At 40.2% G+C, this 72,089-nt stretch overlaps 1 protein-coding gene, 1 long non-coding RNA gene and 1 other non-coding gene across 7 annotated transcripts; 2 read left to right on the forward strand and 1 right to left on the reverse strand.

Moving 5' to 3' along the window:
• The first annotated feature begins 26,756 nt into the window (after positions 1–26,756).
• PTHLH (parathyroid hormone like hormone) lies at positions 26,757–38,956 on the forward strand. Of its 4 annotated transcripts, none has more exons than XM_004318517.3 (4): positions 26,757–26,990; positions 27,507–27,629; positions 33,606–34,028; positions 38,479–38,956. In XM_004318517.3, exons 2-4 carry the CDS (start codon positions 27,529–27,531, stop codon positions 38,486–38,488), a joined length of 534 nt encoding a protein of 177 aa, XP_004318565.2. In that variant the 5' UTR covers positions 26,757–26,990; positions 27,507–27,528; the 3' UTR covers positions 38,489–38,956. The 4 variants fall into 4 exon arrangements, with proteins under 4 accessions (XP_004318565.2, XP_019791531.1, XP_019791534.1 ...); XM_019935972.3 differs by having other exon boundaries at positions 26,758–27,006; XM_019935975.3 differs by lacking the exon at positions 26,757–26,990 and adding an exon at positions 27,074–27,341.
• LOC109550142 (uncharacterized) lies at positions 36,733–49,199 on the reverse strand. Of its 2 annotated transcripts, XR_012324476.1 has the most exons (5): positions 44,445–49,199; positions 43,924–44,048; positions 41,292–41,360; positions 38,239–38,528; positions 36,733–37,633 (listed from the first exon to the last, which is right to left on the reverse strand). It is a non-coding gene; the product is annotated as an uncharacterized lncRNA (long non-coding RNA). The 2 variants fall into 2 exon arrangements; XR_012324475.1 differs by lacking the exon at positions 44,445–49,199 and having other exon boundaries at positions 43,924–44,434.
• On the forward strand, positions 40,049–40,121 carry TRNAW-CCA (transfer RNA tryptophan (anticodon CCA)). Its single transcript has one exon. It is a non-coding gene; the product is annotated as a tRNA-Trp (tRNA).
• Positions 49,200–72,089: the final 22,890 nt, after the last annotated feature.

Here is a 72,089-nt window from a genome sequence, read left to right on the forward strand (position 1 = left end):
TAGGTGGCCAAAAAGATTTTAGAGGTTTTTTTAGAGTAAATAGTGATATCTTTTTTATTTTAAAAACTAATACTTAGTTTAAATTCTGGGAAAAGTTCAGAGTCCCACCTTGGACCATTAACAAAAACAGACCCTGAATACAAGGCAATAAAGAACCTTCCTTTATTTTCTACTGAAGCCATATTTGAGACAACCAGTAACTATGTTCAAACAACATAGAATTAATCTGCATGAAATAAAACTCTTAATGTCAACAACAATTCTAGTTCTTGATGGTACACATTTGGAAATCATTCCAGACTTTTGTTGCAGAATCTCCCACCCCTTTTGCAGGCATAGGATTTGCATATCTTCAGAATTAAAACCACTTCAAGCTTTGTAATCGGTAGATCATTGTTTTGCTAGGACATACCATGATGGTTTCATCAACCCGATCAAATCTTTGCCTTCAGGCGGACATCTGCAGTCGTTGGCCTCCAGGTGCTTGAGAGTCCCTGTACCTCAAGACACTCCCCATAAAGAAAAAAAAAGAGAACCTCCAGGAAGTCTGCAGGTGCAAGTGTGTTTTAGGGGAAATTAATGATGGATTGCCCTTTTATGTTTTATATTCAAATATGTTTACACTGGTGTACTTCTGACCTTAAGTACACAGAACATGAACTCAGAGCCTTTTCTTGGTACTTGTGATGGAGTTCCCCTCTCTCTTGGCCAAAACATGTATCTTTAAGAGTACTGACTGAAATATTGAGGAAATGAGTTTTCTGGGGGGGAAAAAATCTAAAGAATCTCAGTAAAGGACCATTGATACCACAGAGAATAAATTTACGGATACCATTGCCCTCATCACGTTGGACATTCATCTGTGAGTGAGTCAACATTTACAGGGCTGTTTTGGTCCAGAAGCCGAAGACAATGTTAAGTAGATGGCTTATGCCCAAGACCCCAGATTCCCAAAGCCACTGATTACCACATGCTCCTTTGCAAGTTTTTGTTCTTTATCCTTTTGGTTAGTTTCTTCCTTCTGTGCTGGTTCAAGGATCTAAATTAGTAGTAGACACTCTTATCCTTTAATCATGGTACTCCTGATATTCTTGCTCCCAATAATTATTAGAAATAGGATTCATCCTCCAGACATGGGGAAAGATGAAGTACCTACATTAAATCAAAGAAAAAGCCACTTGGTTATCACAGGATTGAAGTAGCATAAGGTACACATGGATTATGTTCCGCTTAAGTAATTTCCTGTCTCAGTGTTTCTATGTTGCAGCCAAATAACTCCAGAGCCAATTTCACTCCAGAAGATTCCACAAATAATTATCCAACAGAAAAGACTCAGAAGGCCTGTCACTTGAGATAGCAAACACAGTCACGACCAACTGAACAGTGGTACTAATCTGGATTCATCATTTCCCGGAAAGACAATGGCCTATCCTTCCACTTAGACTGAAGAATGACCAGAAGGCGAGACTGATAGAGGAGAAATGGACCTGGTGGCAGCTAGCTGGTGAGGAGGGCACTAAGAATGGAAACATAAATCACTACTTGCAAAACTGTGCAACTCACAAAACAGATGACATGACATGAAGATTAACTAACTAAGCTCAAACCCTCTTAACCCCAGCTCCCTCAGACCCAATTGTTCTAATAGTAATTCCACATGGACTCATGTGTTCAAAGACCACTGAGTGTTCTAGTAACTCACGTAGTCTACAGATTCTTGAACTATCCTTGCTAAGCCCTTCCTATGACTAACTCTTGCCCCCAGACCCTTTAAGTACCCTTACTTGGTTTCCCCTTTTGAGGTTCCTCACTATTCCCCCGATGTGTGTTTCCCTTCCTGCAGCAACTAAGGAAGACTAACTTTGTTTGACTAAGTTATGTTCCTTTAGTCAGCGCACTTTAACCTAAGTACCCGTGGAAGGGAGTTCAGTATAGTATTATGGTTAAGAACATGGACTCTAGAAGCAAATTGCCTGGGTTTGAATCCCACTCTACCAATCACCAGCTGAGTGACCTTGGACAAATTATGTAACTTCTCTATAAACCAGTTTCCTCATCTGTTAACTGGGGATAGTAATCGGATCTACTTCATAAGTTTTTCATGAAGATTAAATAGTTAATGTATATAAAGTGCTTATAGATAATGCCTGGAACATATAAGTTGTCGTTGTTACCGCCAAGGGTAAATCAAGCATTTGGTAATTATCAGGGAAATGCAAATCAAAACCACAATGAAATATCACCTCATACCTGTTAGAATGGCTGATATCAAAAAACTAGAAATATCAAGTGTTGCCAAGGATGTGGAGAAAAGGGAACCCTTGTGCACTCTTGGTAGGAATGTAGACTGGTGCAGCCACTGCGGAAAAGAGTATGGAGTTTCCTCAAAAAATTAAAATTAGAGCTACCATATGATCCAGCAATTCCACTTCTGGGTATTTACCTGAAGGAAAAAAAAGCACTAACGTAAAAAGATATATATACCCCCATGTTCATTGAAGCATTATTTACTATAGCCAAGACGTGGAAGCAACCTAAGTGTCCATAAATAGATGTATGGATAAAGATAGATGAATGGATAGAGAAAATGTGATATATCTACATAGATATAGATATAAATAGACACATATAGATATAGGTAATGGAATGTTATTCAGCCTTAAAAAAAGAAGGAAATCTTGCCAATTGCAACAATATGGATAAAACTAGAGGACGTTATGCTAAGTGAAATAAGTCAGAGAAAGACAAATACTGTATGATTTGCTTATATGCAGAATCTAAAAAAAAACAAACAAACAGAAAGTCCAAACCTACAGATACAGAGAAGAGGTTGGTGATTCACAGAGGCAGTGGATGGGGGGTGAGTGAAATGGGTGAAGGGAGTCAAAAGGTACAAACTTCCAGTTATAAAATAAATAAGTCCTGGTGATGTAACATATAGTCTGGGGACTATAGTTAATAATACTGTACTGTATATTTGAAAGTTGCTAAGAGAGTAGATCAAAAAAGTTCTCATCACAAGAAAAGATTTTTAACTATGTGAAGCAATAAGGATGTTAAATAGACTAATTGTGGTAGTCATTTCTCAACGTATACAAGTATTAAATCATTATGTGTAATCATATAGATTGAATGGAGCAGGAGAGGGTGAAAGTCTCCCTTTGGACATCGTCTTGGGCTAAATCCTGTTTCCACAACAGGCATATGTGGCAGATGCTGTTCCTTGGCTACTTAAAGACCGTTCCCAATCCCCTTCTCACTGGCTGCCTCCCTGCCCTGTATGGTCTGGAAAGCTCTCTACTCACATCCTCAGACTTCCTTGCAGCTAGGGTAGAATGCCAAGTTCTGGCTGAGGAAAAAGAAGATGTCTTCTGAGGGAGCTCCTGGGAAAGATTTTTCTTTCTTTCTTGCCTTGAACATGAACGTGACACCTGAAGCTGTGTGGGCTTTTATGCAAACAAAGTTACAAGCATGAGGAAGAAAGCAAGTGTATGAGGGTGGTTGGAAGATAAAGGTGGAAATAATCTGAATCCTTGAGCAGAGCTGCTGAACCAATGCCAGTAAACACCGAACTTCGGATTTCTCGTTACGAAAGAGGAAAAATCACCCATTGTTTAATCTACTGTTAATCAGATTTTTTTGTCTTTGCTTGCCCCAAAAGCATTTCTATCAGATACAGCATGTTATTCAGAGGTTTTATGTATATGCTTGTGGAGAATTAACATCAATGCTTGTTTTGTGTCCCATCAGTTCTAATAATGAGTCCCTCACACTCCAGTGCTGTACAAAACTGAATACTTAGCAGTATCACCTGGAGATCTTTTAAGAAATAAAAATTACTAGAACTGTTACCCAGAAATATTACTTCAGTAGATAAGAGGTGTGGTCTGATGTGGTACTCATAGTAAATCTTCCCTAGCTTAAAAGACAAGAGAAATATATCCTATTTTTGTGACATATTCCCTTTCTAAAAGAAGTTAGGAATTCTAATATCCATAGCTATTATCCAAGAATATTCAGGCAATCAAGAAAGGAACACACACTATAGGACTTTGTTTCTCAACGTATGATCTTTGGAGCCCATCCCAGAACTACTGAAATGGATATTCTGAGGCTGGGACCCAGGAATTGGTATTGTAAACAAACACACAGCAGATGATGTTACAGAATACCATTCATTCCTTCAACGATATTTATTTTTTAATTTTTTAAATAAATTTATTTATTTATATTTATTTATTTTTGGCTGCATTGGGTCTTCGTTGCTGCACGTGAGCTTTCTCTAGTTGCAACGAGCAGGGGCTACTCTTTGTTGTGGTGCATGTGCTTCTCACTGTGGTGGCTTCTCTTGTTGCAGAGCATGGGCTCTAGGCCCACAGGCTTCAGTAGTTGTGGCACGCGGGCTCAGTAGTTGTGGCTCGTGAGCTCTAAAGTGCAGGCTCAGTAGTTGTGGCTCATGGGCTTCGTTGCTTCGTGGCATGTGGGATCTTCCCGTGTCCCCTGCATTGGCAGGCAGATTCTTAATCCCTGTGCCACCAGGGAAGTCCCAACAACATCTATTGATCAATCACCATATATCAGGCATTGTCTCAGGCACTGGGCTAGCTGTGAACAAGGTAGACCAGGCCTTAACCCCTGTGTGGCCGCCATGGTGGTGGCGGTGGAGTGGGGAGATAGACAATTTAAAAGGAAAGGAATAAATCAATAGGAATTTCAGATAGTAAGTTCTATAAAGAAAACAAAACATGATGATGTAAGAGAGAATATATATTTGGAATGGGATGGAGGAAGACAGTGAAATTCCCACAAAAGAGATGACATTGAAACTTAATCCTGAAAGTACAGAGAGAGCCAACCTTACAGTGAACTGGGAGAACAGTCTGCATGGAAGCCACAAGGCAAAGACCTTGAGCAGAAATGAGCTGTTATATGTGAGGAACATAAAGAAAGCACGTTTAGAGGGAGAGGTAAGAAAAGAGGTCAAAGTAGAAACGCAGGGTTTGTTGGCCAGTATAAGTCTGGAAGAAATATTATACTATTTTTATGGGAAGCTGGAAAAAGGATTCTTTGGAACAGAGATTTCACTATGCCATAAATTAGTGTGGAATTAGGTTTGATCATACGTAAATCATGCAGGAGATTGTGTCAATAAAGAATGGGGCAGTTAAACAATTAAATGTATTTTTTTCTAAGCCTGTGCTACTCAAATTGGGGTCCATGGACCAGCAGCATCTACATCACCTGGGAACTTATTAGAAATGCAGAATTTAAAGACTTACTTCAGACTTCCTAAATCAGAATCACATTTTAATAAAATCCCTAGGTGGCTCATGTACACATAAAAGCTTGAGAGGTACTGCTGTAAGCCAATGGTCATCAACTGTGGCTACACATTGGAATTGCCTTGAAGTTTTAAAAACTCTGATGCGTGGGTCCCAACGTTAGAGATCTGATTTGATTGGGGGCACAGAGGTGGGAGGTGGAGGGGACATTTAGATGTTTATAAATTCAGCAAGCATTAAGGCATGATTGTTAAACATTGACGTGCAAAAGATCGTCTGGGAAGCTCACACAAATGTGGATTCTTGGACTCTCCCCAAAGATTCTGATTCAGTAGGCCTGAGATGTGTTTCGGAAACCTGAATTTTTAATTACCACACCCAGTGGATTCTGGTGTAGGTTGCCCACAGACCACACTTTGAGAAACAATGCAATAAGGAACTGTTGAAGGAAAAAGAAAGAAACACTGTGAAATGAGTATGCCAATTAATTTCCTTGCTGATTGATGTATCTCCTGGTGAATCTACTTAGTAACTTCACATCCTCTGAAAGCATAATAAAACAACGTAAATTTCTGATGATTATCATCAACATCAAAGATATCCTCCTGTCAGAAATGATGCTGGCTGTGAAGATTCTACAAAAACTTTCTGTAATCTAAAAAAGGTCCAAGGTCATGCTCAAGCCTGTATCAAGAAAACTTGACATGTGGGGAGAAATTTCTTTCCAAGCTAGAGGAGGGATTCTGTTTTTAAACCACACACTGTCAAATAATTGACAACTGAATCAAGAAGGTCTTTACAGTTTTGGAGACACTAAAAAGCAGGATGGTGCCAATAGAGCAGCCATAGCAATTTCGATTGTTTCTCTCCTAACTCTCTGATGCCTCACCTTTTCCAAGAAGATGTCATGGAGCGCTCACACCTCCAGGATCTTCCTCTTGTCTGAACTTCAACTGGGTCTGAGACTACATATTACTTGGTTCTTGATTCATTACTGTTTCATTCCTTGCTAATTGTCTTGTATGGGATAGCTTCATTTTCCTAACTAGATCGTTAAACTACTTAAAGAGAAGGATGATGTCCATCTAATACTATTTCCCACAGTGCCTAGAATTTTGCTAAATACACAATAGAAGATTAGCTAATAGACATTTGGCTAAATAATGGCAATAAACACTTCATACTGTCTCCCTAGGTGGTTTCATTGATCATGATGGATGATCCTTAAAATGGCAAAGTCACAGTTATTACCAAGAGATTCTAAAATATAAGCCATCCATCAGTATTAAACAGTATTAAAACATCGATAAGAATGGCAACCAAGTAGTTTTACTGCACTTCATAGTTTTTAAAGATTCCATGGGAATTGTATCATTGAATCCCCAGAACAACCTTATGACAACAGTTGGAAAGATTTTTTTTGTTTTTGTTTATTATTATTAGTGTAGTAAGAACACAACATCAGATCCATACTCTTGACAAATTTTTAAGTGCACAGTACAGTATTGTTAACTATAGGCACCAAGCTGTACAACAGATCTCTGGAAATTATTCATCTTGCGTAACTGAAACTATATACTTCTGAACACCAACTCTCTACTACCCCCAACCCCTGGCCCCTGGCAACTGCCTTTCTACTTTCTGTTTCTTTGAGTTTGACTATTTTAGATACCTTGTATGAATGGAATCATACAGTATTTGTTCTTCAATGACTGGCTTATTTCACTTAGCATAATGTCCTCTAGGTTCATCCATATTGCTGCATATGGCAGGATTTCTTTCTTTTTTAAGGCTGAATAATATTCCATTTTATGTATATACCACACTTTCTTTATCCATTCACCAGTAAATGAAAATTTAGGTTTTTTCCATATCTTGGCTATTATGAATAATGCTGAAGTGAACATGGAAATGCAGATATTTCTTCAAGATACTGATTTCAGTTATTTTGGATATATGCCCAGAGTGGGATTGCTGGATTATATGGTAATTCTATTTTTATTTTTTTAAGGAAACTCTATACTGTTTTCCATACTGGTTGCACTCTATTTTACATTCTCATCAACAGTGTACAGAAGTTTCAATTTCTCACATCCTTTGTCAACACTTGTTATCTTTTGTGGGGTTTTTTTGATAATAACCATACCAACAAGTGTGAGGTGATATCTCATTGTGGTTTTGATTTGCATTTCCCTGATGATCAGTTATGCTTAACATCTTGTCATATATCTGTTAGCCAATTGTATGTTTTCTTTGGAGAAATGTCTACTCAAGTCCTTACCCATTTTTAATCAGGTTATTTATTTATTTATTTAGGATATTGAGTTTAGGAGTTCCTAGTATATTCTGGATATTAATCCCGTATCAGATATTGGGTTTGTTAATATTTTCTTTCATTGTACAGTTTCCCTTTTTACTCCATTGATTGTTTCCTTGAGTTTGATGTAATCGCACTTGTCTATTTTTGCTTTTGTTGCCTGTACTTTTGGTGTCATATCCAAAAATTCACTACCAAGATCTATGTCATAAAGCTTTTCCCTTATGTTTTCATCTAGGAGCTTTATAGTTTCTGGTCTTATGTTTAAATCTTTAATTCATTTTGGGCTGATTTTTGTGTATGGTGTAAGACAAGGGTCCAGTTTCATTTTTTGCATGTGGATATGCAGTTTTCCCAATACCATTTGTTGAAGAGATTACCCTTTTCCCATTGTGTATTCTTGAGATCCTTGTCAAAGATCAGTTAGCTGTATTTGCATGGCCTTATTTCTGGGATCTCTGTTCTGTTCCATTGGTCTATATGTCTATCTTTAAGCCAGTACCACATCATTTTAATTACTGTAGCTTTGGAATATATTTTGAAATCAGGAGATATGATGCCTCTAGGTTTGTTCTTCTTTTTCAAGATTAATTTGGCTATTCACAGTCTTTTGTGCTTCTATATGATTTTTTTTAATTTCTGTGAAAAATAACATTGGGGTTTTGATAAAGGATTGCATTGAATCTGTAGATCACTTTGAGTAGTATGGACAGTTTAACAATATGAAGTCTTCCAATCTATGAAGACATAATATCTTCCCACTTATTTCTGTCTTCTTTAATAGATCGATGTTTTGTAATTTTTAGTATACCAGTCTTTCATCTCCTTGGTTTAAGTTTGTTTATTCCTAAGTATGTTATTCTTTTTAACATTATGGGATTATTTTCTTGGTTTCCCTTTCAGATGGTTTGTTGTTAGTATATGGAAATTATTTTTGTATGTTTATTTCATATCCAGCAATTTTACTGAATTCATTTATTAGTTCTAACAGTTTTATCTGCAAAGTTTTAAGGGTTTTCTACCTATAAGATCATCTCATCTTCAAGCAAAGATTATTTTACTTCTTCCTTTCCAAGTTAGATGAGTTTTATTTCTTTTCCTTGCCTAATTGCTCTAGCTAGGACTTCTAGAACTGTGTTGAAAAGAAGTGGTGACAGTGTGCACCCTTGCCTTGTTTCTGATCTTAGAGGAAAATCTTTCAGCTTTTCACCACTGAGTACAATGTTAGCTGTGGGCTCTTCATACATGGACTTTATTATATTGAGATAAATTCCTTCTATGTCTAGCTTGTTGAAAGTTTTTGTCATAAAAGGGCATTGAATTGACAGTTCCTTCTGCTTAGTTTTCAGCTGATGAAATTAGGACTCAGAGCTTTTAATCAGGATGCCACTGACATATATGGTACATTTGTATGAATTAGAGAAAAATGACCCTCCCTCTTGGGGGAAGCAGCTGGGATTCTGATCAGCTGAGTTGAGTGCACATTCTACCTAAACTAGGTAACCTTATGCAGAGCATACTTTCTAAAATTGTAGCAGAGGCTTTACTTGTAAGAACTCTCCCATTGCCTCTTGACACATCAAAATGAAAACAAAGGCTTAGTGCTCTTTTCATTACCTATGCTGGTTGGCTCAGGGTATATTTATTTGAGTCTTTAAGGAGAAGGCAAGACAGCAAAATTTGCAATCTATAAACAGAGATAATTAATAAGCAAGGTGAACAGAGGGAAAAAAACTTTGCATAGCATAGATTTTTGCAACTAGAAGACTATAAGGGAAGACATACCAGCCAGTCACTCTATCTTGAGAGAAAGTGATTGGCTGCAAAAATGCTCACAGTACTTTGTAGCTCCTCCATTAAAAGGTGAAGTCTGTTTCCCCACCCCTTGAATGTGGGCTGCCCTTGTGACTTACCATGACTGATAAAATGTGGAGGAAATTAAAACATGAAAGTTTTGCACCTGAGCCTCCACAGGCCTAACAGCTTTCCGACTGTTGGATGGTGAGAGGTATGTGGCCTAGGCATCCCCGTTTTCCTCACTAATAGACATCCACCAGACACATGAGGGAGGCCATCTTCACTCATACACAACCCCCAGCCAAGTCGCCAGGAGACCACAGACATTAGGGAGCCTAGCTACTCACATGTGTGCTTCAGATCTGCAGAAGCACCCAAATGACTTTCTTTATTGAAGTATGACTATTTTTCTACAATCTGGGATATTCTCATGCCCTGAGTCTCATCTTCCCACAACAGAAATTAGAGATCACATCCGCAAATTTCTTTCTAGTTAGAAGAAGTCATGTGACTGAGTCTAGCCAATCAGGAGTACCCACTTGATGCATTGATTCAAAAAAGAACAACAAGAGAGGTGACTGTGCTCATAGGAAGTAACCTTCTGACAAGTGCAGTAGAAGAAGTGTCTGGTTCTTCAGTGACAGTGTGATTTGACTGTCCAGGAACCATCTTTCATTGAATCTGAGATGTTATCAACATCATTATTTCATGCACCTCTAAAATATTTTTAATACTGCTAATAAAGCTAGGATAGAATGTGTTCTTATAACTTAGGATTTTTATTTTATATTTATTGAGAAATGCATTAGACATATAGGCATATATGACAGGTTTTTTCATAAAATATATTGGTTAAGTTATTGACTGTCTAATAACTTTACCCATATATTTTATGAATGACTTTCTGAATAACTTTCAGGCTCAGAATCAACCATGTCCATGTTTTGGCACACAGTATCAACCCTTGCGCCATCTGGACTGTTCGTGATGCAGCATTTCTTAAGACAGTGCTCCACTATTGTCTCTAGGAATTTCTTCTAAGTCACTAGAACCAATCCTACAAGTGTTGATGTGTGTGAACAAGCAGTGAAAGGCTACATCATGACTGCCACTTGGCTAAGAGCAATTGTGAAATGCAGTCCAATTTCAGAGATGTAAGTATGCTAGGGGAAACAACTGTCTTAGAAAAAATGAAGTATGTTCTCCCCACTGGTGATCCCAAGGCTGTTTGTCACTCTCCATTGCTATGATATGTTATAGTCTGTCCAATGAAAAACTTGTTGGTAGTGCCAAAAAGACCATAAAATGAAGCAAATACCTCTACCCCTGGCCACCTGTCCTACAATTTCCACCAGCCTAACACATAAGACTATGACACATATTCTAAGTAATTTACTGAGGGATTAAAATAAGCTGTCTCAGAAGGGAGGAGCAAAAGATGTAATTTTAGCTGCTTTGGACTTCCATACAAAAAGTATGAAAGCAGGGACTTTCTTCCCTAGTGAACATTAGGGAAGACACCTTAAAACTTAGACTCCCATGTCTGTCATGCCCCTCAAGTCTCCCAGACCAACTCCAACTTTTCCTTCAGGAAAACACTTCCAGAAGATAAAATCTGATATTTGGTTGCTTTCTGAGTTCTCCATCTCAAGGTGTACCCTGGGCTTCAATTAGATCAACACTGACATTCACCTCTGCTCAATCTCATAGTGTAAAATATGGGCTTCAGGTATGGGCAAAGGTGAAAGTAGTTCTTCCAAACTACAGAACACATAGTGTGAGCTATGGTTCCCTCAAACAGTGACTATATCTGTTAGAAATTTCTTAGCTGCAAATAACAGAAAACTCAACTCAGATTGGCTTGATATTTTAACATTTATTACTTCTCCTACACAAAGTTCTCTAGGTGTCAAAAAAGTGACCTTGACTCTGCTCTTCTAAGACCCTCTTCAGTCTGCCTTCATCTGTAGGTTAGCTTCATCCTGAGACTGAGGGCAAGTTGGGTGACACAGATCCAGGTAACATATCCAGATGCAACCTGTGTCTTCAGAAGGTAGAGATGACTCTCCCTGTTTCTCTTAGAAGCAAAGAAACTCTTTCCAGATTTTCCCAATGTTCCTCACTCTACAGACTTTACTGAACAGAACTGGATCACACGTGTATACCTAACCAATCACTGGCAAAGGGATAGACCCACTACAATGGGTTTGGACCCACCAGGACGTATCCCTAGGCCCAGGTCAGGGCTGGGGCTTGCCCACCCTAAAGAATGTGGTCACACAGAGAGGGTTAAATGCCTGAATAAAATCAGGGACCTATTAAGAAGGAGGAAGGATGTGTGAGAAAAGACATTAGGTAACCAATGGTGTCTACTAAGTAAGTAATCTCTCTAAGATATTAATTTTTCATAGAAATGGTACACAGTAATCATTACTGATGAAAGAACACTCATAGTGACAGGACTCTGCCCTCCTCTTTAGGAATAAGTTTTATTGTGCTGCAGTACACTGGGTCTTTTTCTGGTCCATCAGAAGCCTGATGCCATCAAAAGGAAATGGAGGCTTTTGTATGTTCTTTCTTTCTTATTGGAGAAATGACACTGCCTATGATTGAATTACTTTTATTCACGTTATTCCTCTGATAGGAAAGGAGTAAAAATGGAGGGCTTAAAGATTTTATACAGGTCTAATCTCTACACATACAAGTCTGTAAATCCCTGAGGGGAATAGATGGAGTCTTTTTCATATTTATATCTCCTATAGAGCTAGCCTCATACAGTAGGAACTCAGTTCAATAAAGAAATGATGAATTGAATTGTTAATCTCATTAATTCTTTCCAGGATTAACATAAGCCTTTGTGACAACCAGAGTTAAGGCTCCAAGCTAGGTGTGGTCCACATCCATCCTGTGTGCATTAACAGAGATCCTTTGGCTTTAGGATACTTTCTTCTCCATGACTCCAGCCACAAAGATCACCCAGAAGCAGGAACTTTCAAGCTGCAATTCTAATGCTCTTTATGGTTATGGTACGGGCTTCGGTGGGAAAAAAATTACAGTTCCTAAATCAGGCAAGAGCTATCTGGAGGAACTCAGACTTTGATCAGACCTTACCAATCCATTTCGTTTCAGCTTTGCCCATCACCTGGGTTTTCCTTACTAAGAATTAGTGGGTTGAAAATCCCCTAGGAGGGAATATCAGAACTTCAACAAGTTCAGACAGATGTACACACAAATAGTAAGTTCAAATGAAATTCTCTATGTGATTTGAGATTTTTCCCTTTTTCTCCTTACCATCCTGCTCCCTTATTTAATCTCCTCAGTTAAAAGATTTAGGTTTTTCCCCTTTTCTTGTAACACAGTGTATTTGCTGAATATACTGATTCCTGCCCTTTGGTTCTTATTCCTTGACTTCCAATTCTTATCTCTCTATTCTGACCCCAACCTCGAAGTTTGTTGTTATGTCAGAGAAGTCCTTAGATACCACGGTTACACAAGGGGTCAAACTGACTCTCCCCAAAACTGAACGTTGCTGATTCATGGGATGCCACAGGGATTGTAATAGCCACAGCAGAAGTAGCTATCAAAGCAAAGATGCTCAGATAACAGCAGCTATTGAAAAAGACCAACCCCTGTTACAAATCAATTAGCTACCCCTTATTTAAAAAATATTCAGTATGGTATTCATGCTGGGAATCAAGGAGAGTGGTATTTCCTGAAATGGTTTACACAATGCTAATATTTATCAGGTAAAGGAAGGAAAATATTGAGAGAGTAAAAAGCCAAACAAAAACTCTCAATCTTAAAGTCATTTTCACTGTCTAATTGCCCTGATGTGTTATCGAATACTCATCTGAATGCCTGAGGAGGGAATAATTCAGATTAAGATCTATGTATTTCTGTATAGAATAATGGTCAAATGTAATATATGCATTTAATTAAATATCTCGATAAGGATTTAACTTTACCTGTATTATTTCATTTAATCATTATGACAGCCCTGTGAAGTATGTGCTAATGCTATCTGCATTTCATAGGTGAATAAACTAACTCTGAGAGGTTCTGTGCCTTTTCTAAGTTTACAAAACTAGCTGGTGAAAGGAAGAGGCAGGACTAAATTCTCGGTCTTTGACTCACTTTTTCCACTGCCCATATTGTCAACATACATTCATGACAAATACAGATGAATATAGTCCTCATTCCCTAAGCAAATGTAGCAAAAATTGGAAGCCAGCAGATTGTAATTCAGAGCTCCTTCCTTCATATGGAGCCTGTGGTTTTGCCTTTGTCTGTTTCTCTTTGGTTTAATGTTAGATAACAATGAGGTTTCTTTGAGGAGCATTTAGGAGAACCTAATGAATGAGCAATATTCCCAAGGAGACTTGCACAGTACAATATGCTGAAGGCTGACTGAGTGACACCAAGGAAGTTTCTCCTCTTGAAATTGCTATAGCACTCAACTTTTCCCCTGATTTTCAATATTTATACTTCAATGATGTTCTAATTATTTGAGCTTCATCCTTTAAATCAAGAATATGACACCTTATTAAACATAAGGTCGTCTGATGTCTCTTTTAAAAGCAATACTTAAGGTCACGACGTTCTATTATCTCCAGTTTATAATATGAAAGTAGTTTCTACTATCCTTGGTTCTCTGCCGAAAATTTTGCCAACTTTTATTCTTTCAACACCTTCTACTAGAGCTTGAGATAGGCCCCATTCAGACACTGTTCCTGCCAAGAACTCTAGGCCAAGATCTATGATGACTGAGCAAGACAGCAACTATGATTTTCAAGTCCTACCTAATGACGTGTTTTTAACAGGCGATGTTGCTTGCATTTTAAGTTTTAACCTATTGGGCCATGTAGTAGCCTTTCTTGACGGGATTGAAAAATAACCCAATAATAAGGTTTCATGCATTCACAGATGTCTGAAACTCCAGTGAGAGGTAATATGTAGGATTATAAGAGATAGGATTTGTAGATCAGATTTATTTTAGGTTTTTAGTATAATTCTTCATTCTACTGAATTAATGTAGCATGTATATTAAGCTCACGGTGAAGTGGAAGGCTATTGCTCAAAGCTATTGCAAGGAAAATGTAGCACTTAAACCACAGCCATGACAGGTCATTGGAGGGGAAAATGTGGTTTTTAAAAATGACTGAAAAATGCATTCATAGGCATTATTATACAATTGGATGTGGCGGAAAAGGAGTGGGGAAATGACTCAGGTATGATTCTAATCTGCCCAGCTCATCTACCATGACAATAACATGTATTTACTTACTGTAGGGAAAAAAAGACAAATTCAACATCCTTAAGGCTTTGGTTGATTAATGATTCAGCTATGATGGAACCACCTAAAGGACAATAGCCAGTCTTTCCCATTAGCAGGAATCCTTACTCGGGTGTGGTAAAATAACATTCTCCACTTTGGCTGCATGATCTGATGATAGAGACTATTCTAATTGTGTTACAGTTTTGGGAGGTAAAATGAATGCACACAGAAATGAAAATAGGACCTGCCTTTGATGGTAAAACTAATTCATTTCTGGGCAAGTCTAACTTATTATTACATAGGATATTGTGTTTAAACTGACATTATTTCCATTTATCAGTAATCCTTTAGTATATTGATATAAGATACTAATAAGTATGTGGCAATAGTGAAGAAAATTGCCAACTCAGGGTAGAAATATGTCTTATCAAAGAAATATGCATATATGTATTTGTACCAGGATGTGCATTTAGGGGAAAAGTATTTGTACCTTTTAATCTTCATTTATTCTTTCACTCTTTGAAATATTTATTGACTTCTTGCCACGTTCAAGCATTGCTCTAGATTCTGGAGGTACAGCAAAAACAGACAAAGATCTTGGCCTTCACAGAGTTTGCATTTATTCCACTGGAAGAAGACAGACAATAAACAATGTGAGTAAAATATTTCCTATGTCAAAATTCAAAGATTTATAATAAAACTGTCAAATGTTTAGTAAACAAGAAGTAAAGAGATTCACAGTTCTGAAGAGATTGCAAATTCCATGTCATCAGTGTAACCCCAGCACCTAACAAAGTGCCTGACCTAGTAGACATTTGAGAAATATTTATTGAATGACTGAATGAACAAATGAACAGACTTCATGTTCTCTGAAAATAGCCCTGACACTATATCTCAACCTTGTACTAGGTTTTCTTTTATACCTGTTTACTTCCAAAAAAGATTTGAAGTAACTTACAACAAAAAGGGAAAGAAAGTAGCCCAAGCAATAGAGGAAGAAATGTAGTCATGGCATATAGTTTTTTTAAAAAAAATACACGTCTTGGACATAGTAGGTGATAAATAGCTTAAATGAAAGTATATTTGATAGTAATTTCCCAAAAGATACATACATATTTTTCACATGACTTTCAAAAATATATATTATGCCCCTTAACAAAAGCTGAAATTGTTAGGTCCAAATATGATGTTGAAAGGAAAGGGAAAGAAATTATCTTGAATAATTGCTATGGGCACCAGAGCAATAATCCCATGCATGTGGCTTTCTTTAAAGCTCTAAGAATAGAACTTAGCATAAAGTAGAACTTCAATAGATGTTGGCATAAGACCATCAGATAAGGTTTATTCTTGAACTATTTCTGTAGTGTGTAATAAGATCATGTAATCAGCAGGGGGGAAGAAAAAGAATGCTCTTCTTTTCATTTTGGTCTGTAGAGTTAGAGCATCCTACAGTTTTCTTTCCAGTGAAGATACTCAGTGTCTCAATAACCCTTGATGGAAAAATGGTCATTCTCAACCTCTTCAACTAAGTGCATAGCTTTCAGGAACCTACATGGATGGGTGAGAGAAGATAACAGTTGCCTAGCCAGTCACATTAGCCAAATCAACCCTTATAGATCAGTGGGTATGAGATGTGGCAGTCAGATCCTGAGTCATACTAGAGAGACCCATAGTGTCAGTCAAAACCAAATTCAAATCTCAGTTCTAGTAATTATTTACCCTAGTTAAGAAAGGCAATGCTGCAATCTATTGTGAATGAAATAATGCTCTTTGAAGTCATCACAGTCCTAGGTATAGGAGCTCAATAATATTTGTAATTACTGTTATTGACTGTAGATAGCATCTAGGATATCTTGATCTCTGGGATATCAACAGGAAGGAAATTTAGGAAAATCATATGGTGAGGTGAAAAGAATAGCCTTCATGAGACCTTGGAATATGAACTAGATAGGATCTTTAGATAAAGTAGTCATCTCAAAAAGGGGATGGTGTTGCTTACACAGAGGAGAACCACTGGGAAGTTTTAGATGGTGAGAAAAAGATACTAGATAGGATAACTTATAAACTAGAGTCAAACTGGTCTACCCAAGTCCAGATCAGCAAGGCCTAAGGCTCCTTTGGCATCCTGCCCTTCCCTCCCTAAGTGTGGAAAGGAGTCCAAGACATTGTTTTCAACCAGCATACAATACAGCTCATTCCTTTCTTTGAAAAAGGCCTGAAAGTTAACATGGAAAGGAAGAAAAATACATTACCATGTCTTATGGGCAATGGGAATATAATGGGGTGGGCATGGGTGTTCTTATTGACAAAGAAGCCCTTCTTTAATTTCTTTCTTTCTTCCATTCTCCCCTTTCCTTCCTCTCCCTTCCATCTATTTTCTCTTTTATTTCCTACCTGCTTCTACAAGGGTCTAAAACAGAGTGATTTCCTCATTGTAATTCGCCACTGGATTCAGGATAAATCAGGTGCTAAAGATGCTCTTCAGACTTCAGTTTGCTTGATTAGACCTGATATAGTTTTCATTCTCCTTTTCCACATTTCCTAATGTAAAAAAGTGCAGCATTCAGATGAAAAATAGATGGGTCATGAAGACAAGTTCTCCCATTGGAGAACAGGAAACTAAACCTGTGATGACTGTGAATGAACTCTCTGAGAACCAGATGAAACTCACCAAAATAGAAACCAGATGTAAGCAATAATGAATCCAGGGCACTACACTGCCTCCAGTTTATTTTTAGCAGAAATGTTATTAAAGTCTTTTTCAGTACCATAATTAATTTTCAAGGATCGTCACTAACCTCATAGTGTAAAATGGGACAAGAAAATTTCTGCATATAAGGTTTAGTGGAAAATGTTGATTTTTAAAGTAGTTTGCTGTGTGGTAGTTGGTGGTGGTGGGCTGTTCTATGGTTTTTAGTTTTCCTGGTTTGACCTAGGAATAAGGAATCTCTAACCAGAATGTAATTCATCTTTAGATAATAGTATCTGTTTATATATTTAGGATGTGTCAACCTCCTCAAGGCTGGGAAGTATCATAGCCTAATATAATATTTGGCTTTCAGGTTTTGGGTATGTAACAAGAGGACCAACAGTCTTGTTAGCTAAAATCAACCCGAAGTATTAGAGTTTGGACATGAACTTGCCCTGCCCATGCCAGAGGGAATACAAGTGCCTTCTTTCAGGCTCCAGATGAAATCATTAATTATGTCAGCAGCTCCAGCGATAGACCTGGAGACACTTTGCCCCACTTAGCAAACAAGCTACCTTCTCAACTGCTTAGAAGTCTGGGGAAGGTCTTAAAGATTTGTACTCACTGTACTTACACAGCCCTTTCTCCGCAAATCCTGACTCTCCTTGATCTGGAGTCTTTTTGGTTTCACCACACCAGGGTTGGAATGAGATGAGGGAAATATGTGGTTGTGACGCCCAGACTGTGTATTATAGACCTAAAAGTACATCCTGGTGCACCTCGACAATGAAACCCTTTTAAAACGTGGGGTTTTGGGAACCATATCAACCACAGTTGAGTTGCTGCTCCATTTAAGGACATGTTAGGTCTTTTAAAGGGCAAGTTTAACTGCTAGAGACATGTACACTTTTGCCTGTTAAAAACAGCTTTACAAAGAATGTGACCTGTGTTTATAGGACCAAAAAAAAAAAATTATCCTTTCCACAAAAAGCGGCTTCCTTTTTTTTAACCGTGAAAAGTACCTTGGCAGTTCTATGTACAATTAACAGCTTAGCAGGATGAGAAGTAAAGGAGCAAAGTGCAACAAAATTCTGCTAAGGTCAGTTTGAATTTTCTTAACATAAGTACTCCCACATAATAATTGATCTCAATATATTATGATGCGTCATGAGTCCACATTTCCCCCCTCATTTACCAGTCTCTGGGAAGTGAAGCACAAATGAAGAGAGAAATATCTCCAGGAAAGCAATACCATGAACCAAACATTAAGGAAAGAGAGACTTTTGAGAGAGAATAACACACGGGATGCCTCCCCCCAGTCCACTGTGATTTTTAAAGAAAATGCCTTACACAAAGATTTCAGCTGCAGAGAAATGAGCTTTATATATGAATTTTGGGAAGTAGATCTAAAATAATTTTAAAATATGCTTTCATTTCTCAAAAGTGCAGGTAGAAAGAACTACAATTCAATTTGATTCCACAGATATCTTCAGAAGACCTCCTCTGGGCTCACAGCAGTGCTGAGCACATTAGGAAAGTAAGCAGAACACAACAAGAGATCGATGGATTTTTTCTTTTTTAGCTCATAAACAATTATACTGATTGAATACTTTCCTCTTGGAAGCAGAAAAAAATGTCTGGAAGTTTTAACAAAACTGCTGGTGGGAAGGATTAATACCCTCTCTAATAAATGGATAAAAGAATGAGATCTTTAAAATCTAACAAGCTGGACTTCCCTGGTGGCGCAGTGGTTGGGAGTCCGCCTGCCGATGCAGGGGACACGGGTTCGTGCCCCGGTCCGGGAAGATCCCACATGCCGTGGAGCAGCTGCACCCGTGAGTCATGGCCGCTGAGCCTGCGCGTCCGGAGCCTGTGCTCCACAACGGGAGAGGCCACAACAGAGAGAGGCCCACGTACTGCAAAAAAAAAAAAAAAGAAAATCTAACAAGCTGTTGGGGAAAGCTAATTAAAAAAAAAATAATGAAACTGAAGGAAATTGGATGAACTTTAAAGGGGAAACTCTCAATTGGTATCAATATGGGACAAAGGAAAATGCTAAGCTACCAGTGGAGGTGGAGTTGGGGAGGATAGCTTCCTAAGTTATAGGAGCAGATAAAGAATAAAAGAATGAAGTCTATTTATATCATTCTATTTTCTTCTCCTTTCATAAAAAAGAGAGTAAAGGGATATATAGAGGAAGACTAGTTACCAAAGAATTCATAGAACAAAACTAAACTTCTAAACTGCAAACCAATAATAATAAAATATTATTAGGCCAGTTTATTTCATAATTTTCAAGGAACTAGGTACACATTCAAGCCTTATTTTATTAATTTTTATAAATAGAGAAAAGGAAAGTAAAATGTTAATATCAATTTTATTGATATAAAGAAATACCTTATTTTCCCTCACTAATTATCTTTATTTTATAAATGCAAAAGCTATGAAAATTATTGAATCATAATACTTTCTATTTTACATCAGGCATTCTCAGTTATTAATCAGCACACACACTCTTTTTTTTTAAGTACCGCACTAAGATAAGAAAGAAGGGTAGAAGCAGCAAGCAATGATGTGTTCCAATCTGATGTCTTGTTCAGAAACATAAAAGGTTCCATTATGTTCTGGATGTTAATTAAATATCCCCATAAGTAAAGGCACAAAACTCAAATAAGAGTTATAAATGTTTACAATCTTTTTCTTAACTTTTTGTAGTATTTAAAGAAGTTTGTTACTCAAATGGAGATGGGATCTCTAATATACATAAGTAGGGGGGAAATTGCCAAGAGAAATTAAAAGACAAAAAGGTAAGATGTGGGGCTTCCCTGGTGGCGCAGTGGTTGAGAGTCTGCCTGCCAATGCAGGGGACAGGGGTTCGTGCCCCGGTCCGGGAAGATCCCACATGCCGCGGAGTGGCTGGGCCCGTGAGCCATGGCCGCTGAGCCTGCGCGTCCGGAGCCTCTGCTCTGCAACGGGAGAGGCCACAACAGTGAGAGGCCCGTGTATCGCAAAAAAAAAAAAAAAAAAAAAAGGTAATATGTGGTGATAATTAAAAAGGCAAAATATTCTCTGTCTTAAACATGTATAAGAGTTTAATTCAGTTCATAAAGATTTCTTCCTAAGGCCAGGTCACAAGAACCAGGCAGAACTGTGCTTCACAGAGAATGCACCTACAGCTTTGTAATATTACATGACAATTCCTTTGTTTCCTCCTTCCCTAAGAGTGGCAATCAGACACTGCTCAGGGCTCTGGGGAATAATAAAGCAGTCGCTCCTCTGAACAATAATATTCTACAAAGGACCCCAATCACCCCTCGGAAAGGAACTGACCGAAATCCCTGAGACTCCCCACAATCTCCCGGCGCCTTCACCACTCAATAGAAGCGGCGAGCGTCACCCCAGCCATACCACACGGTCCAAAAGCGATGGTCAGTTCGTAGATGCTTTTAACCATTATGAGAAGCATAATAAGATCGGTGACTTGCTTCTCGCTCTTTTGAGACTAGAAACTCAAAAGGGAAGGGAGGTAGGCTGCTGGCTGGACCGACGTTTCTTAAAGTGCGAGAAGTGTCGCCTGAGGGGGAAAGACACCTTCAGGAAGGAGCTAAAGGAAACCCACACTTTGGACTTGAGAGGTTTTTTCCGTCTATCTCTGGAATTATGCCCCTGCGAGAGCGCGTCGCGGGGTTGTGCACGCGAACACGTCCGGCCGGTGCCCGGCGCACACCGGCTCGGTGGCCGGCAGGCTGGGGCTGGAGGTGTGGCAGCCCCCGGCGCGGGGGTCTGCGCCTCTCCCAGACGGCCCAGAACGCACGTCAAGGAGCCTTAAACACCATGGACAGCTCACTGGCTTCCCGGAGCCTGAGCCGCGCCGCTCCCGAACTCCGCGGGAGCCACCAGCTAGGTTGATTTCTAAGCGCTGGAGAGGTGCCATGTGTTCCACGGTCTACACCCCCCGCGACCGCCAACAGCAACCACTGAGCAGCTATATATAGATAGAGCGGGCTTCAAGAATTAATAACCCGTCTCCTTGCCCTCACATCAGGCCTTCAAGGTGCCACCGGATTCTAAGAATCCGACGGGGAGACTTGGCAGAGAGAACTTTGTTCCACGTCCCTTCATTTCCTCCCTCGGGCCCGCGCCCGCCCCTCACCCCGCCTTGGCTTTGCCGATTGTGTTAAATGAAATAAAGCAGACGGGCTCCGGGGCTCTGGCCGCGCCGGACGGACACGCGGGAGGCGGGCCCGAGGACAGAGAGTCCCGGGGCCTCCAGGAGGAGAGGTTGAGCCTGCACAGCCCCCTGGAGACCGGACCTGGGCCGGGACAGGCCGGGGGTGGGGTACAGCCGCCCCACCCCCACTGGGAACTTATTGTCACTGTCTGCCAGGGGCTGATGTCAAGTCTGAGTCATAGATCGCCCAGGAGGGAGAAGGGAGGAGAGAGCCCTGCTAGCAGGAATTTCGCTAGTGCCTCGGACCCTGTCTTCGGGTCACACTGTTCCCGAAGCTTCCTTTCCCCCCGCAGCCAGAAGCAGGGCCCTTCTGGGAGGAGGGGGCGAGCTGGGCGGACATCTCTGTACTGGGTGCGAAGCCATGCAGTAAACCTAGCGGGATGGGCGCAGCGCGAAGGCCTCAATTCTACCGCTGCGGACAGAAGGATTCTGTGCTGCAATCGGAGTCCAGACGCTGAGAAAGAGAAGCCCAAGAACCCAGGGAACGTAGCTAGACCCTCCGAGGGCCTCCCAGGCCTCTAAATTTTCCATCAAGTCTAAGGTGCCCGAGAACCAAGCCTCCTTGGGTACCGTATTCGCAAGGGCTACCTAAATCTGTAGTGGGAGATGAGGGCTGATAAAGATGGTCCTGTCGTCTCACGCCTCTTCCAAGACCCGGGCCTCTCGCCATTAGGAGACACACACCTCCCCTTCCTGCGCCCAGAGCGCAACTACCAGGCCGGGAGAGCCCAGAGAGGGAAGAGCGTGGCTTTCACGTTTGCTCTCCCGCGGCCTTATTTCTGACAGGAATCCCAGTAAGGGAAGGCAGGGCCCAAACACATCGTAATCACAAGCTCAAGCTAAATACACACACCCTGGCGAAGTGTGGGTGTCCGGATGCCTTTCTGTCTGAGAGGATGGGTACCCTAGTCCGGTGCTGCCTTGTGCAGAGCTGAGAGCTGGCCCAGTTTGAAGGGGCGGGGGATGGTGTTAGGGATGTAAACTGCTTCCGAGGTCCTGCCGATTCTCCGGGGGCAGCGCCTTCCAGACAACAGGGCTCAAATTTTAAGAAAGGACGACTCTGCTCACAGGAGAGCTGGGTCCCTGCCAGGAAAGCTGTGTGACATGCCCAAGATCAGTTTCAGATGGAGGGGTTGTCGTCTGAGCCAGGTGGGACTTGGAACTCTCCCTGTGGCCTCACACAAGTCCAGAGCTGCCTGCTTCAGGGAGCCAGGAACTGGGCCCAGCCAAGGGCATCCAGTGGGCATCAGACCAGGAGATCAGGACTCTTGCACTACACAACCATTTTCTCTCTCTCTCTGTCACACACACACACACACACACACACACACACACACACACACACGGGCTCCATCCCTGGCCAGGGGCTCCATCCCTTCTCAGTCATGTTTTGATGTTCCCAGGTTTGGAAGGTTGCACCACTGCTTGACCTTGGAGAACTTGTTGGAGATCCCGCTTTCTTAAAGACCTTCTCATCTCACATTGGCTTGGGCCCTCCAGGAAAACTGCCTCACCCGTGGGCTTTCTGGTCCTGTTTGGGAAAAGCTGAACATTGCCCAGAAAGTAGGGAAGGGCCAGGAGGGTATGACCCACTTTGCCAATAAAAGAATCCCATCAGCTTGATGGTGTCTAGGTGCTTCTCCCTGAGGCAGCCCCTCCACAGGTCAGCAGCCAGTCCTGTTCCTAGAGAAGACAGCCCCCGTTTGAGTCCTATCCTCATCTAACTATAAAGAGATTTAATAATGAAACACACCCTTTCCTGCCCCTATGTGGAATTTAAAGGCATTACTTCGTTTTTTTTGCTACCTCGAGGTCAGCTCTCAAGTCCCAATCCAGGCAATGGTTCAAAGTGATTTGAACCATGTTCTAATGCAATCAAACGATAACTTTACATGAGCTAATTATGCAAACTTCTTTATGCAAACAAAGAAAAAGACCGGAGAAGAGAAGGGGTGAGTTTTGTTGTTTGGTCTCATAGGATTTTAGAGATATAGCTTGGACCTACAGATTGGCAAATGTTAAATTTGGATGTTTCTTTGTAATAAGATAAGGGAATTTCTGAGCCCAGGTGCACTGTTTAAAGAGCTGTAGGTGTTTTTTTTTCATTTGTATGCTTCCTTGCTTGTTGTTTGAGACAAGGAGGGGAAAAGGGAGAAAGATGAGGAAGCTAAACATAAATGCTAGGGTTTTTTTTTTTTTTTTTCCTAAATTGCAAGAGGAGATATCCCTGGAGATAGACATCAACTGGTTATATAAACATGAATTTAAGAGTAGAAGTGCACTTGGAAATTTAGAAAATCTCTTTTTAAAATTGGGATATAATTCTGTCATTGGGGATGGGAAGATGGAAGTCTGGGGCTTGCTCATGGGTTAGGCATTCGTGTAGGAGTAGATCTCACAATGCTAATCTGTCTTCACATGGCGAGACTTCAGATTAAAGGCAGGTCTTCAAATCCTCCTTTGCTAAGGTGCATTTATGTGATAGCAAGGCCTAAGCAAACATTCTGCCTCTGTTGGCACTTTTTCTATTCCTAAGCCTCAAAAAAAAAAGAAAAGAAAAGAAAAGAAAAGAAGAAAGCCTTCTAGTGTGGAGTCATCTCATTTGCAGTCGTGTCCTCAGCATTATCATAGAGGTTACTCAATTATATTGAGAACTAGATTATGATGTCAGAAAATATCCTTCTCAGAAAAGTATATATTGAGGGTATATTTGAGGAGAATTTCTACTGAAAGTAATAAACGGGGCGGCTTTAGAAGAGGGACCTGCTTTCTAATAATTACCTTGGGTGGGAACAGAAGTCTCCTTACAGGAAATTTTTAATTCATTTAAGACTTAATTTTACTTTTTTGAAAAAACAAAACAAAAAAATTATTTCTGGAAGAGACTGCTGAGAAGATCTCCCTCCTTTGGCCAGAAGAGCAGAGAAGACTGTAAATCAAGGAAAAGGTGAAGTAATAAATTATGAGGAAAGCTTCAGTATTCCAAGTATATAAAGACTATTTATTTTTCCTGTGTCTATATTTTCTCTTTTTGTGGAGGAGAGGAAATTCTAAAAATATTTGATAGATGTTTTGCCATTAACATCAGAAAAGTGTGTGGGGGGAAAGAAAGGAGGGAGGGAGAGGGGGTCAATTTTGTTTAATTAGTAGAAAAAGCAACATAAATCAAAGCAGTCTATTGAGGCCAGTTTTTATAATGTTCTGAGAATATAATGAATTTATTTACAGTGTAAGTGATTTAATATTTTCAATCTGCTTTTTGTTTTAACCTTTTATTGGGGGAGGGTTGACTTTCTAAAGCCTGGGTAGTTTGAAACTTGGCTAAGTACCTTTGCGTTTTTCATTGTGGAAGCAAATATTATCATTTTAATGTTAAACAACTTGCAAGTATTAAATGGCTCATTTGTGATTTACTTTACAGATTTCCCCCTTCAGCTCTAACGATTACATTAAGGCTCCTGCGTCTTTTTGGAAAGAATTTATTATAAATCAGAAAGTGTTAGAGGTTCAAAGATTGACATTTCTGAGTGCTGATACTTTGTCTTTTCATGCCATGCAAACAGGTCTAACATTTATAGATTCTTAAACGTTCAAGGGAAGTTGTGGAAATTCCCAGATTTCTTTTTAAGTTGGAGGAAGCCAAGTTTTGATTTTTGCTTACTTTTTTTTTAAGTGTGAAGTTTAAAGCAAGCAAATGAGGGAGATGATAGCTTCTGAGAAGGGGTGACACCCACCCAAACTAAGCAGCAAACGTTAGCTAAAGCTAGTTAGCTAAGCAGCTAACAATGGGAAAAGGGAGCCGAGATGAGCGAGGGTCTGTGAGAGGGCGCTGTTTCACCCAACCTTGGTAAAACTGTGGAGCATCAGCCAGAAACCAGGCTTGATAAAGGTCAGGCTCCCTTAATCATCTCAAATCTCTAAATCACACTAGCCTTCTACAGAGTATTGAAACCTACCAGTGGGGTTGTCTGTCTAGAAGACAAACATCTCTTGAATGGTTCCCAACCACCCGGGTTCATTTCCGAAAGATAGAGGAGTCCGTGGGGAGGGCGTTCACATCCGCTGCAAGCCCTCCCTAGACGATACTGCCCAGTAATTCAGAGCAGTCTTTCTTCCCCGCCCAACAGTTTTGGGAAAAACCCCCTGCTTTCCCTTAGCTTCTCCGAGGCAGAGCAGCTTAGAGCGATAGTTCCGCTGCTTCTGCAGGCTGAAGCGACAAGGATAGAGTCACCCTAGAATATGTAACAGGGGACACGGGGTGGGTGGGGGGGCGGGGAACAGAGTAGGTTATCGGGGAAAAGAGCGGGTTAGACTCCTGTCTGTGGGCGGAAGGGCCGTGTGCGCTCCCCAGGAGTTTTCGGTCCCCCTCTGCAATTCAAAAGGGGGTCTCCATCCTGTGCGCGGGCTTTCTTGGGCAGGCTCCAGATGTCCTCAGCTGTTCTGAGACAGCAAGAAATGCCATCTCGACCTGAAGTCTGAAACCGTTTTTACTCTTCTATGCGAAGGATTCCCCCCTGCCCAGTCAACACTCCCCACTCAGCCTGTCCCAGGAAAGGGCCAGGGAGGAGGGTTCCCATCACGCTCCCGGAGCTCCCAAAGCGGGCTTAAGGCTCGTAAAAGGCACTGGCCAAAGGCCCGCGACCTCCCCGCCGAGGATGCCGGGCGCCCGGGCTCTCGCCCCGGCTCCTCGGCCTCCTCCTTGCCGACCGCCCCCGGCGGCCTGGGCGCCCGCGGGGCTCGAGTCCCGCGGGTCTCGGCTGCAGCTGCGCGACGGGGGTCGTGGCTGCTCCGGGCGGTCCGCACGACCTCGGGACCTCGGCTTGCAGATCCGCGGAGCGGTCCGGGGCCGGAGGGACCCGGCGGGAACGTGCGGATCCGCCCACGCCCCCGGCCCCGGGCTGGCGCGGCGGGGCCAGCGCTCCGGGGTGGGACTCGGGAGATCTCCGGGCAGCCCCGGGGGCCGCGGGGAGGGAGGGGGGCTCCCCGTGGCCGGCGGGATGTTCCCGGCTCGGGGCTCCCCTCCGGCCGCTCCGGTCGCCCGTCGCCTCCCCCGCCCCCCGCGCGCCCGCGCCCTCGCTCGCCCCGCGCGCGTTCCTAGGGCGCCACCTCTTTGCGACTCGCTCACTTCTCCGGCAGGTTTGCCTGCGAGCGTGTGAACATTCCTCTGCTCGGCTTTCAACTCTCCTCCAACCTGCGCCGCCCGGCCAGCATGCCTCCCCGGTCTTGAAGCGGGGCCGCTGCTGCCCTGCCGCTCGCTCAGGCCGCCGCCGCCCCTCCGCGCCGCTGCTAACCCGCCCTCGCCGCCACCTGGCCCTCCTGATCGACGACACACGCACTTGAAACTGGTTCCCAGGGTGTGTGGAATCAACTTTCCGGAAGCAACCAGCCCACCAGAGGAGGTAGACAGACAGCTAGGTATATATATGTGGGTCTCGCTGCAAGTGGCTCTGGAACAAGACGGCCTAGTTCGCAAAGAAGCGGACTTCGGAAGGGGAAACTTTCTTTTTTTTTTTTTTAAGAAGGGGTTAGCCCTGCTTCCCGAACCCAAGATACTGCCGGCCAGATTAATTAGACATTGCTATGGGAGACGTGTAAACACGCTGCTCATCATAGATACATATATAAACCCATTTCATTTTGGTTATTATTTCGGAGGAGGCGCCTCTGATTTTTCTTTTTTTTTCTTCCTCTTTTTGGTCCCTTTTTGCCTGTGTGGTTTGGAAAAAGCACAGTAGTTTGTTCCTAAATAAGTAAGTGCCGAGAGGCTCCAGAGGAAGTTTTTTTCTTGTTCTTTGCAACTTGGGAGATGCCCTTGAGGAGGCTATTTGAGAGCAGGCTGAAGGGGCGCAGCGGGGTAGTGCGGGGAGATGGAGATGCCGGACTGACACTTCGGGCCCCTTTCCTCTCCGTTGCAGGTCCCCAGAGAGAGAGGATACGATGCTGTGGAGGCTGGTTCAGCAGTGGAGCGTCGCGTTGTTCCTGCTGAGCTACTCGGTGCCCTCCTGCGGGCGCTCGGTGGAGGAGCTCGGCCGCCGACTGTAAGTGCCCGGTCCTCCCCAGGGCGCCGGGTGAGGGCTGGGGAGTCCAGGGGGAGAGGCCACCAGGCTGGGGCGCTGCCCAGCGCTCGCCGCGGTCAGTGATGCTCCTCGCCCGGGTTAGAGAGCGGAGAGATCCGCTACCTGCCCGGGGCTGAGCCCGGCTCCTCAAACCCGGCGGGAGAACTGGTTGAACCTCAAGGGGCAACAGGCAAGAGACAAATTTTTTGTGTTTCCATGAGAGGGAGCGTTTTACAGAATCTCCTCTAGGCAAAATCTCCTTTAGTGAAAAAAAAGGGTTACTTTCAGGACCTGGGAAGATATTGAAACTGTGAAGATTGCAAGAAACTTAGATAACTCGGAGGAAGCTGAGGGGTTCAGGCGACATATGTCTGTGTGCACTTGTATACGTACATACTGCATGTGGGTGACAGGTTTTGTGTGAAAAGCAAAAACTTTACATCTAATTTTATTATGAATGACATAATTTTAAGCCTATAAAATGGACCACATTACATAATGTAGGCATATTATATAATGAAGTAGTAACAACTTTGCAATGGCACAACTCCAACATTGGTATTGATACCGCTCAAGAACGCTAGAGTGCTTGATTCCAAAATGAATATTAGGTGTGGAAACTTTTTCCCCCCTTGGAATTATTGCTAACAGCTCTTTAATCTGGAGTCAAATATTTGCACTGTAGACTGAAAACTTGTATCTTGGCATTTTCATTTGGTGATTCTTTAAGGATAATTTTGACTTTAAAATAATCATACCTCAAAGCACACCAGAGAAATAACACCATGTTGGGTGACAGAAAAGTTGGAAGAGTGGGCGAGTACACTAGCTTAATAATCCGTTGGACCTAGCAGTTCATTAATGTGTGTAAGACCATCTTTGGGTGATCTTTAAGCTGCACTCTCGATGTTCAGGATGGGAAAACCGTAAAGTTTGAGAACTGAGACAAGTTTGCCTCTGGTGAAGGAATTACGGAGAACGTTTACACTAACAATAAAAATAGCAATATCTAATACTTACAATCAAGTTCCTGGTGCTTTCTTGTAAATTCCCAAGGGTGTACAAAAAGGCAACTTTTTATATGTGCCCTTCGTCTATTATTATTAAAGCAGAGAATCCTTAAATGAAATTACTTTAGACATGTCTGAACCTTGGCACCAAAATGAAAATCTATTATGAATCTCCTAAGGCAAATTGTGTAGAACATTTTGCTGACGATAAAGCTGCATTGTATTCTTCAAATCAACATTTTGCTGATGTATTTCTGGAAATTGTATTGACTTTTTGCTCATTTTGAAACTTGTATTTAATTCAGTTATGTAAAATCCATATATAAATATAGATGAAGAGTACATTCGTAAAAGCACACTTAAATGCTGTATTTATTTGGTCAAAAAATACTGTCTTGGAACAGAGCCAATTTTTTTCTTTAAAGTTGCTTAAGAAATACCTGCTTTCTCTTTTGAGAAACAGTAAACGGGCCATGATTAAATCTACAGTTATGGCATAAAAATAGTGCTAAGTTAGTCCTAAAGGCTATTTTTAACTCTTTCCTTGTTGCACCTTGCAAAAGACACATCAGAAACCATTTAGCAGCCAGAGACTCTGTTATAGTTTTGTTTGTGGGTGAAATACAATATTGCAGTTAAACACTCACACTCAGCAGATGGTTATAAAACTACCACAAAACATTCTTATAGTTAGTGGCTAATAGATCATCACATTACAGCCATGGTTTTTCATGGAGGCTGAAATCATCAGCAGATTAAAAGGTTTCATCAAATTATTGCAGCCAAATGGAGTTTAAAAAAAGAGTCATTATTTTTGCATTATTACCAAGTAACAGTAAATTCTGTGCGCTAGACAAAGCATTAGTCTACTATTACGACAAATCAACCTAGATCCTGGAAAGCAATTTTAACATATAATCAAATCATATTACTCCCCGATTACTTTTCACACCAAGTATTAGGGAAACTGCTTTAGATGTTTTCTAGCTAACGGCTAACTTTTAAGGGAGAGGAAACTACTACAATAACAGTTCCCAGGCCATGGCAATGTAGGTTGTGAACCTTCTGGACCTGTGAGTGCAAAAGGACTTTACTTAATGAGTCTAGAGCGTGAGTAAGTTGGAGACCTGAGGACATTCTTGTCCAGATGTACGTGGCTTTCAGCAGGTGGCGGTCTTTGTGTTTAACTTAGAAAGAAAGCCCCAGCAGATTCAGAAACCTAAAACATCACTGACTGATTTGCTTGGGAGCCAGACTGGGTCTATTCCACTTAGTGAAAAGCATAACTTTCGACTGAGTCATTTGGGTTGGAAGGGACTTCTGGTGAGTCATCTTAACTCTAACACCCTAACCCTGACTCTTCCATGTACCACAGAACTTTTCTTCTTAAACCCAGATGGCTTCCTTAGGAGGCTAGCATCAGCACGAGCATACCATCTCTTCCTGTGCTGAAAACGGAATTCCCATCACTCCAGCTATTCCCTATGCTCCATGAGAGCTCCTTAGAAATTGAATCTTCTTCCCTGAAAACTCCCTTGAGAATGATTTTTTTTTAAGGCAGAAGAGCTGTATTTTGACTGAATTCAGAGTTATCTGTGTTAAGCATTTCCTCCACATTTTTACATCTTTTAATAATAATCAAAGGAGACCATGAACATAGCATACTTGTTTTTCCATGTTGGGTATGTAATAAATGTCATGTGAACCATTGTGCTATGCAATGTTTACAGACATATAAAGTAACAGACTGTTACGGAGGCCATATTTACAACTTAAGTACTTCAGAATTATCTAAAGTGAAAGCCTCCGTAATTGGAACATGTTGCCCACCACCCGTGTACATCTAGTTTGTACATGCTAGTCACTTACCCTTGTCTCAGTTAATGTCTTATTTGGAAAATAAATAGAACACTCCCTGGACCTTGTTGACAATAAAGACACTATTATATTCCTGATCCTCTAGTGTAGTTGCTCAATCAGAAATTCATTCTTCACAATATTTTCAATGCAGACACCTTTGAGCTAGTAGGTAAATTATGTAACAGCATTTCAGATTTAACATTTAAGAAAGTCTTTGTTTTCTAATATATTAATAATTACCCCTAAAGGCAGAAAGAATCTTTGTACCCCATGAAAGATGTACTATTTTAATCTGGACAAAGTTGTACCATATTGTAGGCTTTTTATAAAACAGAGGATAGAATGATCACTCCATTTCCCATGAGAACCATCCTGGGAAAGAGCAGTGCCTGAGTTAGGAAGGCACCATGACTCACAGTTGACAGGCTAGCCAGGATGACAGGCATATATGCCAGTCAGAGGAGGCATGAGCAACGGTGGCTTGATTAGAACAGACCAACTGTTAAAAGTTTTGACCCCGAGTTAAGCTAGAATAGGCTGTATTATACATTTGGAGAACAATACAGATGGGTGGCTATCTGCCAGGAATTGAGAAAATAATAAAAGCTCCAAATAGTATAATTGATCACACCTAAGAACTTCTTTCTTTAACGTGACATTTTGCTAAAAGATACTTACTAACTGCAACACTTACAATACTTGCAAGTGTATCAGTCCTATTCTTTAAAAATGTTATTAGACAATATAAATCTGTTGTAGCAAAGCCTCCAATTTGTAGGTTATTAAGAGTTTCCAGGATACTAACTACTGCCACAAAGTAAGTGAATTTTAATCTAGTCACATGTGGCACCTTCAAAAAGGAAGAGAGACTCCTTCATGCCTCATTTAAACCAGGCTCCTGTTAAATTCCTTTCCATTAAGTCATGTCTTTTTTGCACAAGCTTCATGGCTTAAAGTCAGTGCACACGCTAAAATGCTGAAAGGAAGCTGGTATTCTGGCTATAAGGTCCGGAGAAATAATGACTGTGTTTTCATGCCTTACCCTTCTGGGACTCACAATATAACTAGACAATCTTTCCTTCCCCCAGTGATAATCCAGACTAGGAATCCTGGTTCGTTATTCTGGTGATGAAAATGTACTTCTTGGGACAAGCTTGGTCTTCAAGGAAACTGATAAATTGCTGTCCATTTGCCCCTTGCCATGGTGCCTACCACAGTCTCTTTATGACCTTCCTTTGTTGTTTCCTCAACATACACTTCAGCTTCAGTAAGAGAAAGGGTTGAGGAAGTCTAAAAACAATCTTGGTTTTAGAATTAAAAGACTTCGTCTTTGGAGCCTGGTTCTGCCTGTTCTCATCATGTGAGCAAGTGTGAGGCCTTTAATCTCTCTGAACCTCACTTTCCACATCTGTAAAATGAGGAGAGTGCTATTTATTATTGTCATATTTCTCTGAGGAGTTAAAGTTGTATTAATGAAAGTAATGAGACCAGATAAATCTATCGTAGTGTCAGGGGAATGAAAATATGTGGGATGCAGCCCTGTGAAATACCTTCAGATAGTTTTTTTTTAATTTTATTTTTTTAAATTTTTGGCTGCATTGGGTCTTCGTTGCTGCGCACGGGCTTTCTCTAGTTGCGGCGAGCGGGGGCTACTCTTCATTGCAGCGCGTGGGCTTCTCATTGTGGTGGCTTCTCTTGTTGCGGAGCACGGGCTCTAGGCACGCAGGCTCAGTAGTTGTGGCTCGCGGGCTCTAGAGCGCAGGCTCAGTAGTTGTGGCACACGGGCTTATTTGCTCCGCGGCATGTGGGATCTTCCCGGACCCGGGCTCGAACCCGTGTCCCCTGCATTGGCAGGCGGATTCTTAACCACTGCACCACCAGGGAAGGCCCCTTCAGATACTTTTGAATATGAGCCACTTTGGAGGGTTGTTTCAGTGGTAGAAATTGGAGTTAGGTGCAGCATAGTTGTAGCAGACATAATATGACTGATTCATGTATGCAATACTTAAATTTGGTTAATAAATACACACAGAATAATACAAGAATGCATGAATGGACATTTAAGCAAGAGTTGGGGTGTTATCTAAAAGAATTGATAGAGAATTAGTTTATTCTTTTTCACTATATTTTTATTAGAGTGTTGTTTAAATAGGAAAATCATATTTGTTTCTAGAGATATTTTTAAGACAAAGAACAAATAGAAAAGTGAATTTCTCAGTTAAGTACTAAAGATATTACCCTCTGAAATTCTAAATTAAAAAAAAAAAAAGAGACGCACAGATGAAATAGAATGATCTCACTTAATTTAAACACTCAAAGTCATTTTAAAGAGACCACCCACTACTTTACAGAAAATTATGCATGCTCTCTCTGACAGCTGGCCTTCACATATAGGTTCTTGGTAGCCCATAGTCTAATATCAATCATGTTCAAATTCAGTCTGTTAGGTGGTTTCCTAGACAGGCTTCACAGCTCACTTCATCCTTCAGTCTTTGTTTGCTTTTACTAGTAGAGCTTGCTCTTCTTTGAGATTCAGTAGTAGTATTATTTTCTCAAGTGGGGAGCAGTATGCGTGCATGCACGCCTGCTCATGCACAAGTATGTCTGGGGCGAGTACTCAGGTGAAATCAGCCACCTTTTTGTTTCCCGGACTAGGACACCTGGATTTATTTCCCCAACACAACTCTGAAAAATGTGGGAAAAAAAGCCCAATGATTTCTGTCCATTTCTTTGAATAACTGAATCATAATATTTTAAATTGAGAAGACAACATAGAAATCTCAGAATCTGATCCTTTCCTTTTAAACATATGGGGCCCCTGAGGCCCAATAACGTTCATGTTCTCACCAAGGTCCCAGACCTAGGGAGCCGCATAGCTGAGGCTGGAGCTGGAGCCTCCTAACGGCCGGCTCTTCCCTTCCGCTCTCGCCCCTTCCCTGCTCAGTCAGCTTGCAGCTCTTCCAGCTTAGTTTGTATCCTGTATTGGATCAACTAGACAATTTAAAGGGCTTTCCTCAAGTCTTTGTGGTCTCTGCCATCTACTAAAATGTCATTGTTTCCTTCCCCTCCTGTTCTTTTTCCCTTAAAGCAAAAGAGCTGTGTCTGAACACCAGCTTCTCCATGACAAGGGGAAGTCCATCCAAGATTTACGGCGACGATTCTTCCTTCACCATCTGATCGCGGAAATCCACACAGCTGAAATCAGAGCTACCTCGGAGGTGTCCCCCAACTCCAAGCCTGTTCCCAACACCAAGAACCACCCCGTCCGATTTGGGTCTGACGATGAGGGCAGATACTTGACTCAGGAAACCAACAAGGTGGAGACGTACAAAGAGCAGCCACTGAAGACACCTGGCAAGAAAAAGAAAAGCAAGCCTGGAAAACGCAAGGAGCAGGAAAAGAAGAAGCGGCGAACTCGATCGGCCTGGCTGAACTCGGGCGTGGCTGGGTGTTGGCTGGAAGGGGACCACCTGTCTGACATCTCCGCGACATCGCTGGAGCTCAATACACGGTAACCGGCTCCCGGGGCCCCAGCTCCTCCTCCGTGTCCCCAGGTGGGGTGTGGAGCCTCTATTCTGCTTTGGCTTGCACAGACCTAGAATCTCCTCCCTATCTGTCCCTCAATCAATGGCTCCACAATTTAAAAGCTTACAAAACCAAGATGGCTCAGGATACGGCCTGCCTTAAAGCAGTGTGCTCCCAGCCCTTCAACACCCACGGGGGTTTAATCACGCTGCTTCTTTCTCCACCAACAAACCCCGACACCAATCCTTTAGTGCTCTACTAACCCCTTTCGTTTTTTCACTCAAGCTTTAGAAGCTACTGCACCTTCACCATTTGTTAGAGAAACGTATTGATTTCCCCCACTCACACCATGTCAAGCTTTGATTGTTTTTTCTTTCTTTCTTTCTTTCTTTTTTTCACTCCAAGGGAGAATGCAGAAGGATTTGATATGACCTACAAACACTACAGAAAAATATCTTACCATAAACAGTTCTCAGCCGTCCACATTTTTTAATTTAAATTTACTTAAAATTTAAATATATTTTCATTTAATTAAATTAAAAATTTTAAACACAGGCTTTAAATTTAACTCTGGTTTCTACCAGTTCATGGAACAAAAATCATGATTTCTGAAATTTTTTAAGTATAGACTTGGTTATAAGGTATAAGTTTTTCTCATGTATCTATTTGCCCACTGCAAGTTGAAATACTTCCTCTAGGGTATTATAGTAGGAATAATAAAACCACATCTATGTGGCTTGTTTATTCTTAGCTCACAGATGCTCATATGCACACACTTTGGAGCCAAAACCCTTAGGTTCAAGTCTTGGGTCTAAACTTATTAAAGCTCATAACGTTGGGCAAGTTCCTTGGTCTTTCTAAGACTAACTCCCCTCTTCGGTGAAATAAAGATAGTACTTGTGCCAACCTCACTGGGTCAGGTGAAGATTAAGTGAGATTACATGGAATTATTATTTGGGTGCTTTTAGATTTCGTTCTGGTTGTACCATCTATCTATCTATCTATCATCTATCTATCTATCTATCTACCTATGTGTGTTTCTGTGAGGCAAAAACGGGGCAAGTATTAATCTCATTTTATAAAATAGAAAACGAAGGCCTTCCACAGTTAAGGCAACTGAGCAGACCTGGGAACTGGGATAGGCTGTCCTCAGAACTGCCTTTATTTCATTTCCTGACGCTTAAGCCAGCGCCGTGTTAGTACTGCACTTTACCCCTGCATTTCCGCTGATAGGATCTTTTTTGGTTTTTACTTTTCAGTACAGCTTTTCTGTGGGGTTTGAAAGAAAGAGGAAAACTACACAAGAATGCATCATATGCAATAATGATCTCATTATTTAAAGAGTCCCCTGTTACTTCTCCAATCCTTTCCCCTGACTGGTAGAGATAGGATGACAGAGTGATGTTTCAAAGGGGATTTTGAACCTTTTTACCAACACATCTATCTTCGAGTTACGTTGACAAAACCCATCATTAAATAGCATATAAATAATAGTTATACTGGCTAAGTAGTACAGCTTCAGTAATCAGTGGGCAGTGGCACTAGAGGAGTCTTTAGCATAGTGAATGATCTATCTGCAGATATCTAATGGATCTACAAGGGGTAACAAACCCCGTAAGTCTTGGCTTAATGCACACATTCAGTGTATTTTAAGATATGATCCTAATTGTACATATTTATAACTAATGCAAGTGTTTTACTTTATTGCCAGAACCTATTTTTATCCATTATATATATATATATATATATATAATATATGTTATAAAAACAGAAGTAGAAATACTTTTGAATAAATTCTGTTCATTTAAAATTTGCAATGCTCTTAAATATCTGGAGAATTGAAAACCAGCCCTCGTCAATTCTTATCCCAAAGGTGTCTCTAAGTTAAAGCAGATTTAGTAACCGTATGCTAACGCACATATATGGAATCTAAAAAAACGGTACTGAAGAACCTAGGGCCAGGACAGGAACAAAGACGCAGACGTAGAGAATGGACTTGAGGACACAAGGGGGAAGGGGAAGCTGGGACGAAGTGAGAGAATGGCATGGACATATACACACTACCAAATGTAAAATAGCTAGCTAGTGGGAAGCAGCTGCATAGCATAGGGAGGTCAGCTCGGTGCTTTGTGACCACCTAGAGTGGTGGGATAGGGAGGGTGGGAGGGAGGCTCAGGAGGGAGGGGATGTGGGGATACATGTATATGTATAGCTGATTCCCTTTGTTGTACAGCAGAAACTAACACAACATTGTAAAGCAATTATACTCCAATAAAGATATTAAAAAAAATAGATTTAGTAAAAATTAGGCAGTACCCTAATCAAATCCAGACCTAGGACTGAAAGAAGTAGAATACTTCTGCTTCTCCTTTCTGTTCCCTGGTTCTGAGGGATGTTCATGGAAAGCACTGTTCATTTGGCAGCCAGATGTTGGCATTCTCCCAATACAATGCAATAGAGGTGTAGGGAAGAGTGGGGAAATTCAGGAGTGTACTGATGAGAACATATGGGGTCATGCAAATTTTGTAATCCAACTAGAATCTTTTCAGAATAACTATTTTAAAGATTTGTAAGCCTCCAACCTTTTATTAATGTCCTCTTTTTAATCTCTTTGCATTGTTATACTATGATCTAAGAGGCCTGATGATATAGCAAGCACAGACTTGATTATAATATATAATAGTGGTGGTATTTCTTAAAAGAAACTATTGTGCTAACACTGTCTGGATCCTCTCACGTGAACCATTCAGTGGAAAATACATAGCTTTAAATTTTGGAAATTACATTTTGGAATTTTTGATGTTGCAAATGAGACGTCCAGTTACAGTAGAACTCATTTAATTGAGACCATATCATTTGCCTTGGCAAACACTGATTTAGAAATAATAGAAAAGCTTTTCAGTACTCAGAAGAGCTAGAGGTCTAAAGTGTTGTCATACTCATATGTGTAATAAACATATACTTTTAGGTCATGGTATATATTTTACCTGACTGTTCCACTACATGCCTTTGTTAAAGAGAAATCAGAAGGACAGATAACAAGCAAACTGGCTGGGCAGGGTGAAACTTAATCAAAAGATCTTTTCCTTGGTCCTTTAATTTATTTCCTTTTTCTTTCCTTCTGAGGAAATAATTGTTTGAGACTATTCATTTCCTCCCTGCTTGTGTTACTCAATTCACTAAATACCATTTAGTACCGAGACCTTTAAAAATCAGTACAGTAAGCAAATTATTGAGTTTGACAGTTGCCTTTTGGACTTTATTCATAGCATCCATCCATATCCACCTACCATTTACAATTTTAATCGTAAACTATTTTTTTTCTGTGTAACTAGGAGCTAGCTATTTCATCATTCCAAACAAGACTCTTGGTGAAGAGGTCAATTCCTTAAGACATTAAAACCCCCTAAATGCTAAACTTGTTTTTCATTCTTCAAGCTGCACATAAAATTCCTAAATTGTCAAGAGTTTGCTTCTTGGTAGGTCTCACAACCATGCAGGTCTGCCATGTAAAACTCTGGCTGTTAATGCAGTGACACAGCCAATCAGATTCCATTCCGTAGTTGTTTCCTTGACACCAATATGTATTCCCTGAAATAGACCACACAGAGAGGAGAGAAAAGGAGAGAGAAAAGCAGAGAAAAAGTCACTAGCTCATCTTAAAATACTGTCATTACAGTGTTTAAAAGGGTTTGAAAATGTGTCAGTCCCAAGGGATAACTTATTCTGGGTAATAAAACAAACACAGTGGTGATGTGAAATATTGTTATTTTATACTTTTAAATTAATTGATTCTTATTCTCTAATTTAAAATGGGCTTTCCCAATCTCTAATGCAAGATTCAGTCAAAAAACTAGCAGCAATTCTATCTTAGTTTTGGCTTCAAAAACTAAAGTCCAATGATAGTTTTATTCATTACTGTTTAAGGACAGCTAAAGAAGGACAGATATCATCAAATCAAACATACTTTGTTTAATTACACATCCTTCTAACCTTTACCCCAAATCACACACTCTACCCTCACAACAGCCCATTATCTTAGTGAGAGATTGGCCCAGTGAGAACCTGAACAGAATAAGCAACCTGTGCATCACCTCTGTTGGGCATCACCGGGGAATAAACTTCTAAGCAAGGTGTATTTAATGATGTATTGCACAGCCTGGCCTTATTTCTGAATTCTCAAATTTGTCCCTTACCCATTTTCCTTTCTGCTGTACATTGACCATTTGATCAGATTAAAGACTCGGCCTGTAGCAGAGGTTCTAGAAAGTCAGGTGGATCCCACAATCACCTTCTATAAAAGATATTTACAAGCAGTCCCCTGAATCTCTTTCTATTGTGATTCTGTGTTCCTTAATTTACATCCTTTATTTTATGTCTCTTCATTTGTAAAGAGAATTAACCTGTTCTCTTCTTTCCCTTCTTTCTCTTTACAGGAGGCATTGAAATTTTCAGCAGAGACGTTCAGAAGACGTATTGCAGGATTCTGTAATAATGAACATATGGAAAGTATTAGAAATATTTATTGTCTGTAAATACTGTAAATGCATTGGAATAAAACTGTCTCCCCCATTGCTCTATGAAACTGCACATTGGTCATTGTGAATATTTTTTTTTTGCCAAGGCTAATCCAATTATTATTATCACATTTACCATAATTTATTTTGTCAACTGATGTATTTATTTTGTAAATGTGTCTTGGTGCTGCTGAATTTCTATATTTTTTGTAACATAATGCACTTTAGATATACATATCAAGTATGTTGATAAATGACACAATAAAGTGTCTCTATATTGTGGTTGATTTTAATGAATGCCTAAATAATTATCCAAACTGATTTTCCTCTGCGCATGTAAAAATAGCAGTATTTTAAATTTGTAAAGAATGTCTAATAAAATATAATCTAAATTACACCATGACTCAGAAAGTGAATTTTATGTGTATATAGATATATCCTTTAAGATTTCTAGTAGAAGAAACATGATGTAATTTTTAACTATATTTGAATATGGTCTTAAGTTAATATGTTTATATTGGTAGAAATTCCAACATTTTCACATTAGTTTAAAACCACTTAAAATGTATTTTGTCCGATATTTAAGTTCAATTCAACAGAACGGCTGAATTATCTAGACATCATTTTATGAAGTACATCCAATTCAAGGTGAAGAGTGGAGAGGGCAGAAAAAAAGCAGAGAAAAGTCAGGAGAAAAAAAATTAAAGAAACTTAGTCCAGAGAGTTAGCCAGAGTTGAAAAACAGGAAGAGAGGCAGATCAGGAACTTTAAGGCCAGGGGTAAGTTTAATCAATGTAAAGTTTAATTTGAGAGAGCTTTTGCCCCTATTGGTCACATAATAAGCATAAAAGAGCTACTTGAGAATTCTACCTGTTAACCTTTCCTACCAGAGAAAGGAGAGAGACTCAGGTTTGGGAGGTGTGTGGCAATTCAAAAAGCTGTCACCGGGGCTTCCCTGGTGGCGCAGTGGTTGAGAGTCCGCCTGCCGATGCAGGGGACACGGGTTCGTGCCCCGGTCCCGAAAGATCCCACATGCCACGGAGCGGCTGGGCCCGTGAGCCATGGCCGCTGAGCCTGCGCGTCCGGAGCCTGTGCTCCGCAACGGGAGAGGCCACAACGGTGAGAGGCCCGCGTACCACGAAAAAAAAAAAAAGCTGTCACGGTGAAGATAGCTTTCGTGGGACATACCAGTTCCAGGGACCAAGTTTGCAAACAGCATGGATGTAATGCCACATGCAATCCCCTTTACATTTTGCATATCATCCTGGTTGTTCCTACCTCTATGTTCAGATGAAAACACAAACATCTTCCTTCTACAGAATCTTTTTCTTTACAGCTGAGAACTCATCAGTAAAAATCCAACACAAGAAAATAAAAAGGCCATGAATCAAGCAAGCACATATTTCATCAGTTTAGGCTCAGTATCATGTTTGGTATCTGTTAGATTTTTGGAGGATGCACAGGAAGCAAACTTCTGTAAATGGGGACTTCCCTGGTGGTCCAGTGGTTAAGATGCCATGCTTCCAATGCAGGAAACCCGGGTTCGATCCCTGGTCAGGGAACTAGATCCCACATGCATGCTGCAACTAAGAGTCCTCATGCCACAACGAAGATCCCATGTGCCGCAGCTAAGACCCAGCACAGGCAAATATATATATATATATATATATATATATATATATATATATATATATATATATATATATATTTTAAACTCTGTAAATGCCCTCAAGAGTATACATACGAGTCCGCCTGCTGATGCAGGGGACGCGAGTTCGTGCCCCCGGTACGGGAGGATCCCACATGCCACGGGCCCATGGCCGCTGAGCCTGCGCGTCCGGAGCCTGTGCTTTGCAACAGGAGAGGCCACAGCAGTGAGAGGCCCGCGTAACACAAAAAAATATATATATACATACGTATACATGAAACAACTAAACGCTGTATTCAAGAAACTGAAATAATCCAAAATTCTATGAATATTTAAAAATGGGGGCTTCCCTGGTGGCGCAGTGGTTGAGAATCTGCCTGCCAATGCAGGGGACACGGGTTCGAGCCCTGGTCTGGGAGGATCCCACATACCGCGGAGCAACTGGGCCCGTGAGCCGCAACTACTGAGCCTGCGCGTCTGGAGCCTGTGCTCCACAACAAGAAGAGGCCGCGACAGTGAGAGGTCCGCGCACTGCGATGAAGAGTGGCCCCCACTTACCACAGCTAGAGAAAGCCCTCGCACAGAAAGGAAGACCCAACACAGCAAAAATAAATAATTAATAAACTCCTACCCCCAACATCAAAAATAAAATAAAATAAAAATGGGGGGAAAATCACATAGGGAGAGATTAGGCTGATCTGGATGTGAGTAAGATAATGTTTCTGGGAGGAATATTCTGAGATTGAACTTATTCATAGCTTCACTTAAGTCCCATAGCCTTCAAACAATGCCCATCTTACTATTTTGGGTAAGAATGTTGAATCTATGTTAGTGAGCAAACATGAGAATTTGTTTTTAGCTTCACTTGTGAATTTGCTGCATATGGTTTTTATATATAAGGAATATGCAGAAGTTAAGACCAATACATTAAACCTGTATAAAGCAACTAGCTTGGAGAGCCTTAAAACCAGATATAACCACATTATGCAAAACTCCATCTGAAACTCTAAATCTTAAGACTGCACCAAACCCTTATGTGTTGTTCATATGAAAAGTGTTTTTTAAACGCTGATGTGGTAAATACCTGGACATAACGGCAGGGAAGCATCAGATTCAAGTCATCTTTAGGCTTTTCTTCACAAATAGTCCATTCCTGAAATGAAAAGGGGGAATTTATAGTTATCAGTTCTGACCAAAACATTATTAATGCCATTATTACCTTCAGTCATATCCTTGGTCTTCAAGTAGCGATAGGAGTAAAATCATAGGATAAGGGATGGGATGGGAAGATGAAGGAAGAAAAAAACCTTTGGGGGAAAAAGTCATTTTTTTCTGACATTGTTATTTTCTATGAAAGAAAAACTGAAATACATAATTTAAGATAATAAGTGTTTGAATGTAAATAAACTCTTAGCAAATTACGGTCTAAGTGAATACGGCTCATGCTTGACTTAAGTAATGTTTATAAAGCAGTAATGATTTAAATAGAGGCAAGTTGGACTAAGTATTCTGGAATTAAAAAATAAAACCTAATCTGCTAACTCACTATTGCCTTCCACAAATTTTATTCAGACAGAAATTTGGTATATAATTAGATACCTAAGACATATTTATGGACATTGGGAAGTCCAACTACAAAAGACAAGGAGTGGTACTTATGTGTGAAGACCCTATTCCTTGCCTCTGTGTTTTCTTAGCCATCATTGTAAAACAGGTGCAGGGCTACATAAGTGATAAACCCAGATCAGTGTTGAAATTATTGGTCCTGAAAATACCTAAAATCAACATTGGCATCTAGCTTCCTTGTTACAAAAATTAGGAATGCAGGCAGCATCAATCTGAGAAATAAGGGGAAATTGAAGCTTTTCTTAGGAAATAGCATAATTATACACCTTGATGGTTAAGAATTTTGTTTTAATTTTCCATTACCTAACCTTAGTACCCGTTGAGCAAAGTAGTTATTTAACTTTCTATAACTACCATACAAGAACAAAGGGAGTCAATTGTTTTAAAATTCAAAAAGTTCTTTAATATACTATATATAATGGGCCCAACAAGAAGAACAAAGTCAAGAATTACTTTGATTTTATCTTATAGTCAATTCATTAAGTAAATCCTGAAATATGGTTTAATAGATGCTCAAAGTGCTTAAAGAACACAAGTTAATGCCTTTTGCAAGAAATTCTGATATACTTAAACCATCACAGGGCATTAACTTTAGGATAATATAGGGTTTAATTCTAGAGCATCTTACAGTTTAACTGCTATTTTTCCCTTTGGCTACAAAGTTCATGGAAAAACAGAACAAGCTGTGAACAGAAACAATATGTTGAAGTTCAGTGGGTTCATCTTCTGTAACAGGGTGCACTTTTATTGAGAGTTCTAAGTGTTCCCAGGAGGTATTCCCAGTAGAGCCATCGTTCATTCCTTAAACAAAGGGTAAAAGACATCCCAGGCACAAATACTGGCTACTTCTTATTTAATAACCCAGAAGGTGTTAACAGTAAGACTATCATCAAAGATTCTATCATTGGGCTTCCCTGGTGGAGCAGTGGTTGAGAATCCGCCTGCCGATGCAGGAGACACGGGTTCGTGCCCCGGTCCGGGAAAATCCCACATGCCGCGGAGCGGCTGGGTCCGTGAGCCATGGCCGCTGAGCCTGCGCGTCCGGAGCCTGTGCTCCACAACGGGAGAGGCCACAACAGTGAGAGGCCCGCGTACGGCAAAAAAAAAAAAAAAGATTCTATCATACAGTTAGCAAAACATGGCCACATGCTAAGCTCCTCGTAAGGACTCAATCAAACGATCCAGGGGAGGTGTTAAATACTGGTAGCTACGAAGATTCCAAAGGCTGAAGGTATTACTTCACTGAATTATACTATCATGTGTCCTGGGTCAACTCCTTAAGAGAAGAACTGTTACTTCCAAGTTGCCAATGTTACTTCCCTCATGATTCTGTGAACTTATTGAGGGCAGGAACCTTGTCTTAGTCAAGGTATATCATCCAACACTAGATAACAGTATTAGTACATAGCAGGTGCTCAAGAAATGTTCATTGAACAGAACTTAAAAGTTCTTTCAGTTTCTGGATGAATGAACTGAAAAGCAGAGTTAAGCAGAAAGTCTGCTGGACGTAGGAGATGGCTCAGAGTTTTGAGTATTTCAGACTCCCGTGTCATGCCACTCTCTTATCCCAATAACAAGAAGCTCAGAGAATGACTAACTGCTCCAAGGTATCAACCGTTCACCAGAGTGACCTTTGTTTTTCAGCTTCTGGTTTACTAGGAACTTTTCCAGCCCTGAAAGTACAAGAAGCAAGGGTTTGTGCTGAGTATACAGCAACCTCCCAGAGGAAGTGAGGAGAATTTAAAACATCAGGTTTCCATCCTATGAATATACCGCACAGACGTTACCCACAAGGTCCAGTTGTGCACAAAGAGGCACACTGCTATTTTGTCAGAAGATTCATAGACACACGTCCCAACCAGAGCTACCCAACATCAGGATGAGAACATTCACATCCCTGTGCAAGTTCCTGATACGCTCACATTTACAAGCGCAAAGCACAAGGGATATGTTTTCAAACTGCGTTTTAATTAAACTTCAGAACATCTTCCAGAGAATTTCCTTACGTTTCCCTCCAAACTGGAAGACATTTACAAATGACAAAATGTGTCACCCCTGCAAACATGGATTGTTTTAATGGTGACCCTTACTCCTTGCCGAGTCTACTTTGCTTTGGGGCCTGAAAAGCGAAATCACCCATCCATCTTCCACTTGAGCTCACTGGCTTGTCACTGAAGAACTGCTGGCAGATAACTCTGTTGAGCTGCTCCATGTTCTACAAAATGAAAGCAAAACAATTACAAACTGCGCCATGTTGGATTTAGTAATTCTATATTCACATTACCCTTTCTTTCACTCATCATGAGTTTTAGTAGAACGCTTGAGTCAATGTAGAATACAAACAATACGTTGAAGTGTTGTATCATGGCTATCTATAGGTGAAAGAAACTAGAAAACAGGCATGTTGTCTTAAGGAGAATTTTTTTCTCTTCGGATGACAGAGTGAGAGATTCTTAATTCCTGAAGAACTAGAAATTTTATTCCATAACAACATTTTATGACATTATAACCACTAGTACGTCATAAAGAATAAGTTAGCCTATCACATTGCCTGATATAATAGAGCTAATACTTGTTTTCTACTAGCTTATTATGCCCAGGTTGCACTAACCTAATTAATCTTTCCAAGCATCTCATGAGGTAGAGGTTTGTTGTCTCCATTTCACAGGTGATGCAGTTTTGCCTGAGACGGATTAGACAACCTGCCCAAGAACAAGCAGAGGTCACAGGGCAGAGAAGGGACTCAAAGCCAGGGGCATCTGACTCCTGAGTCTGGACTCTGTGCGCCATTGCTACAGCATTGCAGTAAAGCTTGGTCAGAACAAGCATCTTTGAGACAAAACTATTTTGGTCTTGCTTTCAGTGAGTTCATAGGTTTGAGATGATCCTATTTTCCTCCACTCTCTACTGTCTGGGAGGGCGCCCCTTACCAGCCTCTCTCCTCCTTTCCTCCTTGGCATCTTCTAAGGCTGACTGCAGCCTTCTATTTCACAAAGCTCATAAAGTGCGCTCTCTCTCTCTCTCTCTCTCTCTCTCTCTCTCACACACACACACACACACACACACACACACACACACACACACACACACACACACGCAAGAAGCCCAGGTGTTTGCACAGTCCCATGAATGAGCAGCTGTTGCTTTAAAAGGAAGGTGGCAGAGGAGGCCAGGGAGCAGTGACTGGCAGGCGGTGTGTAAACTGTACAGAGAGCCACTTTCTGTAAGAAGGCTAAAACATATTTAAAATGGGACCACCTCAGAGATGAAATCTTCCCCCTCCTGTTACCTCTCAACCTGCTCCAAAACTCCAATGTTCAGTTTTTCCAAGCGTCCCTGCCCCTCCCCCTTCCCTGGAGTTTGATGATTTTCTCTGTGAACACTTGGCACATTGCAGAGCAGCTGCATTTAGGAGTCACAAATGATCGCCCAATCGCCGCAGTGAATTCTTTCCCCAGCTAACAGATGCACGTGCCCAGCCTGCGTGCCCGGCAGTCCACTGCCCACACGGGGAGACAATGAGTGAGCCAGCATCCTTTCTTTCCAAAGGGTTTTCCTCTCTGGGTTGGCTTTTGGATACTTATTTATTTCTTTTTAAATTACCTGGAAAAGAGGAAAGAAAAAGTTTCCATTGAGATCACCTTGGTTTAGGGAAGAAGAATGCCGTTGGTCGCGGGAGGGCGCTGTGAAGGAACAGAGCCAGGCGTGATTTGGGTTTCAGCTTCTTTCTATTGGAAATCAGCCTGGGGATGAAGGTGAAGGTCACACACCAGCTCCTGGAGGTGCTTGCTGGCTTGACTTGGGTTCGAACACCCCGGCCTCTTGAAATCTCCCCACATTTCCCTCCGAGAGTCTGAAATTCCCTACATTTTTTAGTCAAATTTATCCTTCTACTTTTATAGCTCTCGATCTAATTGTGAAGAATCCTGCCCTAATCAGAGCTGTCTTTCTATTTTACACTAAGTGAATCTTCTAAAGAGATACAACTAAATACATATTTTATTCCCAGAGGGAGACACAAGTCTTTGGGTAATGGCTACACATACTTTATTAATTCACCGGTTAGGGGAAAAAACCCATATTTTTACTTTTTACTGTGCTGGACTATTAGACCGTGTCCCTCCAATTAGCTATAGCTCTCATGACAGACCTCCTCGTCCCACATTTTCCAAGAATCACATAGATTCATATGCCTGAGTGACGACAATGACAGCTACTCTGTGAACCTAAAGGCAGAGTCAATTCTGTCCTTTCCTGCAGATAACTAGTTTTCTGGTTGATTCTGTCCTGATATCACCTGCTCCTATGGAGTCATGATCAAGAGGCAATTAGCTTGAAAAGTCAATGTCAGAACAGACTGTGTGAGACTGATTCGATTGTTGGGCCTGCAGTTCATAAACTACTTGGCCTTTCTGGATGCCATGCTGAATCTGCAATTGCTTATTTTATCTTTTCTTATACCAAATATGTTTTTAGCCATTATTTCCTATTGAGTTCATGCTTTTCTTTGAGGGTTGGCTTAGCAGCAGCCTATTGCCTGGTAAATACATATTTGTTAGTTGGGAGTGACTGGGTCCCCTGGAAACATCTTCTTCATCAGGGTTGGAAGTTGCACTTCCTTGTATTCAACACAAACTGTAGCTTAATACAAATCCTGGACAGTTTCAATCATCTTTTACTGTAGTTATAATGGTGACAATAATAATAATCTCTTATGACTATTTAGTGTTTCTGTAGTCAACCACCACAGAAATAACATCTACAGAGAACCAAATCAACCTTGAGTAATCTATAACAAAAATTCAAAGTTTGGGGCTTCCCTGGTGGCGCAGTGGTTGAGAGTCCGCCTGCCGATGCAGGGGACACGGGTTCGTGCCCCGGTCCGGGAAGATCCCACATGCCGCGGAGCGGCTGGGCCCCTGAGCCATGGCCGCTGAGCCTGCGCGTCCGGAGCCTGTGCTCCGCAACGGGAGAGGCCACAACAGTGAGAGGCCCGCGTACCACAAAACAAAACAAAACAAAAAAACAAAAAAAAAAATTCAAAGTTTGAGTGTTTTAAGTACATGCAATGTATTTTATAGTAATAAAATGATAGGGCTTTTCTGATAGGTGAGAAGTAAGAGCTCGAGAATGGTTCTAGGGTGCTTTTCTATTGTTCCAGAAGAAGTCCACTCAGCAGATGCCCTCCTCAACATTCATTCCACACACTTAATAAACATTTCTCATGAGTTAGGCCCAGAGGACATAGAGACAACTGAGGCACAGTCCCTGTTTCAAGGACCCAATAGATTACCTACTGCAGTTGAACTCTGCTAAGCTTTCTGCTGGTACCACCTGGAATTAGGAGGAGAAATATTTCTGCTTCAAATACTGCATCCCTTGTTTAGTGAACACATGTTGTTTGTCTTCCCAGGGAAGGGAAAATATTTGTGCTTCCAGTTGAAAACTATGCAACTAGATTCTAGGCAAAACCTCTCTGGGTTATCAGATTCCGATTCTGTGGAAGTTGTTTTATAATTCTCTGAATTGTAAGTGACGGGTAGCAAGACAAAATAATTCTTGTCTATAATTTTGTCCTGTAGAGGTTCAATTAACTTCTTCCCAACACCCCCAGCCTTGGAAAAAATAGTTTTGCCTCCATTGGCACATTCATTTCAATCTTTTTTGAATGTGTTATAATCTGTCTTGCCCTCTCATTGATTAGTGTATAGAATTAATCTGTAGCACATGTTCATTTACATATCTACACCAGACTTTTTTTTTCTTTTTTTAAAATTATCTTGTAACAACAGTAGCTTCCACTTGAGTGAGCCACCCTTTCTCCATTCCATGTGTTTTGGAGAACTGGAGGGTTAACACAACCTTCTAGTCCTCGGAGTGAGCAAATGACCCAAACTTTGTCAAACAGAGAACTCCATTATCCCTGATTGGTTTAGGGATGGGCACATGATCAAAAATAGCCAATCAGAGTTGTCTTGAACTTTTCTGCCATGCATTATGGGAATTATGTTCTTACTTCTTTTGCATTCTTGGGTTGTAAGAAAAATGTCTACATTTTTTTTGTGTTTGTCTTCCCCAGATGCATAAAAGAAGCTGTCCAGTACAGGAGGGAAATAATCCAACTTACAAAGAAAATCAGAGACGAGAAATGAAAAAAGACAACCCATTCAACCTAACAACCTAGTTTTGTTAGGTTCGGTCACATAGATCTAAAGGGTTCTGAAAAACAAGCCTGACTTCTAACTTTCCTGATTTTCCCCTCTCTTCCAACAGCCTTATATCTACTGCAGAGAATGTCTTTGAGCAGCTAAGCTACAATAACAGATCATTTTAAGACCACAGAGGTAACTGAGATAAAGAAGGAATAACACACTACTCACTTATATTAAGACAGGCTTAAAGCAGTAGGCAGTCTTTTCTAGGGTTTCTTGTTGCCGCACACTTTCCAAAGCTGCAATAACTTCCTCTGGTACCAGAGCCCTGAGTTCATAGTTCTTTTTTATTTTTTCTCATCCCAGACCACCTACATGTTCAAGCACTCTCCACCTCTTTTCCCCGACCCAACAATATGGGGTACCTGTAGTAGTCTGGGTTCTCCAGAGGAACAGAACCAATAGGAGAGAGGGGGAGAAAGAGAGAGAGGGAGAGAGAGATTGATTTACTACTATAAGAAACAGGCTCATGTAATTATGGAGGTTAAGTTCAAGATCTGCAGTCAGCAGTCTAGGGACCCAAGAGAACTGATGGTATAGTTCCAGTTTAAGATCAAAGACCTAAGAACCAGGAGAGCCAATGGTGTAAGTTCTGGTCCAAGTCCAAAGGAAGGAGAAGACCAATATCCCAGGTTGAAAACAGGCAGAGAAAAAGAATTCTTATCAGCCTTTTATTCTATTCAGTCCTTCAACAGGTTGGATAAGGCCCACCCACACAGGAAGAGCAATCTGCTTTACCCAGTCTACTGACACAAATATTAATCTCATCCGGAAACTCTCTCACAGTCACACTCAGAAATCATGTTGAACAGTATATGGACACCTCAGAGCCCAGTTGCATCGACACAGACAAGTATCCACCACAGTGGCCCACTCTCCTGCTAGAGCACACTGCAGAACAGAACCAAGACCAAGAAAATGAGCCAACAAGGAGTGCCTCTTAAAATCAATAAATATTTAAAATATTTTTATAGAGGAGAAGCCATATGCTATGTGAGGGAAGAGCAGAGAGGGGAAAACTCTTGAGGTAGCCAGCAGTTAGCCTCTCTTCTATTGCCCGTCAACAGTTCCCCTATAACATCAGATTAGCAATTCCCAGTTTAGCAAAAGGAAAGCTTTGAAGATAACCAGCCTCAACCTCCTTAGAATGCAATTTAGTGATTCATTGTTGCTATTTAAGCATGCCCCTTGGGTGTCTCACTGACCCCACTCTAAGATGCTAATCAAAATAGTCCTTCAATCACAATCATAGTCCCCCAGGTTTTGGAAACACAACTTGCTCCATTCTGTACACATTCAGTGATGTTTTAACACCCTGCACAGCTATCCACCCCTTCAGTCTAGCTCTGGCTCTCTGTATTTTTCCTACAGACATTCTTTTTACACTGTATTTTAATTGCTCAGCTACTTCTCTATATCCTGGTAGACTGTAAATTCCATGATGACTGTATCTTTTGTTCCATCACTAGTGCACGGCATAGCTTGGCCAATGTTAGGTATTCAGTAAGAATTTGTTGAACAGGTATGAATACGTTACCTCTACATGAGGATCTTATCTAGCATACCTCTTTTATTGTATATTTGTCAGAGCAGTGCCCGAAACACAGAAATATATGTGTGTGTGTTATAGTTTATTATATTATTATTATTATTACCATTATTATTCCCTTGACTTTCTCCCAGGAAGTCTGTGACAAACCACCCTCCTGATTTTGGGCGCTTACCTTATGACTTGGGTTCTGTAAACTGAGCTGCCCACCCACATCAGCATAATCATTTATTTACTCACCATTCAACAAATATGGTTTACGTGCTTTCAAATAGAGTGTATAATAAATATTTGCTGGTCCATAAATTATGTTCATAGGGCTACAGTTTCTAAGGTCATTTCTTTTCTCTTTATGTTTTCCTTGTTCATTGTTTTGACCATATCCTCTAGTGAATTGCAGCCTTCCCTTGATTTCCTATCACGCTTTAAGTCAAACACAAATTTCTGAGTGTTTCTTTCAAAGGCTTCTACTGGCTTGACCCACCCTCTGACTGTTTTCATCTCCTGCTCTAACCTTGTCTTCACCTTCCAGACTAACTAAATTTATTGTCATGTGGTTCCTTCCACTGGTTCTTCCTCTCCTGGCTGTGAGCCTTGGTTCAATTCTTTCCATATCTATGGAACAACAACCAAACCACAAGTTTCTCCTCTTTAAATCACAGCTCAAGGACCAACTGCTCCAAGGAGATTTTTCCCACCCATCTTCCAATCCATCAGCTCATCACTGACCCTGACTTCCACCACAGCATAACCTTGAAATGACTGAATTTATAAGTATGGTGTGGCTGTAGTCCAACTTCTGGCTTACGTCAATACTAATGGTTTAATCTCAGTATTAATCAATGTTAAATTTGGAAAGAACCAAAAGAAATGTTCAATAGTCATTAAATCAACATTGTAAAATTTAGCATTTTGTGGTGAAGACAGTTAGGTATATTTCATTTGAGTTTAATGAATCTATTCCCTGCCTTCTTCCATGGGATTTGAGATTACAACAACACATGGCAAACAATGACAGTTAAAATTAAACATCAAGATCGAGGAAAATGTGGATAGTATAAAATAGCAAGATGACAGAGAAAACTGGAACATAAATAATCAGGCCATAGAGTCCTCCATGGTTAGTAAAGCTGAATTGCCCATTTAGCTCTGATTTTGGCACTCAGATTATTCATCAAGCCCTCTTTTTTTTTTTTTTTTTTTACTTAATATTTAAAATTAATCCATCCTCTGAATGACATGAAAATGATCAGGTTACTAGTACTTTTTGGAGTTGATGCTATAGTGTTTTCAAAAAAGTTTCATGTGAAACATAGTCCCAAAAGACCTGGCATAAAAAGGGGGTAGGGGGCGTCTGTGTTCAATTCGGGAAGCTTTGAGTAATCCCACAGAAAATAACCTTATTTTATTTTGTAAAAACCCAGTACTTCCCAAACGAATTGGAACCCGATCTCCCAACTTTCTCCCCACATCACACCCCACAGAAGTAGCTTGCAAATGGCTCCCCTGGGAAAAGGTAGTGTAACAATAACAAAGGAATCAGGACCAAAACACCTTGAGATGCTTCAATTGTATTTGATGAGCAGTGAAAGGGTGCTGACTTTAATTGTGGAATGGCCTCTACTTCACAGCTCGATTATTATTTGGAACAATGATAATTATAACAGTAACAATAACAGCAGCAGATCCTTACAGAGTACTTACTGTGTGTCGATCATTATTTTCAGGGCCCTACTCCTATCAATTCGTCTAATCAACCCTCTGCACCAGCACTATTATTATTCACATCTTACACATGAGGAAATGGAAGCATAAAGAGATTAAGTAACTTGCTGGAGGGAAGAGGCAGAGCTGGGATGCCGATCACAGCAGCCTGACTCCTGAATCTGTGTTTTACCAGTACCCTGCACTGCATAAGCCTCATTTTACGCAGTGTGGTCAAGGAAGATCTCCCCAGTATGGAGACATTTGAGCAAAGCCCTGAAGGAACTAAGAGAGAGAGGCATGAAGGTTTCTGGAAGAATAGCACCCCAGGCAGAAGGAACATCAAACCATTGCCTATGAGGCAGGTGTGCTTGGCCAGTTTGAAGAACTCTATAACATATATGACCCCACACAATCAAAGCCCTGTGCATCTCCCCAGACTCCACTTTATGTTCATTTATCCATTATTTTTAGTTCCTTCAGCATGGCTTTCATTCTCTCACCTCTAGAATTCTTCTTCTCTAGAACTACTCCTTCTCTCCCTCTCCCCAAGCCCCTACCTTTACCAGACTAACTTTTTTGGGTCTTGCCTTATGTTGCCTCTTCTATTACTTCTTTGGCTCCCTCATAATTGGACATAATCCCATATATCCCATTTCTCTGTCTTTCCTCCCAATAGCTAACATTTATTAGGTACTCCCCATGGGCCATGATTATGCTAAGTTCTTGGCTGGAATCATATCATGTAAATCTCATAACACCCCAAATGCAGTGGGTTTTGTTCATGCTTCCATTTTATGGACAAGGAACTGAGGCTTAGAAGGATCAAGCAACTCACCCAAGGTTACACTGCAAGAACAGGATCCAGATGATGCCAAAACCCTTGCTCTAAGCCTTCTGCTATATTGCTGATCTAGCACTTATCACACTGTGCTATAATTGCAAGGTCCCATATCTGTCACCCACCAAGCTCCTTGAGGCAAGACCTATGTCATGTTCCTTAATGTTTGGAGTGGTTTCTGATACATAATAAGCTAAATAAGCATGTGTCAACTTGATGAGTGGAGCATAGCCGCTCTCTCCATAAGCAGGGCATCCCTAACTTCAGGAGCACCAAAGCTAGGTCAGAACACTTGGATGAGAGAATTCTGATGTTTAGCAGAGTCATCATCTGGGTACTCTTTCTTCAGCCAAACCACACCGTGTATATTTCAGATTCTGCATTTCTGCCCACTCCATCTCCCCTGCTTGGGTACCTTGACCTCCCATCTCTATTTTTCAATGTCCAGAAGAGACATCTTTTCTGTCCATCAAGCCTATTCTGACCAGCCTGACCCTTGGTCACAGTCTCACCCAGTTCCTGACAGTCCATAACAGTCTCTCCAACAATCCAGAACTTCACCAACATATTACCTTCCAGAGCATTCCATAGATGACTTCCTCACTCTACTTCTGACTCTGAGCTGTTCTCTGCATCCCTCTGATATTTGTGCTTAATTTGTACTACACATATTTTGACTTCTGGTACATCACAGCATCAAAGATTCTTCAGTTGTTCTGTTTCCCCAGTTAAACAACAGGGTGAGCAACAATCAATACTTTAAGAAACCTTAAATGGCATTTAGAAGACTTAGTAAAATAATTTTTAAATTTTAATAAAAAACCATGTTCTTTGAGCTTCCCTGGTGGTGCAGTGGCTGAGAGTCCGCCTGCCGATGCAGGGGACACGGGTTCCCACCCCAGTCCAGGAAGATCCCACATGCCACAGAGCGGCTAGGCTCGTGAGCCATGGCCACTGAGCCTGTGCATACAGAGCTTGTGCTCTGCAACGGGAGAGGCCACAAGAGTGAGAGGCCCGCGTACCACAAAAAAAAAAAAAAATGTTCTTGGATTGGAAGAATCAACATTGTGAAAATGACTATACTACCCAAAGCAATATACAGATTCAATGCAATCCCTATCAAACTACCAATGGCATTTTTCACAGAACTAGAACAAAAAATTTTACAATTTGTATGGAAACACAAAAGACCCCGAATAGCCAAAGTAATCTTGAGAAAGAAAAATGGAGCTGGAGGAACCAGTCTCCATGACTTTAGACTATACTACAAAGCTACAGTAATCAAGACAGTATGGTACTGGCACAAAAACAGAAATATAGATCAATGGAACAGGATAGAAAGCCCAGAGATAAACCCATGCACATATGGTCAACTTATCTTTGATAAAGGAGGCAAGAGTATACAATGGAGAAAAGACAGCCTCTTCAATAAATGGTGCTGGGAAAACTGGACAGCTATATGTAAAAGAATGAAATTAGAACACACCCTAACACCATACACAAAAATAAACTCAAAATGGATTAAAGATCTAAATATAAGGCCAGACACTATAAAACTCTTAGAGGAAAACATGGGCAGAACACTCCATGACATAAATCATAGCAAGATCCTTTTTGACCCACCTCCTAGAGAAATGGAAATAAAAACAAAAATAAACAAATGGGACCTAATGAAACTTCAAAGCTTTTGCACAGCAAAGGAAACCATAAACAAGATGAAAAGACAAGCCTCAGAACGGGAGAAAATATTTGCAAATGAAGCAACTGACAAAGGATTAATCTCCAAAATGTACAAGCAGCTCACACAGCTCAATATCAAAAAAACAAACAACCCAATCCAAAAATGGCCAGAAGACCTAAATAGACATTTCTCCAAAGAAGATATACAGATTGCCAACAAACACACGAAAGGATGCTCAACATCACTAATCATTAGAGAAATGCAAATCAAAACTACAATGAGGTATCACCTCACACAAGTCAGAATGGCCATCATCAAAAAATCTACAAACAATAAATGCTGGAGAGGGTGTGGAGAAAAGGGAACCCTCTTGCACTGTTGGTGGGGATGTGAATTGGTACAACCACTATGGAGAACAGTATGGAGGTTCCTTAAAAAACTACAAAAAGAACTACAAAAAAACTACAAAAAAAGAACTACAAAAAAACTACAAAAAAAACTACAAAAATAGAACTACTATACGATCCAGCATATACTATATATACTGGGAATACTGGGAATATACCCTGAGAAAACCATAATTCAAAAAGAGTCATGTACCACAATGTTCATTTCAGCACTATGTACAATAGCCAGGACATGGAAGCAACCTAAGTGTCCATCGACAGATGAATGGATAAAGAAGATGTGGCACATATATACAATGGAAATTACTCTGCCATAAAAAGAAACGAAATTGAGTTATTTGTAGTGAGGTGGATGGACCTAGAGTCTGTCATACAGAGTGAAGTAAGTCAGAAAGAGGAAAACAAATACCGTATGATAACACATATATATGGAATCTAAAAAAAAAAAAAAATGGTTCTGAAGAACCTAGGAGTAGGACAGGAATAAAGACACAGATGTAGAGAATGGATTTGAGGACACAGGGAGGGTGAAGGGTAAGCTGGGACGAAGTGAGAGAGTGGCATTGACATATATACACTACCAAATATAATATAGATAGCTAATGGGAAGCAGCCGCATAGCACAGGGAGATCAGCTCCGTGCTTTGTGACCACCTAGAGGGGTGTGATAGGGAGGGTGGGAGGGAGACACAAGAGGGAGGGGATATACGTATAGCTGATTCATTTTGTTACACAGCAGAAACTAACACAACAATGTAAAGCAATTATACTCCAATAAAGATGTTAAAAAAAATTTTTTAACCAAAAATGCTTAATTCAAATGTTAATAAAAAGGTACTTAACAAGCACTGATATACAAGAGTAGTTTTAAATATTTTGGAGTAGGAATAAATTTATGTAGTATTTGAATTATTCTTACATCTTTTAAAGTAAAACTTTACAACATGTCTTACTCTGGGTCAAGTTCATTTTCTCATTTCTATTCTGAACCCTCTGTACAGGATCGATACCTAAGAAAGAACAGACCCTGATGTCCATATGTGATCATCATTTCTTCAAAATAAGAACTCTTAAATAAAAGTTACTGGAGGCAGGTATCAATCATTCAACACACAGACACACACACACACAAAGTTTTTTATAAAATCACACCACTGATCTGGTGCAAAATATTTGAGAAATGAAGCTTTGATAATTATAGACTTATTTCACTAGCATAGATTATCTTCATTTGTAATAATGGTAGCTAAGATTATTTGAGCATTTCTTATGAACCAGACACTATAAGTGCCTTGTATGCATTATTTCATTTACTCCTTCAAAACCCTTATGAGTCGGTAGGGTTTTTAATCCCATTTTTCAGATGAGTACCGTAGGAGTCATTGGTCCAAGGAATGTGTACTTAGAAAGGTCATAGAATTGGAAGCAGGCAATCTGAGTCCAAAGCCCCTCTCTGTTTTTCATAAAAATATGGATTCATTCATAAGTTGAGACATCATTTGGGAATTTACAAAGCAAAGATGTTCACTACATAGTATTTACAATTGATAAACAGGAAAAAGGAGAAAAATGCAGATGCATAAGGTAAGATTTTGAAATATTTTACATTAATTTGATATCTAACATTTCCCATTAATTACAAACTAGTTTTTAAATTATGGGATAATATCCTTATTTTATACTGTATTTACTTAAAAGTTATGAAGTAACAAGCACCACAGATTTTCTTATATTAAAATATTACATTTTTTGAATCTCAAAATGTAACATTTTTGGTCCCTGAGAATTATCTGATCATCTACTTTAAGAAGTTTCTTATTGCAAAGTAACAAATTGGCAAAGAAAATACTAAATTTGCCAACTTAAAAATTTTAGCCATGATATCTATGTCTAAAACCATCACTCTTTTATAAAATCTCTAGTATCTTTTCACCATTATTAAATTTGACATTTAAAAAAACCCAAACCAACATAATTATGCCATGTTAATGTAAAATTTCCAGAGTTTCAAAAGTTTTTTTTGTTTGTTTTTTCCCAATTAAAACCACATAAAGGAGACCTGGAAGAAATTTAAAGAGGTCACAAGGTTCATTCCCTAACCACTTGCGATCAAGACTAGTATCGAAGAGACATTTTAAGGTTATTTTCTAGGATAATTTCAACCCTATTCCTAGATTGTGCAATGATTATTTGACACGAAACAGAATGTTATTGGCATAATCTTGAATTCTGGTGACAGCCTGAGAGTTACCACTAGGTGGCAGCACAGGAGACACTCAGGCTTTGAACTGAACTTTACACCAATTCATAACCAGAGGGGTAGGCCGGCCAGAGAAAGGTATAGAAGGAGATTAAACAAGCCTCTCCTTCTGTTATACATTTCAAAATTGTGGCTTTTCCGGTCAAGCCCTTTATGGGTTAGAGAAGATAAGAACGAGAATTTTCTTTCATTGGAAGAAAAAGTCACCTATTAGCTTATTTCCTTTCATTTTTTTCCTTCATATGCATATTTTTGCATAGTTGTAGTGAACATACAATTTTATATTCATCTAGTCCATTTTCCACACTGTGGTGAGATCGATATTTTCAAAATTTAAACAGAATAAGTCTATATCCCTGCTTTAGTATTGTCAGTGGCTTCGTCTTTCTCCTTCCAAACAGCCCTGGATGGTCAATATGGCCTTTACGTCTCAGAGTCTCCCATCAGACTGCAGCACCAGCACAGTGAAAAGCACTCAGTTCATATTTATTATTCTCAAAAAATTTTTTTAATTGTAGTAAAAAAACCCCACAAAACATAGCATAAACTTTACCATCTCAACAGTTTTACGTGTACAGTTCAGTAAAGTATATTCACACTGTAGTGTCACATACAGTATTTGCCTTTTTGTGACTGGCTTTTTTCACTTACCACAATGTCCTCACATTTCATTCATGTTGTAGCATGTGACAGGATTTTCTTCCTTTTTAAAGCTGAGTAATATTCTTTTGTGTGTGTGTATATTATATATATATATATAATATGTATATATGTATATAACATTTTCTTTATCCATTCATCCACTGATGAACATTTAGGTTGTTTCCATGTCTTGGCAATCGTGAATAATGCTGCAACAAATATGGGGGTACAGGGCTTCCCTGGTGGCGCAGTGGTTGTGAGTCTGCCTGCTAATGCAGGGGACCCGGGTTCGAGCCCTGGTCTGGGAGGATCCCCCATGCCGCGGAGCAACTAGGCCCGTGAGCCACAACTACTGAGCCTGCGCATCTGGAGCCTGTGCTCCGCAACAAGAGAGGCCGCGATAGTGAGAAGCCCGTGCACCGCGATGAAGAGTGGCCCCCACTTGCCACAACTAGAGAAAGCCCTTGCACAGAAACAAAGATGCAACACAGCAAAAATAAATAAATTAATTACTAAATTCCTACCCCCAACATCTTAAAAAATATATGTATATGGGGGTACAAACATCTCTCCAAGACCTTGCTTCCTGTTCTTTGGGATATATAACCAGAAGTAGGATTGCTGGATCTTATGTGAGTTCTATTTTTAATTTTCTGAAGAACCTTCATACTGTTTTCAATAGCAGATGTACCATTTTACGTTCCCACCAACAGTGCACAAATGTTCCAATTTCTCCACATCCTCCCCAGCACTTATCTCTTGTGTTTTTGATGATAGTCATTCTGGCAGATATAAACTCATATGTCATTGTGGTTTTTATTTGCATTTCCCTGATGATTAGCAATGTTGAGCATCTTTTCACATGTTTGTTGGCCGTCTGTATATCATCTTTGGAGAAATGCCTATTCCAATCCTTCGCCCATTTTTTAATCAGGTCATTTGTCTTTCTGTTGTTGTTGCGTTTTAGAGGTTCTTGATATATTCTGGAAATTAATCCTTTATCAGATACATGATTTTAAGTATTTTCTCCCATTCCATAGGTTACCTTTTCATTGTTGATTATGTCCTTTGGTGAACAGAAGTATCAATTTTTTAAAAAAGAAAGCTACATAGTCTTCACATTTATCATTCTTTGTGGCAGCCACAACATCCTTTCACCCAGTGAGTGGTAGCATCATAACTGACTTAACCATTCCTCTATTATGGGACATTATTTCCTGTTTTAGATAATGCCATGAAAGTAGGTGTGTGCTGATAGTTTTTCCCTCTTTGTTCTTAGTGATGATTTCCCTAGAATTTATGTTGTCAGAAGTAAAATTAGTTGATAAATTAATATGAGCATATTATGATTCTTGATATTAGTTGCTAAATTTCTTTCTTATTAATTTACATGATCAACTGTAATGTTAGAATAATTATTGTTATTATATGCCAAGCACTCAGCTGGATTCTTTGCACATATCGTTAGTCCTCATATCAATGCTACAAGGTGGGAGTTATCACCATTTTATGGTTAATAATATAGATTCAGAGATTGTATTAGTTACCCAAGATCACACAGCTTATAAGTGACAGAATTATCATTTGATGTTAATTCTGCCTTATTCCAAAACCAGGAGTGATATTTTCATGACACTACATTGTCTATGTTCGAGAATATATCACTTTCACTTTTCCTTCACACCGTCTTCAAGAATTTAAATGTCTGCTAATTGGATAGAGGAAGAAAGGGTAATTGCTATTGTTTTTTGAATTTTATTTTATTTATTTTTTATACAGCAGGTTCTTATTAGTTATCTATTTTATACATATTAGTGTATATATGACAATCCCAATCTCCCAATTCATCCCACCACCACCCCTCCCTCCGCTTTCCCCCCTTGGTGTCCATACATTTGTTCTCTACATCTGTGTCTCTCTTTCTTTCTTGCAAACCAGTTCATCTGTACCATTTTTCTAGATTCTACATACATGCGTTAATACACGATATTTGTTTTTAAATTACACATCTTTGATTATATGCACGGATGAGTATTTTTCCACATTTTAATTACATTACCCCTTACTATTTCTTTCCTCCAAACTGCATGGATATTTCCTTTCTCTGCAGGCCGTAGCATATAATCTTTTTACAATAAACGTGATTACAGAACTTTTATCCTGCCTTGAACTGTGTGACTTTCTCTTTTGTGAGTTATTTGTTTGTATCCTCAGCCCTATTTTTATTTTTATATCTTATAAAACTACTTAATTTTTTCTGGAGTAAAGGTATTAACCTTTGTCAGTCATATCTTTGCAATATGTTCTTTGCTAATCTATTTCCCTTTCTATTAGTGTTTTTTAAATTTATATCATATAGTTCTTAATTCTTACGTATTTATTTTTAATGTGGCCATTTTATGTTGAGCACTTAATTTGTGGTTTCTTCTGTTGTTTCTAAGCTTAGAAATTTATTTTATTTCCATGTATAAATACCTAATAAATATTTATTTCTACCTTCTTGTTTTGCTTTTTCTATGATTTTATTTTAATATTTAAATCTTTAATCCCTCTGAAATTTACTTTGAAGCAGTATAGATGTAAATTTTGTACTTTTTCAAAATTGTAGATAGTCTCAATACTATTTATTGAAACTCCTTTCCTTATTGTTCTGTAATGACTCAATTATATATTAAAGTCATTTATATAAACTAGTTAATTTTTAATAACAAGTTTATTGAGACATAATTCACACTGAAGTGCACAATTCAGTGGTTTTCGTGTATTCACAAAGTTGTGCAACTGTGACCACCTAATTCCAGAACATTTTCATCAGCCCCGAAAGAGACCACCCACTTGTTAGCAGGACTGCTTGTCCTCCCCTCCCCCAGCCTTGGGTAGCCACTAATCTACTTTCTGTCTCTATGAATTTCCTTATTCTGGACATTTCATGTAAATAGAATCATATAATATGTGGCCTTTTATGATTGATTTATTTCACTTGTTTTCAATGTTCATTCATGTTGTCACATGTACCGATAGTACATTCTATTCTATGGCCAAATAATGTCCTAATGTATGGATATACCACATTTTGTTTATCCATTTATTGGTTGTTGAACATTTGGGTTATTTCCACTTTTGTTTTATTATGAATAATGTAACTATGAACATTCATGTGCAAGTTTTTGTGTGGACATACATATATGTTTTTTTCTCTTGGGTATATACCTAGGAGTGGAATGTCTGGGTCATATGGTAACTCAGTTTAACTCTTCAACGAACTGCAAAACTGTGTACCAAAGCAACAGCACAATTTTGCATTCCCACCATCAATCTGGAAGAGTTCCAATTTCTCCACATCCTCATCAACATGTATTATGGTCTGTCATTTTTTTTCTTTTTTGCGGTACGTGGGCTTCTCACTGTTGTGGCCTCTCCCGTTGTGGAACTCCGGATGCGCAGGCTCAGTGGCCATGGCTCACGGGCCCAGCCGCTCTGCGGCATGTGGGATCTTCCCAGACCGGGGCACGAACCCGTGTCCCCTGCATCGGCAGGTGGACTCCCAACCACTGTGCCACCAGGGAAGCCCCCTGTCATTTTTATTATACTCATGTAAGTGGGTGTGAAGTGGCATTTCATTGTGCTTTTGATTTGTACTTCTGTAATGACTAATGATGGTGAACATATTTTAATGTGCTTATTGACCGTTTGTATATCTTCTTTGGAGAAATGTCTATGCAAATCCTCTACTTATTTTTCAGTTGGGTTATTTGTCTTTTTGTATTTGAGTCGGAAGATTTACTTACATATTCTGTCTACAAGTCCTTATTAGGTAAATGATTTGCCAGTATTTCCTCCCAGTTTATAGGTTGTCTTTTCACCTTCTTGATGGTGTTTTCTGAAGCACAAAAGTTTTTTTTGTTCTAATGAAAACAAATTTACCTATTTTTTTCTTTAATTCTTGTGCTTTCAGTGTCATTTCTAGAAAACTATTGCCTAATCCAAGGTGACAAAGATTATTCCTATGTTTTCTTCTAAGAGTTCTATAGGTTTAGTCCTTTCATTCGGGTCTAAGTTCTATTTTGAGTTAATTTTTATATAGAGTGTGAGGTACCAGTCCTACTTCCTTCTTTTGCATGTTGATATCCAGTTGCCTCAGAACCATTGGCTAAAAAGACTATTTTTTTCTCTATTGAACTGTGTTTGACTAATTTCTGGGCCATTCCTTTGTTCCAGTGATTTGCATGTTCTTGAAGGTCCACAACGTCTTAATTATGTTTGTTTTAAAATCTGTTTAACACTTGGAAGGGCTAGTCTTCCCTTATTAACCACCTCCATCTCCTGTACTCCCCCTCCAACATACACACTCAAAATATTCCTTTTGATTCTCACCACCCAGCAATGAGAAAATAAGAAAAAGATAAATGAAAGACAAGAAAGGGGGTCAGCCTAGAGGGGTGGGAAAGGGAGGATGGGAGGGAGACACAAGAGGGGATATGGGGATATATGTATATGTATAGCTGATTCACTTTGTTATACAGCAGAAACTAACACACCATTGTAAAGCAATTAAACTCCAATAGAGATGATAAAAAAAAAAAGAAAAGGGGTCAACATTTTCTGAATACTTGCAGTGTGCCCACCGTTGAGTATTATGGGAAGTGCTCAAGTGCTCAGAAGCTACTTGGCAACAATCTTTAGCATCCTCTGTGTCCTTAAGTAAGAAAATCACATATGAAGTGAAGTATTATTACTGGTGGTGACTCAGTAAATTAGAAAATTACTTTAACACTCAGTCGTGGGAAGATGTTATTCTGGTTCACACTCTGATAGTATGGAGATGAATCTGCCTCTGGCGTGGAAAGTACACCACTGAGAGGACTGCATTTGAGATAAACTGTTTCTCACACTTCTTTTTCTCCTTCCCAAAACCAAGACACAATACCAGATATCTCCTCAGATTGAATCCAGACTAATGAAATTGCTATGCAATGGGGAAAAAAAGTGAAGATGATGGAGAAGAAAGAAGAAAGGACTCTATCTATAATTTTAGGGAGTAAGGGGATTCTTGGGCCCACCCTGAATTTGTAGGTAAGAAACAGATGGAAATTGGGCATATATCAATATACAGAACTGTCATACAAACTACCTGTTTTAAGCATTGTGTAATGGTGCAGGTTCTTCCCCTATTTGAGCTGGGGAGACAGGCCAGGCTTCTGCTTTAGATCTGGATCTATGGGACTTTGGTTGATCTTGGGAGTAGGCAGAACTGACCTTCAGCTGCAAGGCACAAAGAATATGGTAACTGAAGAGTTTTCTCTAAGTGAAGATGGTCCAGAAAGCAAGAGAAAATCCAAAGCGTCAACACCAAGTTGGAGAGTAAGACAAGAATCTAAAACAGAGGTTGGCCAAAGTACTATGCAGGTGAGAAGGAACAGACTCATACGGTGGAGTCTGGAGGCTGTTGTACACATGTGGAGAGACCTGTGGCTGAGCCTATGAGGGGAAAGACCTTGTAAAGGATATAATACCATGTCTCCATGGCCATGTGAATTACTGGCAAAAATATTAAGTATTAGTATTTTATAAATAGATTTTATATATTCACCAAATAACTTAATAATAGTCCCAATACATCTGCCAGACATATATACTTTAAATGCCCCACACAGATGAGTTGCAGTGAGTGGAACAGACCAAAACTTTCCATCCTAATTTAATTCAGGCCTGGCATCTGGGTAGGGTCTCTATGTAGGATTAGCACATTATAAATCCATGTTGTTTTTGCTTGTTCCCTCAACTGGAGCTATGCTCTTTATACCCCCATCCAGCTTTGAAATGTGGAGCCCTTTCCTTTCTCAGACCACCCCAATTCCAATGGAACAAGATGAAGCACTCCAACCCAATAGAACCACTGCTTTTAAAAAATACTTGAGACACTATTCATAATAAATATGGAGGGTTTTCTTTGGGGAACTCTATTCCTTTCTTTCAGAGTTATTTATATTTGCTTTTACTTTTGTAAGCCTTTCTAACTCATCTCTTTGTTTTCTACTTATTTAATCAAGTTTGAAATTTTTTCATGGAAGTCTTCAGATACTTGCTGCCTTTCTTCTTGGGGAGTAGCAAGGAACCCGGTCCCTCTGGTTGCCACAGACCACCGACGGCCTGTAGCTGTCTTGTGCTGCTCTTGGGAAGGGTGAAGGCTTTAGAAACCAGCCCTCTAATAAAATGCAAGTTATCTGCCATGCCTGAAACCTGCTTTGAGGATGTCCAAGAAATGCTATCACTTAGACCTGCACAAGACTTGGTGCAGACTACCTGAAGGAAAAGACTGGCTCTGCTCCCAAGCCATCATGAAACCAACATGTGTTTCCAAACACAGAAGAGTGAGAAAAAATAGTAATGTTCTGTGTTTTCTTAGAGTTTACTTTTTTTTTGGTTGTTGTTTTTAAATGTTACCATTTGGTTTCTTTAATTACCTGATGGGGATGAAGGACTAGAGATGGGGAGTGGGGTGGAGGGAAGAAAATGAAGAAGAGTCATGCAAAGCCAGGAAAGAAGCTGAAGAGAACATCTAAGGCATGGCAGAATGGTGAAGGATTGAAAACATGGAATGAAGTCATGATTTCAAATCCTGGCTTTCACATTCTCCTGCTGGGTGACTTGGACAAGCTACTCAATTCTTTAGACTTGTTCCCTCAATTGTAAAGTGGGACTAATGATCAAATCTAGCTCATGAGATTGTTGGGTGAACTAATTTAAATAATATGTGTTATGCAATTAGCAAATGTCTGGTATATAGCGATCACTAAATGGTACAAATTATTGTCACAATTAGTAGTAGTGCTGCAGATGGAATTAAACAGAATGAAATAAAATCAATGCTTACTTCATTCTATTCATTCCATTTCTACAGTTTGACATGTTGATTTTCTCTCTTTGGTGTCCAGGGAGAGATGTGGCAGTGGAAATTGGATGGGTAGAAAATACTTCCAGAGAGCAAACTTACAAAGTCATGCAACAAGTACCGTGGAGCCACACCACAACTTCCAGGAATAGAACTTAGAGAAAAAAAATTATTATTATAAAAACATATCTCTTGGCAATCACCCCTCTAAGATTTTGAACCAGGACTTTCATTCTTCCTTTTTATAAAATAGAAGTAATAATAATAATAATTTACAGACCTGTTTTCCATTTGCCAAATCTCCATCCCTGACACTATCATCTCTCCCATCCTCAAGCTTATCGCTCTCAACAGCTGGGACTGGTTAGGGCCCAGGGTGACTATTCTGGAGGTAGATGAACTTCCATTAACCCTGACCTTGGCTGCCTCTACCTTGTGGTAAACTAACTGAACAAAACTGAACTAGGTAAGGATGGGAGGCAAGAAGGCTAAAAAAGAATCTTGATCCTCTTCCAGAAACTCTGCTTTTTCAAGCAAGAGCAAATCTGAATACAATTTATTCAGATATTAACAATTGAAGCAATGGTTTTCTGACCTTTGAGGAAGGGGTTGTATTGTTCCAGCTAAAGAAAAGTAGTCTACCGCCTCCCACTCCGTGAGTCTGAGAGCAGTGAGCCTAGCTGGGTGTGAATGTCCTGTCCAAACTGACGGAAGCAGTTAATATCTTTTGCTTCGGTTACTTGGCAAAGTCCCAGCTCTTTTTTTAAGGTGTTCTTTTTCTTGCAGCACCAGTTATGTGTTGGAAAACCTAAATGAATAGAGATAAAGCTAGATGAGGCCAACTGTCAGGGAAGAGGCAGGCCAATCAACCACAAGTGTGCTCAATTAAATTTTTAATTCCCACAGCTACACACAAATATATATAGTATGTGACCCACCAGAAGGTGCTTTTATGGACTTCTATCACATGTGAGAGTAACATAATAACTATCTTTACATAACAAAGTAAATATGTTTCTGTATATTATAATATGCACAGAACGATATGTATATGTGTGTATGTATATTTCATATATTACAGCAAATTCTGAAATATATTTATAAGGTACCCAGAATGTAAGCTTCATGAAGCAAGTGTTTGTCCATTTCTTCATAGAAGATACTCAACAAATCTTGTAGAATGAGAGAATGCATATGTAATAAATTATTTCATTGGATCCTCTGGGCAACTCTATGAGTTAGGAATGAAAAGGAATATTACTGTCAGCATGTTGTAGTTGGAGGATTCCTAGTGGCTTGGCCAAGGTCACCAGCTAGAGAGCAGCAGAGTCAGATTGAAGCCAGGTTAAATGGCTTCTCCTCCCAAGCTTTACAGTGAATAGATCCAACTTCTGCTATGTGAGAAAACAAAAGTTGTTTGTTTTCTTCTTTACCCAGTAATGGGCTGAATTCATTTCACCATCTATACCTTATTTTCTTGCATCAGGTTCATCTGAAGCCTGGGGTTGAGAGATTACTGTCCAGTTCCTCAAGCAGTTTTCATTCTTCTCCGCTTCTGAGCCAATCTAGAACCCCCAGGACCCCCCACTGCTTTTCCTCTCCCCCTTCCACTGTCTTCCCCCCTTTCTTTGTTTTTGTTTCTCTGTCTTCCCTTCTCCTCCACTGACGCAAGCAACTACTAAATAAGAGAAAGTAAACACATTCTCTTGGTGGGGAAGAACCACTTGGAATCCTTTCTGCTACTTCAAGCCCTGAGATATCTTCCTCATAAGCACAATGAAAAGAAATGAAAAGTAAAGCTCCATTTATAGGAAAGGAGGGAAAGCTTCGTTGACACACCAGTCCCTACAAACACACACATGTGCCCACATGCGCATGCACACACACCCCTTAATCCTTAAAAAACCTTGATCTTGGAGAGAGATGTTTGGATTTTGAGTGAATCATTAGCCTCCTATTTTTTTCCTCTTTCCACCAAACATGAAGAACACTGGATAATGTGTCCAGTCAGTGAGTTTTTTTTATTAACCACTGGGTATTGAAAAAAAAATAAAATAAAGCCCAAGAGGTGTATCCACACACCCACTGGGGAGATAAAGAGATGATGGACAAGAATTGAGGATTTTCTTGAAAACATTTCTTATTTTAGGGGAATAAAATCACTGTCTCGGAAAATCATGGTGTTCGTGAGTATGAATGCCCACTTGGTATTTCGCGTGTTCAGTTTCTTGCTTCCAGGCTCTCCTGGCCAAATTTATTGCCCATGGCTGAAGAAAGGATTTTTTTTTCCCCATGAAACTTGTTTTGGCTTGAAGTAAAGTTCAAATAATATTTACCAAGATTATTAAAAAACTCTAAAACTTTTTTCTTCTTCAGCATTCGGGGATGGAATGTCAGAGAGTGTTGACATTAATTTTTAAATTAATATTTTTGGAAGACTGTTCTTTAATAAAAGATCAAATGATTACCACAATGCTGGAAATGGGCTGCTGATTTGTAACAATGCTTGTCAACAGCAAAGTGCAGAACCTAATGTAAGCTCTCCCATGGGCTTGCACACAATGGAAATACAAATTATTTTCTTAAATTAAATTTTTTGAATTTTCATTCTAGCTCATCTTCAGCTCTAAGGCTGAAATGCTGACCTCAAAAACATTTTTGCTCTTAGCAGGAGAAAGAACATTTCTTAACTGAACCATATATTCTACATAAATTCTCCATCACCACATGCTAAAGAGTTCTGTCACGGCCCACTAGACAATTAGAAAAGACTCCTAAATAACCGATTGTCTTATATTTTCCTGACTTCCTTTGTTTCAACATGAAGCTAAGGCAATAAAGAAGAGCATGAGCAATACAACATTAAAGATTTTTAATTATTAATTTTATAGAATGATGGTACAACAGATGGTAGTTTTGTTTTTAATGTCTTTTACTCTAAAATAAAAAGTTGGCACTTTAAAAAAAGAGAGAGAGAATGAGCTTTCTTCAAACAAACCTGGATTGCAGTTGAAGATCTACCACTCAGCAGTGTGACCTCAGGAAATTAACTCCTCTTGGCCTCAGTTTTCTCACTTGAAAAATTAATAAAATAAGAATACCTTTCTCTCAGAGTGATTGTATCGGCGCTTCCAATCCTTACATTTTTTTAACTTTTTATTTTATATTGGAGTATAGTTGATTAACAATGTTGTGTTAGCTGTACAGCAAAGTGATTCAATTATACATGTATATATTCTTTTTCAAATTCTTTTCCCATTTAAGTTGTTACATAATATTGAGTTATAGCACTGAGTTCCCTGGGCTATACAGGAGGTCCTTGTTGGTGAGCCATTTTAAACATAGCAGTGTGTACATGTCAATCCCAAACTCCCTAACTATCCCAATCCTCACTTTTTAACTTAATTTTCCTTATGAAAGTTAGCATTGTATAAAATACTCTATATTAGTTACTTAGCTTGGTTCGTTGTCTATACATGCCCCCTCCATTAGAATGTAAGACCCAGGTGGGCAGTGACTTTGATTACTCACTGCTGTATCCTATCCAGCTCACAGTAGAAACTCAGTAACTATTTACTGAATGTTGAATAAATGAAAGTCCCCAGCACAGTGGTGGTGTGTAAGACCCCTTTCCTCCAAGCATACCAATGAACCCACTCCTGTCATTGTGAGGATATGGGGAATTTAATCTGATGGAGACTTTCCAAGAGGACTGTGCTTGTTTCCCTTCCATCTTCCTCCCTCTCCTGCTTTTTGTCACAGCACACCTGGTGGAGAACACTCCTTTCTCTTCCTGCTTTCCTTAGCAGTCATGTCTCCCACACCTATAGACATGTCCTGGAAGATTCTCAATCAGGATTGAACCATCCTGGGAATAAAGTGAGCTAATCTGGCAGCTTGGCAGATCACGTGGCCTCATCTGACCTGAGCTTCCCTCTCTTTACTTTTTATTTATTTTGACTTTTTTTCTGAAAAGCAATATTCTCAATTTCTCAAGATAAGATAAGGGTTTTCTTTGCCATTCTTAAAGCTGGGTCTTGTGTCCAGGTCTAGAGACCATCTGCTCCGATCTGATGCATTTGCCTGAACCCCACAAGCCAGGGACACCGATCCTCTAAGTGACCAGGCATCAGAAGTGTCCACAAAGTTTAACCTCTCAGGGAGGGGACCGGCTAGCTCCTGTTTTTACTGGAGTAGAGCTGGGGTGACTGAGAATGGAAGTAAAGCAAAGAGAACCATCAGAGGAGGTACAGATCTCAAAATATTAATAAGTTTTAAAACCAAGGTCAAAATCTGTTCTCCATTCCTGAAATCAGCCATTTAAAAAAATTCTGAAGACCCAAGCCTTATCTCATGGTGGACAAAACCAGTACCTTAACTTCCCTCTCTCATTTCAAGATGAAAGGATTACACGCTTTGGGAATCTGGGATGGCATCCTGACTTTCCACCAATGGGCATTTGTACAATCTTGAGAAAATTGCCATTTCCTCATGTAAAATGAGATAGTAACACCTATCTTTTAGGATTATTATAATAATTCAATGAGTTAATGCTTGTGATGCCTCAGTACCGTGCTTGGTACACAGTAAGCATTCTGTAAATGTTCATTTGCTTCCCCTTTTCTTACTTACCTGGGCCACCTCTCTTATTAATTATGTGAACCTAGTAATTTATTGAACTTCCCTAAGTCTCAGGTTCCTCAATTATAAGATGGGGGGTAATTCTTACTTCCCAGGTGACAGGAAATGAGAAAACATTACTGTTCCAGCTACAACGTCTAGCATTTTTACAAGCACTAATACATGCAGCTACTCGTACTATGACCTACCATTTATTAAGCACCTGTTTTGTGTCACAACCAAAGGACTTGTCCTCTAGGCACTTTAAATGTATGACCTTGTTTACCTAATCTTCAAAGCAAGTCTCACTGTGAGGTAGGCATTCTTATATTTATATCAGAGATGAAGAAACTAAGACCCAAAAAGTCAAGTAACTTGGTCAGGGTTACACAGATAGTGTCAGAGCTGGGTTGTTTTTTTTTTTTTTTTTAAAGATGTTGGGGGTAGGAGTTTATTTATTTATTTTTGCTGTGTTGGGTCTTCGTTTCTGTGCCAGGGCTTTCTCTAGTTGTGGCAAGCGGGGGCCACTCTTCATCGCGTTGAGCAGGCCTCTCACTGTTGTGGCCTCTCTTGTTGCAGAGCACAGGCTCCAGACGCACAGGCTCAGTAGTTGTGGCTCACGGGCCTAGTTGCTCTGCGGCATGTGGGATCCTCCCAGACCAGGGCTCGAACCCGTGTCCCCTGCATTAGCAGGCAGATTCTCAACCACTGCGCCACCAGGGAAGCCCAGAGCTGGTATTTGAACTCATGTCTTCTTGACTTCTTGACTTCAAAGTCTGTGTTCTCCCCTATAACTATGTCATAGTGACTACCATATTATTATTATTCATGTAATAATAATTATTATTATTATTCATCTTTATTATCATCTATTCTTTCTCTCCATCTTTGCTAGATCTGACCTACTCTATCTAGCACATCAGTCCCCAGGGTCCAATCACATCACCTAAATAGTCTATGCCTTAATGGCTTGCAGGCCCTAGAATACCAAGTCCAAGTGTATCTGGGGCTGGAGAACAGGTTGCAGGCTACACTGTAACTGTTTGCTTCTTGGGTTTGGATCTTCCATGTAAATGCCCTTTCTTGCTTTGGAAATATGTAACAGCAGAAGAACATGCAGAAGCCAAACAGTCATCTTCTAAATGCCTGCAGAAGGGTTAGAAATTCAGATAGCAGCAAAAATCTTTAGCAGGTAAGAGTAACATAAAGTTATAGCAAACTTCATTCAGAGAGCAAAGTATCAGCTAACTGGAAAAGGAGGTTGAGCGACAGAATACAGGCATCCCAGGTTGGCCAGGGGAGCCAGGTTAATGCTGGTAGGGAGCAGCATAGGCATGGCATGTAGTAGGTACTCAATAAATATTAGTTGGACAAATGGAGAAGAGAAACCATGTTTATTACATCAATCGACGAGCATTAATTCTTAAAATCACAAATATGGAACCTAGGCCCTTTGTGTGATGGTCAGATCCTGGATGTGTCCCATCCTGAACTCCCCTCATTCAGACATTATCAACCTTTCCCAGAATCCTCAAAGTGGATAGTTGTGGCTCGTCTGTCCATGACCCCACTGTTAAAGGGACCTTGGCAATCATGCATCCTCATTTTTGGCTTCATGGTTAGACTGTCCCAGAGTTTCTAGGTCATAAGTGGGGTTCAGATGACCAGGGTAACATGAGAGATGGCAGAGGAGGGACCAAGGCAGGGCCACGTCCTTTAGGGATGGAATGCTTGACATTACTGACTGTCCTAAAAAGTCCTAACAGGTTGTCACAGTACATCCAACTCTCATCCTTCAATGCTGCATAAGATCTAGAAAGAGGGGACGGGAAAGATTGCCTTCTCAGAGAGAGAGGCTGAATGCCAGAACCTTCCCTTGTCTGTAGCTATAACCTGGCCATCGAACCTCGTCACCTCTTCACCCTGCTCCCACCTGCAGGCCCGGGCACACTGTTCCAGATGCTGCATTTTGCCTTGGCAAGACGCATAGAAAAGCCTGCCTGGCAGAGGCAGTTGTCTTGGTTTCAAGGCATCCCTGATGCTGGTTCCTGCTGCCTTGTTCCTGACTCTCTCTCCCCACACCCTTCAGCCTTCACCTCATGAACCCAGAGTTTCCTGGCTTCTGCCTAACTCCTGGCTCCAAGATCTCTCGTGCTTGCCAGAATCCGGGCACTCCTATATCCAGCCAACTGCCTTGTCTGGCCCTGAGCTTTCCTCCCAGGCTTCCCCTGGCTCTTCTGGTCTTGTTTCTCAATCTCTGGCTCACATCGTCTCAGTCCTTTATAGCTCTGCTTTAATACCTGCTCACCCAGCAGCCGAGACTTTGCCTATGTCCCACAGCGATGTTTTTTAAGAAAACTAGTGCCGGTAGATCTAGCACCATGACCTTCCTTATTATATAAACCCAGGTGAGGATTAAACTAGAGGTGATGCTAAGAGCTTTCTTTGTGTTAAGGGGCCCAGGAGGAATATTTAGGGAAGCAGATCCCCAGACTTTGCGGTCTTTGTAGGGAAGGCCTCCCATCAACCCTCCCTCTTAAAGGAACTTCCATTTAAGAGCAACCAGGCAGAAAAATTTAGGACTAATTCATTAGCACCATCTTTCAGACCTCCTGATTTTCTCACCACCACTCTCTGCAACAACCGTCAAGAATTTTAACATTTTAAATATTTCTCCCACTCTCTTGTTACATATTCATTCATTCTTTGATTCATTTAACATACATTCTTTATGTTCTAAAACATGCAATTTATGGCATAAACTCATTTGTTTAAAAGAACATTTCATGGAGGAAAAACAGAAATTGTTATTGAACCAACATTTGATTGAGTCAAGATACAGGGGCACATCCAGAGAGGGACACTTAGGGTGAAAAGTATACAATATATCCATTTTTACATGACAAGGCACAGCTTAGCCATAGCAGTGCTTCCTGAACTTTTAATGTCCTGGCACACCTGGAAAGTGGCAATACTATGAAGGATGGTGGGGTAAAGGCAAAAGGCTACTTACAGCATAATTGGACATAATTGCACAGGTCCTCTGCTGCCCCAGACCCTGGCCAGCTGCCTCAAGGGTGAGGGTGTCAATATCTCAGCACATCTGTAACCCACTGGTGGTACATCAGAGGGTTGTGTCACATTCATTGGTAAGCACTGACTTCCAATGAGGGTCATTCCTTTGCTCCTTCAAATTTTTTTTGAGTTCCTATAACCGTTTTGCGTGATTGTACCAGTCGATGTTCCAGGAACTTGGGATACACCAGTGAACCAAATAAAGAGAGATCCCTGTCTCCATGAGCTTTAATTCTAATGGCAGGAAACATAATAAGCATAATAAGTAAATGGGTGCTATAGCTGGGGCAAGGGAACTGGGAGTTGGGGGACAGAGCAGATGCTGAGTGAAATACGAGTTTCAGGGTGGGCCTTAATGAGAAAGTGGGCAAAG

The sequence above is a fragment of the Tursiops truncatus genome, chromosome 11 (assembly GCF_011762595.2).
Source record: "Tursiops truncatus isolate mTurTru1 chromosome 11, mTurTru1.mat.Y, whole genome shotgun sequence".
In the NCBI taxonomy this organism is placed as follows: Eukaryota; Metazoa; Chordata; class Mammalia; order Artiodactyla; family Delphinidae; genus Tursiops; species Tursiops truncatus.

What these genes read in the sequence shown, in the direction of transcription:
- PTHLH (XM_004318517.3), top strand. Translation starts at nt 27,529, where the DNA reads ATGCTGTGGAGGCTGGTTCAGCAGTGGAGCGTCGCGTTGTTCCTGCTG. An exon ending in GAGGAGCTCGGCCGCCGACT is followed by an intron (nt 27,630 to 33,605) that starts GTAAGTGCCCGG and finishes TTTCCCTTAAAG; the next exon opens with CAAAAGAGCTGTGTCTGAAC.